The sequence below is a fragment of the Triticum dicoccoides genome, chromosome 7B (assembly GCF_002162155.2).
Source record: "Triticum dicoccoides isolate Atlit2015 ecotype Zavitan chromosome 7B, WEW_v2.0, whole genome shotgun sequence".
Taxonomy (NCBI): Eukaryota; Viridiplantae; Streptophyta; class Magnoliopsida; order Poales; family Poaceae; genus Triticum; species Triticum dicoccoides.
In genome coordinates, this window is record NC_041393.1 from 418,822,369 (window position 1) to 418,883,723 (window position 61,355).

At 44.8% G+C, this 61,355-nt stretch overlaps 2 long non-coding RNA genes across 6 annotated transcripts; both read right to left on the reverse strand.

The window, feature by feature from the left end:
- Positions 1–35,034: 35,034 nt before the first annotated feature.
- On the reverse strand, positions 35,035–39,131 carry LOC119340133. The gene is made up of 4 exons (XR_005164394.1): positions 38,589–39,131; positions 38,345–38,429; positions 36,740–36,828; positions 35,035–35,403 (listed from the first exon to the last, which is right to left on the reverse strand). It is a non-coding gene; the product is annotated as an uncharacterized LOC119340133 (long non-coding RNA).
- Positions 39,132–39,871: 740 nt separating this feature from the next.
- On the reverse strand, positions 39,872–46,551 carry LOC119341466. Of its 5 annotated transcripts, none has more exons than XR_005165114.1 (7): positions 46,349–46,551; positions 46,096–46,253; positions 45,762–45,987; positions 44,625–44,668; positions 44,355–44,498; positions 42,588–42,674; positions 39,872–40,120 (listed from the first exon to the last, which is right to left on the reverse strand). It is a non-coding gene; the product is annotated as an uncharacterized LOC119341466 (long non-coding RNA). The 5 variants fall into 5 exon arrangements; XR_005165112.1 differs by having other exon boundaries at positions 39,872–42,494; XR_005165113.1 differs by having other exon boundaries at positions 40,697–42,674.
- Between the last annotated feature and the right edge of the window lie 14,804 nt (positions 46,552–61,355).

Below are 61,355 nucleotides of genomic sequence, written 5' to 3' on the forward strand. Positions count from 1 at the left end.
ATTTGGGTCGGCCTTTCCCTAACCCCCCTGCACGCACGCGCACCCGGCGACCGGCTCGCCATTGCAGTCTCACCATCTCGCCTCCTCGCATCGCTACAGGGCGCCGGGGTGGATAAGAAGACCACCGCGGACACCTGGGCAGCCCCAGTTCTTTTTCTCTCTCTCCCTCACTCGCTTTCTTCCTCGCCGCAACGACTGCCACTGCCGTCGCCATGGATGCGGCCACTAGCCTCCCCGGCGCATGGGAGGAAGTCGAGGAGCCCCGACGTCCTCTTCTGCACCGTCTTCAAGCGCCACAGAGCCGGAGCACTTCGAGCCATCGCCATCGGCCTTCTTCCCCAACCGATTTCGTCGTCGTCGTCCACGTCATCGATCTGCTACCTCCGGTCCTCCCCGAACCACCCCGAGCTCGCCATCACCTTCCTCTCGGTGAGACGCACCCATCCCTCGCTTTCCCCCCTCACCCCGTCGCCGTAGCCGCCACGTTGGGGCCCTCCGAGCTCGTATTCCCCGTATCCGCGCTTGGTCACCTCCTTGACCGCGCCCGCTGCTCACGGGCGCATCCCCACGCGCGCTTGGCCGCACTACCCTCTAACCCTGCCACGCTCAGCGCCCATCCGCGCCTGCCTACTGCTCGCTGCGCATCGCTACCCGCCGTTGCCGATGCTGCCTGGCTTCTGCCGCACCGTTGCCCAGCTCTGCCGCTCGCGCCGTGCTCGTCTTGCCTGCGATGTTGCCTCGCCTTGCCATGGCTCACGCAGCCGCTACGTCCCGCGCTCCATGCCCCTCCTCGCCCACGCCATTGTGCCGCTCCGCCGGGGCCACGCCCAGGCCCGGCTCGCTGCCCCGCCGCTACTGCCTCCTCTGCCGCGCCCGCCCTCCTCTATCGCACGCCCGCTCGCTACCTGCTGCTCTTGCGCTGATGCCGTTGGTTGACAGCTGCCTCGCTATGACTCACGCACGACCGCCGCACGACCCGCCGCAGCTTGCCTCACTGCAGCCCGCCCCGGCGGCCCTCCTCCTTACCCCGCCCTCTCGCGCCCGCCGTTGCTCGCCTAATGTTGCCGCTGCCTCCGCCCGCTGCTAGCGCCGGCAGCCGCGCCCCAACCACCCCTCCTCCCCGGCTTCGCACCGCTCTCGCTCACCCCCGCTCGTGGCTGCGCCAACTGGCCAGCCTTGCCGCGCCTACGGTCACCGGGCGCGCACAACGCTTCAATCCGGGCTCTGTGCCGGTGGCTACCAGGCCCTGGCCTTTAGATTAGGTGCTAACACGCCCCCATTAACTAATGGGCCCCCATCACTAATTGAAAGGTTAGGTTAGTGTTACTAAAAGGTGACACTTACAGATGGGCCCCACATGCTAACTAAGTTAATTAAAACAATTAAAGACACTGTTAATACTGGAGTCAATAACAGGTGGGCCCCCTGGTCAGTTGACCAGTCAACAGTCCACTGTTGACTGCTGACTAGGCAGTCAACAGGGCCACACCTGTCAGTCTCATTGTGCCTCTGGCTGGGTACACTTCTGGGTACCCATAGCCTTTTCCCCTTTTAATTTTTGAATTAGTTTAAAATTCAGAATATTGTTTAAACTTTGAAAATTCATAGAAATTAAACTGTAGCTCGGATGAAAATGTTTTCTACATGAAAGTTTCTCAGAAAAACATGACGAATCCGAATTCGTGGTATGTTTACCTGTCAGATGCCTCTAACTAGCTGAACATGGAACATTCCCCCTTCGGTCATCTGTCTGATACAGGTCCGGAACCGGGAAAATGTTCCTGGTTGAATTCCCCCTTCACCTATATCGTGTAGCCATACGTTAGGTCACACCCGGCAGAACATATTGCCATGTTTTTCTTTGTGATGCTTTGTTTGCTTTATATTTACAGTTTCTTCCCCCTTTTCTCTCCGGTAGACCCTGAGACCGGTGTTACCCCTGTGCTTGACTACGTCGATGACGACACTTCTTCCTTTTCAGCAGAGCTTCCAGGCAAGCCCCCTCCCCTTTGATCATTCCGATATCACCCATTATATTCTCTTATGCTTGCATTAGATTTTGCTACTGTAATTGATTGCTCCTATTCTGATGCATAGCCTGCTTTTGTAACCTGCTCATTATACCTTACCTGCTTATCCTAAACTGCTTAGTATAGGTTGGTTAGTGATCCATCAGTGACCCCCACCTTGTCCAAGTTGCCCCACTTTAGGTTTGATGACTCGATCAACGTGATCGACGTCCAGGCCCGGACACCGCACATCACACCCCTTTTGTTACTCGACTCTACAGAGTTACCATCGAGTGCCGAGGGTGGAACCTCATACATCACTCCTGATGAGATCTCTGTAGTTTTGCTATTCGGTCATGGTCATCGAGGGTGATTTCCTCCTTAACCACTTCTGATACGACTCTGTCGCGAAACCCCTCAAGTGTGAACCTCGAGGGTGGTTCCTCTTATGTTCACCTTGATGATTACATCAAGTGGAATTCACCGGGGGTGATTCCTTGGATTTTCCCCTTGATGTTTGGACACACGGATACTTGGACTTTACAACTATTACTTGGAAAGGCGGGTCGACCCTGAGGGGTACCCGCGAGTGATGTGGAGAAAGGTTGACCTAGAGGGTACCCGAGAGTTGAATACGAGGCGTGGCCTGGCATTCTTAGCCCTTGCCACAAGTCCTCGAGACGGGGCGACGGGGTCACATCTTTCGTGAGTCTCTGCTCGTGACTACACTACCAACACACTACGATTTGGATATTTGATCGGAGGGGCCTCTGGCCTGATAGCACTAACCATCACATGGGTATAGTATGGGCGTTCTATGTCGTATGCATCAGCCGAAGTTTAATAGACGTCAGCGACTGAGCGGAGCGCGCCGGGTTGGACTGGTAAGAGTCGCTAGACACAAGAGTCAGCGGAAGCCAGGGTCCAGCGACTCTTGTGTTTTTGAGCTGATGTATTCGAGCCCTCGAGGCCCCTGGCTTGTAATATAAAGCTTGTATTATTTTAATTTGTGTCTAGAGTTGTGTTGTGATATCTTCCCGTAAATCCTTGATCTTGATCGTACACATTTGCGTGTATGATTAGTGTACGATTAAATCGAGGGTGTCTGAAAAAAACAAGTATTTGACATTTGACAAAAAACTCTCTTAGAAAAACATTTGACAAAATGTTGAACAAGTATTTGAAAATGGTTAAATAATTATTAGAAAATATTAAACAAGTATTTGAAAAAGGTTGAACAAGTATTAAAAATGTTGAACAAATATTAAAAATTGTTGAACGAGTATCTGAAAAATGTTGAACAAGTATTTGAAAATGTTGAATAAGTATTAAAAATGTTGAATGAGTATTTGAAAATGTTGAACATGTATTAAAAATGTTGAAGATGTATTTGGAAAATGTTGATAAATATTAAAATGTTGAATATGCGTCCGAACAATGATGAACATGTATACAATTAAAAAAACTTTTTTTGACATATAAAGAGTGTAGAGTGAAAAGGAAAACAAAAATAAGAATAAACAAAAGAAAAAATGGAGAAGAAATGTTAGACGCATATTTGGAAAATATTGTTGACATATACAAAAAATGTAGAATAATAACCAAAAGAACAAACAAACCCGAAAAAAAAACAAAATAAATAAAAGAAAAAGGAAAAGAAAAGAAACAAAGGAAAATGGAAAATGGAAAAACGCCTTGAGTCAACTCGAGTAGGACTCACTCCTACAAATAATCATGTATGGGAGCGGCTGTCAACGCACACAGTTATGCTGGTGACCAGGGATCGAGCCCTCTTTCTCTCCCCTTTTTGATTATTTTTACTCGCTGCGCAAGCGCGAATGGGCTGCCCTGGAAGGAGAAACCTTCAGCGAGAGATGCTAGTTGTATTGCTTAAATCGATGAACTTTCTAAAAATTTCTAAATTCTTTTTTCTTTTTAGTAACAATTTTATAATAGGACTGAATCAAGGACCAAATAGCCTGTTTTTGGATATCACACTTTGTAGTGATCGTTGTGTAGTGGTTGATGCGCTAAGTGCATCGACGATATCATGCTAGTTCAAATCTCACATCTTACAGAATTAATCGTGTTGATTTTTTTGCCTGGCCGGAGGCGAGTGATGTTGGGCCAGCCCACTACAGATCGCCTTCGAGTGTCCCCTTTTTGATTTTACTCGCTGCGCAAGCGCGAATGGGCTGCCCTGGAAGGAGAAACCTTCAGCGAGAGATGCTAGTTGTATCGCTTAAATCGATGAACATTCTAAAAATTTCTAAATTCTTTTTCAAAAATACTTTTTCCTTTTTAGTAACAATTTTATAATAGGACTGAATCAAGGGCCAAATAGCCTGTTTTTGGATATCACACTTTGTAGTGATCGTTGTGTAGTGGTTAATGCGCTAAGTGCATCGACGATAGCATGCTAGTTCAAATCTCACGTCTTACAGAATTAATCGTGTTGATTTTTTTGCCTGGCTGGAGGCGAGTGATGTTGGGCCAGCCCACTACAGATCGCCTTCGAGTGCCAAGTAGCCTATGCGGCGCTGAGGGTGACGAACGAGACCTCCCAATGTGATCCACCGGCTGAGAGATCATATAGGCCTCCTGGGTGCTCCTCTGCGGGATCATATTTGCCGCCCGCGGGGGGCAAACAGAAGTGGCTTTTGCTGAAACCGCCCGCGGTGGGCTGGTAGTTCGCTAATGGTTCCTTAGCTTCTTTCCTGCGGGTTTTATTTCGTTTTTATTCCGTGCTATTATCCTTTCTGGTTTTTTCAGTTTTCAGTCCATTTGTTCCATTTTATTTTTATTTTTATGTTTTGGTTCTCTTACCCTTTGTTTTTTTGTTGTATCTTTCTTTCTTCTGTTTCTGTTTGTTTTTCTTTTACATTATATTCTTTGCCTGTTTATATAAAAGGTCACCATGTATTACAAAAAAATTCATCTTATATTAATAAAATGTTCACTGTATATTATGAGATGGTTCACCATAAATTATAAATGGTCTTCGTGTATTAGAAAATGTGAGTGTATATTAGTAAATTGTTCAGCCTATATTTCCAACTTGTTCTTTGTGTATTTGAAATTCGTTCATCTTATATTATGAAATTGTTCAGCGTATACTTCAAGGCGTTCACTGAGTATTTGACATTTGGTCAGCATTTTTGTACAAAACAGTTTACTCTTTTTTTAAAGAAAAAAATGTTACTTAAAAATGTTTGATATATACTCAGAATTTTTTCAACGTATCATAAAATTAACCGGATGGACAGTATCATAAAATTTCAATAATTGTTCAGGAATTTCAAAAAAAATGTTTGTGAATTCTTAAATGTTCATCAATTTGGAAAATAGTTCGTGAAATCAAGAAAATGTTTGCGAATACTAAAAATGTTTGTGAATTTTAAAAAATGTCCATGATATTTTGAAAATTTTGCAAATTCAAAAAAAGTTCACAAATTTGGGAAATATGTTAGTGAATTTGAAAATTGTTCACAAATTGAAAAAATATGAATTTTTTTTCTCAAATTTAGATAAATAGTTATGAAATTAAAAAGGAAAAGGTAAAAGGGAAGGAGGAAAAGAAAAAAAGGAAAAAGAAAAAGAAAAGACGAGAAATATAAAAGGAAATAAAAACCAAGCAAAAAATAAAATTAAAGAAAAAAAGTGGTTCAGCGGAAGGGTCTAGAACCTTCGCAAAACCAGTGGGAAAACCCAGAATGGGCCGGCCCATACATAAGACTTGCGCATGTGTGGGTACGCGTTGGCTCTCTATACAGTGATCCACGCACTAAATGGGAGCCGCGGGCCTTCTGCCATGTCTACTTATAGATGGGCTATTGTTAGACTATAAACTCTGGCACCAACAACTCATTTTTGCCTCTTGGCCAATTAAGAGGAACAACGTCCAAAACCGTGATTTTGCTATTTCGTGGCCAACCCTGAAATGTTTCTGACTCAACGCTAAGAACCATCCAACCTTAAACTCCCTAACTCAAATATTAAAACTACAGTCTTGAAACAGGCATGTGACTCTCAATATTCTGTTTGTTCATAGAGCACTAAGGGTCTCTTTGATTTATAGGATTCTAAAATGTTGGAATAGAAAGAACAGATTGGAATATTATCAAATCACAAAAGGAGATTCTCTAAGAGACTAGAGTGGATACAAGATTTGTTCTGAAAATTATTAGAAATGATTTCTTAGAAAAAAATCCCTATAGAGTTTAATTATAAGAATCAACAACCAACTTAGGGAAAAATTCTAAGGATTCCTTTTCTGAGAACACACATGACGGTTGTGTGCCTATGTATTAAGATATAAAGCAGTGCATCAATTTACAAGAGATGCTTGTAGCACCGACGAGTTGGCCTCCCAAAGCACATAAACGCACACCCGCCCGCTAAGGCATTACTCGCTTAAGGCCATAATTACCCACCAAATCCCACTCTTGACAGTGACTACGAACCTTATCCACTACATACTAGGGGGTGGATGGAGTTCTTGAAAACCCAATGATTCTGCTCAAGCCAAATGTAACCAAGGGTGCACAGGATGATGGAGTTCTACCCCTTGTGAAGCCTGCACGCTTGCAACCAAGTAGAGAGTCCGTGCTTTCGGTCTTCGGTTTGAGGGACTGGTCGTGGGTAGTTTGCGAGATCGTTCATTCGAGGGACTCCAAGTACGATCTACACCGACATGATCTTCCACTTCATCTCGGTGACGGTAACGATTGTGATCCCAACCCGTTATGCATCTTCGTATTAATCTTAGGTGTGCATGGGCGCAATTTTTTTTTGTTTTCTACTATGTTTCCCAACAGTGTGAGCAGTTTCCCCTACGCGTGGGAGATATAGGTGAGTGGTAAAATTCATTTGTGCCTATTCTACACTACAAAAAAATACACATTCGTGACATTATTGGCCAAACGAAAAAAATTGCCATACTTATGACACTTCTATGACGATAATTGCTAAAAAACCACGTAGCATCATAGATGTGGTGGGCTCCTACTTCTGTGACAAAAAATCATGACAAAAAATGGGCTTTTCGTCCTGGACGGGCCGGGGACGCACCTGCATGACATTCTTTGGGTCGTCCATGATGGAAAAAATTATGGTAGAAGCGAGGGCGGGGAAAATATCGGGGAGTTCCCGGTTATGGTGGTGGTCAGGGCCGAGCGGTGCACGGAGGTTTGCGTGTTTCTCTCGTACATGTACGTGCATGTGTGAGGCGTTGGGTTCTAACTGAACCCGAGCGATTGCACTAGCTACGTTACTGAACCCAAGCGATGGATCCCTGATGTCGCTTGAGATGCGTCGGTGTTTCCCCAAGGAATAAGGGAGGATGCAGAACAACAACGGTAAGGTATTTCCCTCAGTGATGAGACCGAGGTTATCGAACCAGTAGGAGAACCACGCAACACTACGTAAATGGTACCTGCACACAAATAACAAATACTTGCAACCCGATGCGTTAAAGGGGTTGTCAATCCCTTTCGGGTAGCGGTGCCAAAAAGTGGCGTAAGGATAGGATAAAATTATAGTAGATTTATATATGCAAATAAAAGTAAATAAAACACAACAAGGTATTTGGGGTTTTTGATAATATAGATTTGAAAATAAAAGAAGCAAATAAAAGAAAAGGCAATTGGCAATATGGATCTGAAAGTATATGATGGAAAACAGACCCGGGGGCCGTAGATTTCACTAGTGGCTTTTCTCGAGAAAATAGCAATGGTGGGTAAACAAATTACTGTTGGGCAATTGATAGGAAAGCAAATAATGATGATGATATCCAAGACAATGATCATGTATATAGGCATCACATCCAAGATTAGTAGACCGACTCCTGCCTGTCACTACAAAAAAAAGACACATCCATGACATTTTGGGCCGAACGAAACTTTTCTCTGTCATACATATGACACTTCTATGACGATAATTGTGAAAAAACCCGGTATCATCATAGATGTGGTGGGCTCCTACTTCTATGACAAAAAATCATGACAGAAAATGGGCTTTTCATCCTGGGCGGGCCGGAGATGCAGTTGCATGACATTCTTTGGGTCGTCCATGACGGAAAAAACCATGGTAGAAGCGAGGACGAGGAAAATTTTGGGGAGTTCCCGGTCACGGTGGGTGGTCGGGGGCCGAGCGATGCGCGTTTCTCTCGTACACGTATGCACGTGTGTGCGAGGCGTTGGCTCTAACTGAACCCGAGCGAGGCGTTGCGCTCTAATTGAACCCGAGCGATTGCACTGCAGGCTATGCGTTACTGAACCCGAGCGATCGATCGATGGCTGTTAACTGAACCCGATCGAGCGATTCCTTCGCTACTGCTGCTAACTAAAGCCGATCGATGCTGCCTCTCTGGATGAACAGTGAGCGTTGCGGGGGGAGGGGGTTGGATGAACAGTGAGCGGTGGCGTTGCCTCTGGATGAACAGGACCCCGATCGATCGAGTCGGTTGGGGCTGGATGAACAGGACCCTGTGGAGTGGAGGGCTGGATGAACAGGATGACCCCGTGGAGGGCTAGATGAATAGTAGACGGTGGAGGGGTGCCCGTGGAGGGGTGGTTGAACAGTAGCCGGTGGAGTAGCGCGCGATGGAGGCTGGATGAACAGGAGCCCGTGGAGGCTGGAGGAGTTCGACGGTAGCCCGTGGAGGCTGGAGGAGGTCGATGGTGGAGATGAACAGTATCCCGTGGAGTCCCGTTTTGCGGTACGCCACACCCCTCCCGATGAACAGGACCCCCGTTTCGACCGTAGCGCTCCAACACAAGTCTGATTCGTCCGTTTTGCGGTACGCCACACCCCTCCCGATCAACAGTACCCCCGTTTCGACCATAGGAGGTCTGTTTCCTCTGTTTTGCGGTACGCCACACCCCTCCCGATGAACAGGATCCCGTTTCGAACGTGGCCGGCCGAACATAAGGCCGTTCCCTCCGTTCTGCGGTACTCCAGGCCTCATTTCCATCGCTTGTTCTGTCCAAGCCCTCCCGATGAACACAACGACGCATTCCGTTCCGACCCAGCCGGTTGGCTCCCCATGAACACGATGACGACGCTGTTTCTCCGTTCTGACCCAGCCATGTACACGAGCCCTGGTCGTACGTATGCGTGAGTAGGTGTTCGAAACCCGGCCCGTATGTACACATGTGTGGCCGTATTTTTCTTTCCTGCACACTGGCCGTTGTACGTACGTGTACATGCTACGTGCGTGCCTCTACTACGACACGTGCGCGCATCTACATCCACCAGTATGTGCGTACATGTTCGCGACCAGAATGACAACGCTACGTACGCTTCGACCAGGTGGGTCCCGACTATCGGCAATTCCTTGCCTGCTCAGATGTAGCTGGTGGGTCCCAGCAGTCAGGAGGGTGAATCCTTTTTTTTTGCCCGGACGCACTTCCTTGCGTGCGAAGATGTAGCTGGTGGGTCCCAGCAGTTAGGGGGAAACATTTTTTCGCGAAATATGGTGGCCCGTACGGTGGGTCCCCACTGTCAGGTGGAGGAATAATTATTTTGCGCATAATAAGGAGGCACTTCCTTGCTGCGGCCGTGGACCCAGCTATCAGCCTCTCAACGTATAGTCCACTTCTGATGGAAGCCGTTCCTTGACCATGTTGACCACAACACGCCGAGAGCACCAGAGCGGTGGACGACGGCGAGGCCTAGGAAGGGGACGACACGGAGCCGGGGAAGACGCGACAGTGGATGCCCACGCGTAGAGGAGTACGAGGGTTCACTGATTCGCTGCAGTGTGAGGTTGCCATCGCCGCAGAATAACAGGGGGTGTGGGTGAGTAGAGGGATGGCCTAGCCAGCGGTGGGAGTAGTAGGGGGCGGTGAGGCCTCCGCCGCATCGCAGCCGGCCAATGGAGGCAGGAGCACGGGGCACGACTGGCGCTGGTTTCGGCGGCTGGAGCAAGAAGACCAGAGGTTGAAGAAGCACTACGGCCGTTGGATGGACATCGTACGGTCACTGGAGCTAGAATCGTGCATATTGACTAAGTTGACAAAGCCCTCCGTCCCCGTCAACTTAGTAGGCCCATAAGTCAGCCTGCCACTATACTGGGTCCCAGCTAACAGGGGGGGTATTCATTTTTATGCGTAATAAGGAGGCACTTCCTTGCGTGCGAAGATATAGCTGGTGGGTCCGAGCTGTCAGCGGTGGTAACATTTTTTTCATGAAATACAGAGGCCCTTTCGGTGGGTCCCTGATGTCAGGTGGAGGAATCATTATTTTGCGCGTAATAAGGAGGCATTTCCTTGCGTGAGGTCGTGGACCCAGCTGTCGGCCTATCCACGTACAGTCCACTTCAGATGCATGTCGGTCGTTGACCACGTTGACCAGGCCGCGCCGAGAGCACCAGGGCGGTGGACGACGGCGAGGCCTAGGAAGGGAACGACATGGAGGCAGGGAAGACTCGGCAGTTGTTTCCCACGCGGAGGGGAGTACGACTGTATGAGGGTTTACTGGTTCGTCTGCCGTCGCCGGAGAATAACAGCAGGTGTGGGTGAGTAGAGGGATGGCTAGGCCTGTGATGGGAGTACGGTGGGGCGGTGAGGCCTGCGCGGCAGCATAGCCGGCCGCGGGAAGGAGGGAGCAGGCAGTCCCGCCGGCGCTTGTTTGAGCGGCTGCAGCAGGAAGAGCACAGATTGAAGAAGCACGATGGCCATTGGATGGACATCGTACGGTCACTGGAGCTAGAATCATTCATATTGACTAAGTTGACAAAGCCCTCCGTCCCCGTCAACTTAGTAGACCCACAAGTCAGCCTACCACCATGGTGGGTCCTAGCTAGCAGGGGGAATATTCATTTTTTTGAGCGTAATAAGGAGGCACTTCCGGTGGGTCCGAGCTGATAGTGGGGGGAACGTTTTTTTCACGAAATACGGTGGTCCGTCCGGTGGGTCCTAGACTCCCAGCAGTCAGGGGGAAACGTTTTTTTCACGAAATACGGTGGCCCGTCCGGTGGGTCCCAGCAGTGAGGGGGTAAACATTTTTTTCACGAAATAATGGTGGCCCGTCCGGTGGGTCCCTGCTGTCAGGTGGAGGAATAATTATTTTGCACATAATAAGGAGGCACTTCCTTGCGGCTGTCGTGGACCCAGCTGTCAGCCTCTCCACGTACAGTACTCTTCCGATGGAAGTCGGTCGTTGACCACATTGACCACGCCGCGCCGAGAGCACCACGGCGGTGGACGACTGCGAGGCCTAGGAAGGGGACGACACAGAGCCGGGGAATACGCGGCAGTGGTTGCCCACGCGAAGAGGAGTACGAGGGATCACTGGTTCGGCTACGGTGTGAGGCTGCCGTGGGAGTAGTATGGGGGCGGTGAGGCCTCCGCGGGATGGCCTGGGTGAGTGGAGGGATGGCCTAGCCAGCGCTGGGAGTAGTATGGGGGCGGTGAGGCCTTCGTGGTAGCACAGCCGGCCACGGGAGGCAGGAGCATGCGGCACGACCGGTGCTGCTTTGGGCGGATGGAGCAAGAAGACCAGAGGTTGAAGAAGCACTACGGCCGTTAGATGGACATCGTTGACCACACCGTGCCGAGAGCACCAGGGCGGTGGACAACAGCGAGGCCTACGAAGGGAACGACGCGAAGCCGGGGAAGACACGGTAGTGGCTGCCCACGCGGTGGAGAGTATGAGGGTTGACTGGTTCGGCTACCGATGCCGGAAAATAACAGGAGGTGTGGGTGAGTAGAGGGATGGACAGGCCAGGGATGCGAGTATGGTGGGGCCGTGAGGCCTGCCAGGCAGAACAGTCGGCCATGGGAGGCGGGAGCAGGCGGTTCCGACGGCGCTGGTTTGGGCGGCTGGGCAGGAAGATCAGAGACTGAAGAAGCATGATTGCCATTAGATTGACATCTAACGGTCTGACGCTGGTAGAGTCGATTGTTGACTAAGTTTCTTTTTTGAGAAACCTTGTGTATGCATGAACTTATTAGGCCCACAAGTCAGCCTCCAAATCTGTGGCAGACAACATAAAGCCCATTTGCTACTTTTTATAATTTGCAGCCCATTTGCTAATTCTTAAGTAATTTATTACAACCCATTTTCTGCCCAGGACCATGGTCAAAAAGTTCAACCTTATTTTGCATATTTCGGTGGAGTCCAAACTATTGTAATCCCGAAATGATAAACATTTTTGAAGAACTTATTGATTTTCCAAAAAAAATCATTTTGTTTTTGTAAGCAAATAAGACATGGGACAATTGAGTTGGTTTAAGGGAAAACCAGTGGTAAAAAATCAGCGCTAGGTGGGAAAAAACAACAAAAATAAGGATGTAAATATGAAAAGTGAATTTTATGTGTTTTCGATATAATGATACGTGTATATGAACTAGTAAAACTATAGGTAGAGATTAGAAAACGGATGTAGGACATGCGTTTCAAGAGGAAAATAGAACTGGGCAGTGTGTTTGATTCAGTAAAAAAACTGTCTGCGAATGTTGTAAGACAAAATATAACTAACATTGGTGGGCCAGAGGCCAATAGATACTTGCTGCATCTTTGTGCCCCGTTGTCGTCATGGGCTGGGCCTGTTAAAAGCAAAACCAACCGTGGGCAATCTACAGCCCAGTTGAAACTTGCTCGACCTGAAAAAACAATATACGTGCTCAATAAATGAGAGAATTCTGCAAGTACAGACTGATAACTGGGATGCAGCAGGGATATTGTTTTTTCATCGTGATAATAAGTGCATGCACTTGTTTCGAAAAAATTGGAGAACTGGGAATTCGAAAGACATGTGCTTATGCTACCCATCAAATAAAAATCAGGTGCCTGAAAATTTGTTTCGAAACAAATGATTCAGCTTTATATCCACGTCGACCCTCGGCATGATGGTTGGAAGCAAATGCAAGTTCATACCAAAAAATCGTTAACAACAATACCAACTTACGGATGACAAGGTAGTACAACTACCAATACCAAACTAACTTATAATCTTTTTACTCCTGGCTCTAGTGTTTGTCTGGTAGAAAATCTTGCAGAGGACCAGCTCCCGCTCCTTTTCTTGCTCCAAGTGCCCGAGGTGGTACTGGTGCATCACCCAGTTGGTCCTCTGCTGGTCGAAGTTCTTGTTGGTGTGCAGCACCGGAACCTTTTTTGCCGCCCGTTTGCCGGCCGTTGACCATCACCGGCAAGGTATTGCCGGTCTTGTGCCACATCGCGTGCATGCCGCACTCCGACTGTATCTTGCGACGCGTCCACGTGCCCCTTTTGAACGCCCTGGAATTGCGCTGAAAGAAATGCTTCCTTAGGCCACTCAGTGTGATACCTGCAGTATTGTGGAATACAGGTTTTAGTGTACGTAGTTGGCATTTTCATAACATCTTTGGCATGTTCCAGTCACTTGTTTCACTTTTTATTAACTATCAAATTGTAATTGCTTCACCAGATCTGCGTCTAAAAAGAAAAATAGAGCTATAAACAAAGGAATATGTTTGTGCAAGTAGACGGCCGATCGGTGTCTTACCTCGAAGTTTCTCAGGTTGGGTATAGCATATGTCGTGCTCGCTGTCGATGGTTGGTATGAACAAATCGATGAGAGACTGAAAGCTCGCGCTGTCAGCACTCACTTTGGCCTCAAGGTGCCCGATCAGCTCCTGATCCGTGGGATCGAACTTGACGCCAGCCGGTAGCACCGGTCAATCCTTCTTCGACTTGCATCGGTAATTCCAATTATATGGTACTCAATGTATGATCAATCGACCATTTTAAGTGAATGATGAAAGATTTCGACAGATAAATGGTACTCCAAATCTGAAGTCCATAATACCTGAACACACCGCCGGGATTCTTGTGTCACCTCACGCGCAGCGTGTTGTCACGTCAATTCAATGTGTGGACATGATGAATAATTTTACTGACGTATACTAGTACTGCTACTGTACTACTTACTAGTCGTATTTAGTGTCACAATTTATACATAGGTTTAACTAAAAAGTACGCACTTGAAGCCTAACTGATATATATATGGCTTCTGCACATCATCTCCATCATCATTATCAGTACATCCTACGCAGGTGAGTTACGATGCACTTGATCCCAGGAAGGTATCTATCCTTCAAACCAGAGGAGTGCTTCAAACTAACAACAGTACATAATATCCAACAAAAGAGGGTCGTGCTACAGCAGCAGAATACATGTCTCAGTCTAGATATCAGCATGAATCAAGTTGTGCATATTTGTTGTTGGCATGAACCACATTGCCGCATGTCGGGTTTGCAAAAGCCATCCATCGCATGGAAGCTTGATGCCTTTCACACACTGAAGATTATCTGGCAACAAGCTGTGTCGACGAATCTCTGGATATGGTGATTCATGAAACCCATGGTATGATGTGTAAACACAGTCCCCCCTCACGAATGGAAGTTGCATAGCACGGTAATCATTGTCGGTGATATGATCGATGATTGGTTGGATGATCGGATAATTGAGCCCGAGGAACAAGGAGTGGTTGCCGAGGCTGTAAACCCGCCTCCAGTTGAATACGCCTGGCCCAACAGAGTTGGGATCTTTCTCGAACACAAAGCAGCCATAGCCATCAATGTCACGAATGCCCCACGCATTGTACTGCATGTGGTTTGATGTAATGGTTTGGTCAATTTGGTATGTGCGAATGAGCATCAAATGACCGCCGTCAGCTGAACGAGCGATAAACCACCACCCATCGGCTGGTATGATTCCAGGTCCTGGAATCATGAAGGCCAGCGCATTTGCGTCTGCTGCAACTATTCAAATTGGAGACCAAAAGGACAAAAATAAACAATCATGTTCAGAGTATGTGTGGAATTAAGATTATTATAACAGTGACACATATCATAGACAGAGAATTGCAATGCCGTGGTCATAATCATACCCCAAGTTAAAAAAATGAGCCAATGGCTTTCATGTTCTAGCAATATGTCATGGTTCAAACAACATGTAACAATGAGAGGAAAACAGCTACTCCCTCCGTTCCAAAATAGATGACCCAACTTTATACTAACTTTAGTATAAAGTTGGGTCATCTATTTTGGAACGGAGGGAGTATAACAGAGCCTACTCATATTCTATCATAGCACTTACTACTACTGTTCTCATATCAACTCTAAGCAATAACATGTGTTGTTATAAAAATCAAATAAACGAGAGTAACATATAGCAATCATGATGTTATGCTCATAATATGCATTCTAACAATCATTAGATGCCAATTGTTCTCATATCAACTCTAACAATAACATATGTGGTCATAAAAATCTAGGAAATGAGAGGAACATATAGCAATGATGTGGTTATAGACATACTATGTATTGTAAATTTGTAACAATGAACAGGTAGTCGTATTCAGAAGGTAAAGATGAGATGAGATAGAACAATTACACGATGATAGATTCCACCTATAGGCAGCCAATCTGTGCGTCTACCGCGTAAATGATGCCATCGTGCACTATAGCATCAGACAGAAATGTTGCCTCAACAGGATTGATGATGAGTCATAACCATGTATGGCGATCGTATTCCAGATAGACTAATCCCATGTTGAACAAGGCAATGAGCTTGCAATCCATGTAGTCTTCTGATGGTGTGGGCACTTCGCAGATTAGAACTTTCAGCAAACAGAGGTCGAGCCAAAAGCTTGATGCGTCTCGTGCGTAGTAGGCAGGAGTATCCGGCGGGCCGCGAGGCTCGATGGCGGCGGTATCCAACGATGGAAGGGTGATCTCTTGCTGGGTGTAGATATCCACGAGATGCCACGGACTATCGGATTGGTGGATGAGGAGGATCCAGTTGGCCTTCATGCCCGCTCAGTAGTGGCCGCGCATGAAGGACAGGTGGACGAGTAGTGGTAGCATGTTGAGGGGCACCACGGCAACCTCCGTAGGATCGTCAAGTCGGTGTCTGGGCTACCTGCGAGGATCGGGCATCAGTAAGCATGGTCTCTTGAAAAGAGTCGGCCGTTGCAGACGAGTAGACGGTACAAAGACACCGAGCATGCGGCTAGACGGATGGTGCTGAGTAGGTCCATATGATTACAGATCTGCTCGAAGAGAACATCGGGGAGGGAATTCCAATCGTGGCTCTGCGTGTCAGTCGGTTCTGCCATTGGGGTTTTCGGTGCCTGCGAGCTTGCGGGGAAGTGGATTCGGGCGGGCGAGCGAAGAAGCTTCTCCTCGTGTGGTCGAGCAGTGAGCGGGGATAAATGGTGTGCGGCCGACGATGGGGAAGAGAGGAGCAAGAAGAAGAGAGGAGGAAGAAGAGTGGAAGACGGGGAAGAAAGTGCATTAGATCTCAATTCCACTAGTACTACTACCAGGATATACCGTCCTTCGGAGTGTAAATAGTTACACCGATGACATGTGGGTCTACCACAAGAGGGCCCATATGTCAGTTAATGGAGGACAGAGGTGCGTAGGTGTACTTGCGGAAGCGTGCTCTACTGGCAAACATGATGGTAGTACTGGGTAAGGCTGATTTAGTAACACCAACATGCTGGTTCAGCTTATTAATTACACGCCCCATCTACTGCAGCGTGTATTGTCACTTCACTGCGAAGACTAGTTGAATAGTTCTCTCAGACCGAGATGGGGAATAATGGATCGTGAGGACTTCCTTTCTACAGTATCCCTATTCCTCTACGCTCACTTCACTCATTTTGCTCCGTACCTAGTCACTTGTTGAAATCTGTAGAAAGACAAATACTCCGTATTTGGGAACAGAGGGAGGCTTTTACTCCGTATTTGGGAACAGAGGGAGTATCACCATATGGAGGGAACAGAGGAAGCTTGAAATATGAACATGTCAATGGGAGGGAGTAAGCCCCATGCATGCATGCATGCATGCATGCAACATGCAACACTCACGCGTACACATGGACGCGCTCAACACTCACGCACGCATGCGGCACACAGCACACAACGCAACACACACGCTCACGCTCAAGTGCTCAACCTACTCCCTACGTCCGTGAAAGACTGTACATTTAGAGATTTACACATTGACCAGGGCATAATTAACGCCCAAAAGTAGGAGACTTATGTGTGCATGCAACCATTGAGAGAAGAAGATTAAATGAAGGTCATTGCATGCTGTAATTAAGGATAGACATGTAGCCTATACCTACAGCACAAGTTGGTGCATTAGTCAATCAATATCGATTTAGATTAAAGGCTAAATGCATTGGAAGTGTAGATGTACATCATGTACTACACTCTTTGTTTTATAGCCGATGTACACTCTTTGTTGGAAGACCGAGGGAGTACACGTGCATGCACTCACATACACAGCCAGGGCAGTTCGCGCGCAAGGGTTGGACTCGTGTCACGCCTGCATAAAGTTTTGTTTAACTGATTTCTTTGCTCTGCCAATTGACAGGTGGGACCTAGAAACCAGGTGACAATTTAACAAGTCAACAAAGTGCCACGTCGACTATGTGGCCGGTCAGTAGGGTGCAATACGGTGCTCTACGATGAGCTAGTGATCATATAATGACCGCAACACTATATATAGTGACTGTAAAGAGCATATTGTTACATACGTTGACCGCCAGTGTATTTTTCTCGTTTCAAATTAAGCCATATTAATCGGAAAGGACGCGGTATGGACTACTAGTACTAGTACTGCTTTGATGTGTCTCGTCAACTTGCCGAACGAGGAGAAGCTTGCTTACTACGCCTCTCCCTCGCCCACGCGCGTGGTGGTTCACAGGATGAGGAGAGGGTTTTGACTACAGCGCCCTCTCCCTCTCCCTCTCCCTCGCCCTCACCCTCGCCCTCGCGGTGGACGTGCAGTAGTTCAATCGGTGTCAGATTTCCAGAAGCATGTTGTATTGTAGTATCATCATTGTTGGACCTTCCGAAGAGGCGAAGAGCCAAGTGCAAGGTTCACACGAGTACGAACTGTTGAACCTCCCGAAGAGGCAAAGAGCCAAGCGCAAGGTTTTATAGGAGTTGTCGTCCTAGTAGGAGTGTACTACAACTATAGCGAACGATGCTACTTTATGATGCCGCCACGTCACGTATATCCAAAGTTGTGCCACCTTTTTTCTCAAAGAGCATGTTGGAGCCCGTGCAACAACCACACAAGTTGCACGTACACATAACACATTTACTAGTAATAAATTCTAAAGGACAAATGCCAGTATGCCACGCAAGTTCATCTCCAATTCATGTGATAAATTTGTGCACGACTAGTCTACATATATTCACAGCGCTACCGTTTACAATTACCGTACTCCACTTACATGTTATAGATGGGCTACATGTCCTCCTCCAGGTTCCAGTCCCAGGTGTTCTACATGGATGGCACTATCCATAGCGGTGGGAAATGGGAATCATTGTCGCAGCTTTCTAGTCCGGTTCCACACGATGGAGACTCATCCAAGCTGAAGCGGCATAAATCAGGGATAGCGTGTCCCAGCATGTCGTTCATCCGGCGGTGCACACTGAAGACACAACCATGCTTCATGAACGGCAAGCCTTCTGTGTCGTGCACGGATGGTGGCATCCGCTTCACAATGGGGTAGTTGTCCCCGATGAAAAGTGAGTACTCCCCAAGAGTATTCCTTGGCACCCACGTAGCATCACGGGGGTCGAACTCAGCGTCGTTCATCTGGTACACGCGGCATCCCAAATCTGGACACATGGTGACGTACACAGTCAAGGTCCATGCATAATAATGTTGTGCTCAAATATGGCGGTCAGTAATACTGTGCAGCAAATAGTACTACTCTAGTATACAGGAAGTAAAATAACCGGCTTATTATATATAGCCACTCTTGGCTACATGGATGAGATAGTAAGACATGGAAAAACAAAAATGGTGGCAGCTGGTGGGTTCAAGTCTTCAAGGGCCTAGCTAGCTATACGCGTCCTCCAAGGTAAAAAGTACTCCTACTAGTACTACTAAGTATACTACTAGTACAACAATGGAAGAGAAGGCGAGAGGGTTAAAAAATGGAATACATGGGCAGATGGTGACGGTCCGATCGTGGTAGATTGTGTGACCATGTTGCACATCAGTGGTACCATGGGTAACGACTGCTAAGATAGTTGATCCCAATATGCCAAAGTCAGCTACAAGGTTCCAGGTTAGACCGAATCGCGGATGCAAATGCACATCCAGGATCGGCGATCTTATTTTGATCGGGGGATGACTGGTCCCTGCAAAATAATGGAGTACCGCTAGGGATGCAAATGATGGTTTGTGCATTCCGTTTGTAATCTCCCGTACCGTAGGATGGCAACCAGATGAAACAAGTCCCTTGGCTTTGTCACCGCGAAGATGTGGCCTAGATGGCGCACGGCGTCTTCGAACGTGTAGGGGTACAAATCTGCCGCCGCCAACATGCGCCAGCCTCTGCCGTTACTGCCTCTTACATTGATGGCAATCCTTATGTCGAACACCGCGGTGAGATAGTAATCATCGTAGCCGCGTCGCTTTGTCGGCGGGTCCGCAATTGCTATCTTCTTCAATCTCATGTAAGCATCATCATACGTATTCAAGCCCAGCCAGACCAGAAGGCCGATCCCAATGGTGGAGAAGGGGTCTACCGGAACGGCCGCACTGTTGTGGATGTTGTGCAAAATGATGGTGGTATCCGACCGGAGGTATGCAAGCCAATATTCGTTGGCACCGACCCAGACCTATATATAAGATGGTGGGCAGCGGAGAAATTACGGGATGGAAATGGAATAACTAAGTACTACATGATCAAACTCCATTACTGACCTGCTCATTGGACAAAATTCGACTACCTCTCAACGTCGGCAACTCTAGCGGAGTCAACGTGAAACCATGGCCAGGGAGCGGTGGACTGTTCGAAGGATTGTCCATAGAAGAACCTTCTCCTCAAGGACGCATGGAAGACCAACAAGCATGGCCTTTTCCCAAGCCTGTTTAAGCAGCGTCTTGAAAAAGTTGGTGCAGGAAGCACCGAATCTTGCGGCGGTGAGGATGTCGGAGCGGCGCGCGATTTATCCCAGTGGATCGTCGTCCAAGGTCTCCCAGCCCCGACGAGGACGAGAACCGCCTAGCAAATCCATGGGAGCAGCGACAAACTGCCTTCTCTTCGGGGGGAGGGGAACTGGCGAGGAGGAGATAAGAGCGTAGTAACCGCAGGGCCTCGTCCCTTCCAACTGTAGATCGTTCATTGGCGAAGGGGTGAGGCTATTATTTACTACTAGTACTAGCATTATGGAACGTTATGGGATTGCATTATACTGTAAATAATAGCACTAGTAAGAAATTTTTGGCACTAGGTAGTAGTTTTCGGCGTGGATTAAGAAATTTTTGGTATGTTTTTGCCATTTTTTGTACACGCCAACTAGTGTTAAAAAACGTCTTACATTATGTGATGGAGGAGTACGTACTCGTACTGTAGCAGTATTAGTACTACTTTTTCTCAACTAGTAGTGCGATGTACTGTACTTCTAGTCTAGTCTAGTATAGTGCACCAGTTTTGAACTCTTGAATCTCAGAGCCAAAGAGCTACAGTTGGAAGTGGAGGGTACTACTATTCTCTAGAACTATCGCTGTACTATCAATGCAGGGAAAGTACACCTACGTAGTGGCCTAGTGGGTACTCTCGGTGCTCTATTTAGCCGCTCCTCTCACGTAGCTGGCCTGCTCACCCGCTCTTCTCACGCACACACTAGCAGCATGTTTATCAGCGACGGTTACTGCGGGGGCAGAACATTTGAGTTATTTGATACAGCGAGACTAGGCTTTTCGCTTCCATTTGTGGAGGTGTAATGGATCTTGTCGAACTTTGTTAGTAGTTCCTTCTTTATGAATGAGATGAAGCAAAGCTTTTGCCTCCGTTTCAAAAAAAACACGTCAAGAGAAATTTCTTTTATAGTAGAGCCAATAATGGAGTGAAGTCCATGTGTGCAACGCCACAAGCTACAGAGTAGTAGTAGAGTACTTTACGTACAGAGCCATATTGCATAGTTCCCAATGCCCCGCCAGGCTTTTTTGGCTCCTCGGGCTTAATTGGGAGGCGCTAGTTTAAATTTAAATATGCTACTAGCTGATGAGGAAGCTGCAAGCGAGGTGCGGCTAGGGCGAGCACGCGAGCCATGGGATGCTGGGAAGGAAAACCCGTTCACGTGGCTAGGCTATCCAGTGTACCCAGATTGTGGGGCCGCACGTCCGTTTGACTTCAAAACTCAAACTACCCGTGTAAAATATTGGCTCGCAGCAAAGTGTAGTAGTACTATTTAAAAAAAGGCCGTCGTGCGTTCAGCCGGGATCGAACCCACAAAATGAGGTATACACTCCCGCGACCACTAGTAGTACTCGTTGGAGTACAACGCAACCTAGAATCGCCTTTTGTCGCTAGTAGTACGTACATTGTTCCTTACAAGAAACCCCTAATAATGCAAGAAACCACTAAAATGCCAAGAAACTACTACCACTTGCATACGTGGCAGACTTAAGATAAGACTACCTTATCAACCATTGTAGTACATGCTCTTACCAACCAGCCCTACCAAGAAACGACTACTCTACAAAGTGCCATTATAGGCACGTTTCAACCCATGGCCCTGTTTGGATACATTTGTTGTCAATCTAACCCTGTCATCCAAACACCACTTTGGTTAGAGTTAGTTCAGGGTTAGAATCTAACTCTAACCTCTGACAGGGCCCATGTCGCCCATTAAGTCAATGCCTTCTATTCGACCGGGCGTTATGACTTGTGGGACCTACATGTCAGTCTGCACAATAATCCCCGAGTGACCTCCTACCTCCGGCCCGTCCACCTAGTCATCCTCGACCATGGGACGCAGCTACCGCCACCGGCAGAAGGCGAGGTCAAAACCACCGGCGATGCAGAGCCCATGTTGCGGCAGCCCGGATGCCAGCTCCTTCCGGCGCTCACGGCCGCTAGCTAGCCAAGATAGCTCCGTCCAGCTGCTTGTCTGCAAGGTTTGCTAGCTAGATTGGCATGGTAGTGCGTCGGCTTGCTCGCGCGCGCCGCGCTAAGGCCAGCCATCTGGCTCGAGCAAAGTCCAGTGCGGCGGCTTGCTCGCTCGTGAGTCACGCTCGGGCCAGCCTGCCAACCCGTGCGGAGGCCAGCGCGGCGTCCGGCCCGTCCGGCGGAGCGGCGGCCAACTCGCTCATCACCGGCGCCACCGACGAACACGCATCAGTACTGTTTGAAGTAATGTTTAGGAAAAATAATGATTTGAGGGGGAATAACAGGATAGAAGGTCAGATGTGGGTCTCTCTGTCAACGGTCAAACAAAATGTGTTGGTTTAAGCTGCCTCGTCAGCATGGACGTGTGGGCCAACCCTGTCATAAATGGGTTTAAACGAACCTAATCGGTAGCAGTACTAGGTAGTAGTTTTTGGCATGGATTAAGAAATTTTGGGTATGTTTTTGCTATTTTTTGTACAATAGATTCTTCCTAGGGCTGGTTGAAAGTGGTAGTTTTTTGTTAAATACTCTACATATTGCAAGTAGGAGTGAAAGTTAAGCTTTGGAAGCGAATAAGCAAGGCTAGTTACATAGTTCATATGTGTACATGATTGAAAGTAAATATCAACCATGAGTGACTAATATCTTGATGGAAAAATCGAAAGTATGGAATACTAGGGGGAAAAATGCATGGTTGGAAATACTAGCAATGTTCATGTGCGTTGCAACGAATCATAATTAGAATAATACTTATTCACAAACTTGATACAAAACACCCTAATTTTGATATACATATGTCACTAGAGATATATTATGCTTCAATTAGAATATATTCCTTGGGCTGTTTTGGTGAGGTCAGGGAGGGATGTGGTTGGTTTTAAGATATTAATTATGGGTTTTTCTGCAAATTGGTAGACAAGTGGGATGTTGCTGAGAAAAGGCAACAACTTACCTCACAGTCCTTAGATGTAGATCTAATGGTCAGAAACGACGGATGGCAGACACACCATCATCACCAACTTAGTCTTGTGTAGGAGTACTAGCAAGATTCGTGCATTGCACGGAACATCAAGATGTATTTTTTTTACAAAACACTTGTTGTGATTGACCCTTGCGGGAGTAATCCTATGTGTAAAAACTAATGATATCTCGAGAAATATGAGATAAGATGAAGAGGAGTGGGGTGTGGTGGTGATTGGTGGTCGGACTGAGCGGAGGCATGGGGATTAACGACGCCGGCAGCGGCCACCAGGCCAATTTGTTCCAGAGGCTTCCTTTCTTGATTTCTCAACAATGAGGTTTGTTGGAGATAAGAATGAACGAGGGAAGGCCTTGTCTGCAAATGTGGAGAGGGGTGCGGGTATCTTTTAGTTTAATTTCCATCCGTCAGATATAGATCGGCCGGTCTATATTGCAAGATGGCACACGTACCATCATCACCAACTCGGTTTTTATAAGAGAAGAAATATAAGTATGGAGATACAAACGTATTATCGATACTTGCTTCTGTAAACTAGCATCTACATTCTATTCAACGCCTCGAGATGGGGGGCCTTAGCACAATGACTTCTCAACTGTGTAAAACAAAGATTTTCCCGTCACCGATAAGGAGGGGGTGACAGCGGCGCGCTTTTTGGCTTGCTCTAGTCCCAGTAGTCATACTAGGTGGTCTAAGCACGTGTAGATTTATTCTTTTTCACATCTCGTGTTCGCCGTACTGCCACGACTGTTGATGAATAGACGGTTAGTTATTCACGGGGAAACCCTTGTTGAGCGTCTTTGCGAGAGAGAGAGAGAGACAGTGTGCATGTGTGATATGTTAGAGAGTGAGGCAATGATAACAGATTCTGTGTGTCTATGTGTGTGGATAGAGAGAGACATGTACATGGGGCTTTGTGTTGTGTAACGTGGAGACACATATACATAATTAGAGAGTGAGTGTGTGAGATACACATGCGGACATGGGGAGAGATGAGGATCCAGATAAATGGGTGTTTGTGCGTGTCTGTGTGTGTTTGTGCACGCGTTTGTGTGTGAGAGGGAGTGTGTGTATGTGGAGTAGAGAGACCACTGGTGATGTAAACCTAGTATAAGGGAAGGGGGAATGGTGTGACATGTGTAGTAGCGAGATAGCACGGGTGCAGGCGGGGGAGCAGACTATTTGGAAGAGACATCGAGTGTGTGTGTGGGAGAGGGTGTGAGAGCGAGAGAGAGAGAGAGAGAGAGAGAGAGAGCTAGCGACGGAGAGAGAGAGAGGAAGAGAGGGGGCAAGAGGGGTCGTTTGTGTCCATAAATGGTGTATAGATAGGGAGACAATGTTGATGTTGTCCGAAATTGGCCTATGTACGGAGACGCAAGGGAAGCGAGTCATCGTGTGTGTGATAGGGACTTCATGAGAGATCTAGAATAGATGGTGTAGAGAACAATGTGCGAAATCAAGAACGATGATACATTAGGGAGCTATGGAAAGAGTCACGACATATATGTATATAGGGAAGGAGCTGGGGTGGGTCCGCTTGTGGGAGAGATAGAAAGAGGAGAGTGGTGCACAAGGAGACAAAGTGTGCTTGTTTGCAGTGGGGGTGGTGTGTGAGGTGAGTGTGCGAGAACCACATAACTAGGGAGATAGACGTTTGGGGCGACGTTTTGTGTGTATGGGAAATACACACTCTACATAGTGCGTGTGCTTGGGTAAGAGAGATAGAGGGAGACCTAGAGAGTGAGGGAAGAGATGTGTGCATGCCCGAGAGACAAAGTGATAGAGACCTATATTGGGGTCCCGACTTTACAAGAGAGAGGGGTGTTAATGTGCTCGTGTGTTGGTGTTTGGGGGAGGGAACGACATCTCTATGTGTGTGTGTGTGGTGGGGGCGAGGGGGGTGGCTTCAGATAAAGAGTGAGGTGTCTATATTTGAGGGACTTTAGCATAATTGAGATATTGTGCACTCATGGTTGATCAGTTTGTTTCATAGTTTGGACTATGAGATAACGATACTTTTGAACATGCGTGATATACCTTGATGTACCAGAATTACAAACCTAAGATTGGAATTTTGGGATTCGACTCCATCATTAGCTTTTGTAATTCATTTAAATGGAGGTACATTTTTTAAGCCGGGATTTCGTGATTTCAAATTCATATATCAAACCTAGAGATATACACATACGGGCATGTTCAAACTTTATAATCATCCACTTTATTCATACACATACACATTTTTGCTTTTGTCATCATATTTAGGATAAACACATTTGGAATTTCATTTGAATTGGACCGTATGATGGTATTTGCTTGTAGTATCTCAATGATCCATATTTTAATTGAATGGACAATCTAAGTTTCGAGTTGGAGACATTGATTTTCAAAACTTGCACATTTTTTTGCGTGCAAAACAAACAAATTGCCGGCCATGATATCATAGTCGGCCGTACGAGAGCAGAATACTTATAATTTTAGGCGCCAAAAGCTTTCAAACTTCCCGCTCACATCGAAATATCACGCGCCCGGAAGTTTAGCCCTGCGATATTCCTGCTTTACCCCTGCCACATGAACGGAAAAGGGCTGCTTTGGTAACTCCATTGTTTTCCCCTTTTTGCCCCCAACATTCTTCCCCAGAGCCCCTCCCCTTCCCCTCCCCGACCCCCCAACCACGGCAAGCCGCCGAATCTAGTCCTCCGCCACAGCGCTGGACCTCACACCCCGCCGGATCTACCTTCTGCACCTTGGAACCCCCAACTGCCAACTCACCACTTCACCGGAGCCGCTTCAGCGACTGGCTTGTCCACCACTCTAGATCTCCTTGACCGCCATCATGGTCCACTACACCGGATCTGCTTAACTGGCGCCCTTGTCCACCATAGTGTAGGCCCTTCACTGACTCCCTCGTCCACCCCTTCGCTGGCCCTTCATACAAGCCCTCGTCCACCGCAATAGATCCGCCTCACCGAAAGCACTGTACAACGCGCCCGCCGAAGCCTTCGTCCACTTCACCGGACCCGCTCCACGGACGCCATATTCAACTCCACCGGCCCTGCTTTACCGACGCCGCAGCCTCATCAGGTTATTTTGATTTGTACTCCTTCGGTTTTTCTCTTTATCGTGCAACTGTTCACTTACCACAGACGAGCTTTCTTGTATGTCGACGGGTGCCGCAACTGTAGCACCGGAGTCGCTTCAGCGACGGCGACAGCCGGCCCAAACTCAACCGCAACACGAGCACCATCGACGATCCTTAGCTATCAAGTATGACAACGATACCCATACGCCGCTGAGAATCAGGTACTATTATCCAACGGCCGATGCCTACGTTCACTTTCCTAGCATAAGCACCGCACCTTTGAATTTCTTCAGGGCATCATTCAGTTTTTCATGAGACGTGTTATTCTGCTTGCACTTGTAGGGCCATACTTCTGGCAGTGAACATGTTACATGTGCTAAATTACATATCAGTGCACATATAGTTAATATGCTTTAGTTTTGTCCTAAGTACTCCCTCCATTCCAAAATAGATGACCCAACTTTGTACTAACTTTGTATTGAAGTTAGTACAAAGTTGAGTCATCTATTTTGGAATAGAGGGGGTATTACTGTACTTCCTAGATATCACTGCCTACTATTTTACTTCTTGAATGCTATATTTATGATAATGGTGTTGTTTTGATGCCACCTGTTGGTTCCATCAGACTGCTTAATGTTCTCTATGCTTAATTACACATCAGCAAACTAGCATGTGGTTTCGCTGCTTTTTGTTTGTTTTACCCTACATTTTCTGATGCTAGCTATTACATCACTGCTCTGAGCCTCTGTTCATTACTTGTTTATGTGTTCTTGATCTTCCCAAGTTGCATGACTAATTTGATGCTTCTAGTAATTATGGAGCTGCCAACCCCATCAAGCAAAATATTTGTTCTTTTGGGGCTGGCACCTCGAACAAGCATAAAAATAGAGGGAAGTAGATATATTGTCGTGTATGCACACACCCTTCTTTCATTAGTTTAGATGAACCATTGATGATCAATTCGGACCAGTGCATGCGATTAAAATTAATTTTACCTAAATAGAGGGTGTAGAATAAACTACAGCAACTAGATTTGCAACCACGGGATGCTGACGATATCTTCAAAGAACATTGCAACAGCAGCAAGGCTTCACAGCAACATATGGTAAGCCGGTGTGTTTTAGTACATGTGAAATGTAATGCGAGTGGGCTGCTTTCTTGGCTTGTGCCCTCAACCTGTAATCCTACCTAATTACAAATAGTTCAGTTGTCTGCTTCGCTGTATTGCTTGATTCGAATGCTTGTTTGTTGTTACGCTATACCTGAGTTGGCCAATATGTCAGCAGTGCCTGCTGTACTATCGTAAAGAAATGCATGCCTATTTCATTTGAGTCCTTAGCTTTTCCTCTCAACTTCATCACAAGATTGTCTTCGTAGTTTATATGAGGCCACACTGTTAAGTGCTTTCTTAGATTATTTCAACTGCTTAGATGCCTTGGAAACTTAAATATAGCAATGGTACACTCCCTTTCAACTGGGGATGTCAACTGGGTCCTGTTTAATCCTGATTAAAGTCCACTAGTGGTATGATAGTTCAAAAGAGTTTTTGTTTTTTTTTGAGGAAAATGAACTAGGGAGGTAGCAAAAACTAACTAGATGGGACTGGCGGATGTCGTTTATTTTCCACTTACATCCCTAGTTTCATCTTACCATTTTAATTTCTTTTTGGCTGATGCTGCTTTGAACCATTTAAATATAGTTTGCCATGCTCAGCAATAATTCGTCCGTCGTTTACCATGTAAGCTTACTGCCTGGATCATACGATAACTATCTCTTACTTATGTCCAGCGGAAACCTTTCAGGATGTCGTTCACACTAGGACACAATGTACAACCCCAGAATCTATTTGTGGAAGCAGTGCGCCATCCATGTTACCAAATGGTAGCAGTTCAGAGGCAACACCGCCGGAGAGCAGTCTGAGCACATATATTATAGTGCTTGAGGATCTACTAGAGGCCAAAGAGATGGTGTGGCTGCCATGAATGAGGTAATCATTATCTTGAGGCTGGAAATTATGGAATTAGCGGCACGCATTATGCAAGCAGCCCCAGAATTGGAGGAAGTAAGAATGTTGCATTTGAAGACGGAGGAGGTCCTGCTGTTTCTGCTATCTGAAGCCCAAGGTAATCCCGATTCTTCTTTAGATACCAGTTGAAATTGTCATTAGATTATTGTACTTGCATGTTGTGTCATGTCTCTGAATGGATTATGTTGCAAGACCCCCTATGTTGTCCATGTGTTGTAATGATCCTAATTTTTTAGGCGAGGTAATCCTCAGTACATGTATGATTGACATAAGGTGAACTGTTTTTTGTGTGCGCATATCGTATTGGATGAAATAACTGTTTGACTCAGAGTGTATCCAACCTACTGAATTCAAAGATCATGACATTTCTAAATCATAATCATATATAAAGGTGGAATCAATCTTTGTTGTGATTTTGAAGAAATAAATAACAAAACATAGAATTATCTGTGGATATTCGTAATCGAATACAAATTGGATTTGAATTTAGTTTGCCAGGGCCAGGGCAAACGTGAATGCTAATTCTTCCAAGTGTTGTCTAAGTATACAGGATGGCATGATATAATTGACATAATTGATTCATATACTAAGCAGCTGGCACTCGCATGTATGATCTCTAAACTAAGCAGATGGAATTCAATATTGTGCATATGATGTCTAAACTAAGCAATGCAAGACACCATATGCATCATATGAGAAATATAAACATTGCAACTTAGAGCATACACCTCAGGTGGGATATAGGACTGGTCATCTATCTCTGAATCCTCCTCTGAGGAGCTCCTTGTAACCATCAAGATATATGCTTCAACAGGTACCATTGCCTGCTCTGAAGACCTTGTTTTCACTCCAGATTTTTCCATAACCGGCTCAAATGGCTGATACACATGAAGAGTAGTTCAATATACACAGATTGTCGACAAATGGAATATGTAATGAAAAAAAGATGGCATGAGATAATTCACATATATGATGCCTGGCTCCATGGCGGTGCATAATTCACATATATGATAACTGGCTGAAAAACATGGAATTGCATAATTCACATATCTGATATAGAAAGCAAACAGGAGGCATTCACACAAAGCATGTCTAATCTAAGCAGATGGCATGGCAATGCAAGACACCATATGCATGATATGAGCAATATAACCTAGCCAAGTTAGAGCATGCACCTGGGGGGGAATACGACTGGTCATCTGTCTCTGAATCCTCCTCTGAGGAGCTATCTGTAACCAGCAAGAAATCTGCATTGACAGGTAGCACTGACTGCTCAGAAGACCTTGTTTTCACTCTAGATTTTCCCATGACCGACTCAAATGGCTGATGCACAAGAAGAGTCGATGAATGTATAAACATTGTTGACAAATGGAATACATTATGGAAAAAAATATGGCACGATACAATTCACATATATGATGACTGGCTAAGTAGGATGGCATTGCATGATTCACGTATATGATGCCTGGCTAAAGAAGATGGCATTGCATAATTCTCATATACTCCTTCCGTTCCTAAATATTTATCTTTTTAGATATTTCAAATGGACTGCCACATACGGATATATATAGACATATTTTAGAGTGTAGATTCACTCATTTTGTTCCGTATGTAGTCACTTGTTGAAATCTCTAAAAAGACAAATATTTAGGAATGGTGGGAGTATGATATAGAAACCAAACAGGTGGCATTCACACAAAGCAAATCTAAACTAAGTTGATGACATATAAGATTTATAATGTAAGCAATGCAAGGCGCCATATGCATGATATGACCAACATCAGCATGTCAGGTTAGAGCAAACACCTCAGGTGGTAAACAGGCATGGTCGGCTCCTTCTGAATCTCCATCTAAACAGTTATCTTCCTCTGGAATACAATCTGGAAATGCAGGAGGGGGGCCTACTTCGCCCACCATGGAGCGGCGTCTGCATGACATTATATTCCCACGCAACGGTCTTCTCTTTTTCTCTACATGTTCAGTACGATTGTGTACAATATCTGACATGCATAATAAAAAAATAGTTAGATTTTGTAAGGCCTAAGGGGTGCATGCAAAAATCAAGACTGATGGTAGCAAACGAGTGGATGGATTCAAAACTAATGATAGCAGGTAGATTATAGCTTCAGTTTAAAAAGATAGACAATGGGTCATCTATTGTTTGTTGCCCACCCAATATGAACCACATAGAAGACCCCAGATGAACCAGATAGTAGACAGATACTATTTGTTGCTGGCTCGATATGAGACCCATGGGCATTTCAAAACTCAAGTTTGAACGATAAAGTAGCAGGTAATAATAACCGATGTATAATGTAAGCAAACACGGAAGACTGCGATCTCTCTTCCGGAACTGTGTAGTCCTCGGGTTCATCTGCTCAGTCGATGATGGTAATGCAGTTGGCATGGCTGTCGACAATGGGGAAGATGATCTGAGGCGGTGAAAGGAAGTCTGTAGGGGGGATCTCTGCTACAGTGAACACTTCTGTCGATGGTGCACCTCAGGTGGGGTGGATGACGGCACGGCAGGAGCAAGACATAACACACAGAGTTTTCTTTGATGCCTATCTAAAAATGAAGTAAATCTGTAAGGGCTCCTTAGAATTGGAGGATTCTATAAATGCAGGGACAGAAAAAACACAGGAATAGGATAGGAATGCACGTGCAAAATAAAGCATTTGGAAACATAGGATTTCAGTCAACCTGGGTGTTTGGTTCACATGAATTGGAAGAACACAGGAATGGAGAAACGTGGTCAAATTAAAGTCAAACCACGTGAAAATGAAAAAAATAAGAATCTTATTATGCCAGTAATGCAATTAGTTCTGTTCTTCATGCATATTAATTTGAAAAGGACGTCCAAGTGAATAAATTTCCTATTTTTTTTCTTCGAAAGAGACACCAAAGGAAAAAAAATCCTCCAGTTTTGCTTTGCTCCACTCCTTCTAACAGATTTGCACGAATAGTAGTTCCATAGCAAAGGATCCCTGAGGGATCGACATGAATGTAGAGTAACAAAGTGATGCGATGAGTGTACAACCTCTTTGGCATAGCCTTGTGGACCTTAACATCATTGGGTTGGACGTGAAGGATGGTGATGATGCTGGTGTGACTGTCGGAGGCGGGGAAGAAGATCCGATGCCTCTAGAAACGGCACCGAGGGTACTGCTCCGCTGTGATGGACGGTTCCGTCGTTGGAGCAGCTCCGCTAAGGTGTACGGCGACGAGGCTGAAGCAGGACAAGACAGACAACATTAATATGAAGTGGGACCCTAATATCATCTTCAATAGATGATATAAATACATCACCAAAAAGTGCTAGATGTAAAAAGCATCGGCCGCGCCACGGCCGCTCCGGCAAATGCTGTAAGTACTATTCACTCTAAACTTAACTGAAGAAAATGAACTTTACAATCGAAACTGAATTTTACTGTCAAAACTGATTGAACTAGTAACAGAGCATTGCAATAGATGTTTAGGGCGTTCGAGCACTAGTAGCAGAGAAGCAGTGATCTAAATCAGCAGATGCTCGAGCAGGGAACACACTAGCAGAGATCAAGTCATGCAGTAGCACCGCGAGCGAGTGCTAAAGCAGCAACTCCTGTAGCTGCCGGAGGTCGTGCAGCAGCAGCAGCGCAAGCGAGAGCAAGAGCAGAGCAGCAGCATGAACGAAAGCAAAAGCAGTGCAGCAGCGCAACCGACAGCAAGAACAGAGCCGCAGCATGAGCGAGAGCCGGAGCAACTGCAGCTAGTGCTGTTGTGGAAGTCGCCGCTGAGGAAGCAATGACATGAGGGAGATACGCCGTGGATGATGTGGCCGGCGACGGCGCCGTCGATGGAGACCCGCCATGTCTGCTTGGTATCGAGCACCGACAGCCCCGTGAGATCGAATAAAAGATAAAATGCAGCGGTGAGTGTAGAACCTCCTTGGTGGCGCCGAGTTGGCCTCGGCTTCATCGGAGGAATTGGTGAGGGTGCTGTGGTTTCGGTGGGGCAAGTCAAGACGGCACTGTGGGGATTGAGGTGGCGCGATAGATGAGGCGAACGTCGGGGAAGCTCCTTGGAGGTGGAGGACGGGGCGGCTGATCCTGCGAGACGACGAGATCGACAACGGATCCTCATTCGGTGCGGTGGATGAGGGACGGCGAGCTGTTGCGGTGGACGGCGTAGTCGGGGAAGAGTCTCCGGCTGGGCGGGGGTCGGGAGGCCGACGGAGGAGCGTGGGGTTTCGCGGGTTTTGGCAGCCTCGGTGTACGAATGGGGGGCGAAAGGGGAGGGGAGCCAAGCTTAGGGACGCGCTTGCCCGAAATGTAGGGTAAGTTACCAGTGTACCCCCACCGGTTTTGACACCGCGACGTGGAGCTTCATTTTCGGCTGAGGGGTAGAAGGGGGATTTCGCGTGTCTGGGCTGCGGGACCAATTTCGGATGAGGAGGGATTTCTCGCGTGCGTCCAAATTTCAGGATAACAAGGCGCGGCGCGGGTTGAAGAGGCGGGAGTTTCAAAGCGGGTGAGATAAAAGATACTCGAGCTTGAAAATTTCGAGATAACAAGGTGCAGATTCCTTGTTCGGCAGAACAAACTTAATGTGTAAAAAAACAATTCATACAAGACACAAGAGAGTCATGTCCCCTTTTACTATATTGCTATAGATGCCATTGAAAATACTACAAGAAAAATGTAAAAAAATCGGGAGAACAAGATTACCCTGCATAGTACCAAATCGATTCGCACTTCCCTCAACAACAACAAAAAACAAATCAATTCCCACCAAAGAAAGAGTAATGTCCCTTTTTATATGATTACAAATGCCAGGATCTCGAATTTCAATTTTTGAATCCACGTTATGTTGAATTCGAATATATCATTAGGTGACCTTGCGATTTATAATTGATGTAGTCGTACATTTTGATCTTCCATCATATATGAACATTTTACTCCACCATGTGAACATATATATCGTCTACCATATGGACTAAATTTGAATCAATTTTCCTTATTTGAATACGATTGTTGTCAAGTTATACAATAATTTAAATATTATCTTGATAACAAAAAACATGCATATAGCAGTAATCGTATTTCACTATGAACTACATGTACCATACGCTCTCCAATTCAAATATTTTATCCATTTTATGTTGAATTCAAATCATAGTACATTATTGGTCTAGGTAGCGAGATCTTCGAGATAATCTAAACCCTATTTTCATATGTATAATTTTTGGCTGAATTGGGACAAGTTTTGGTATAAGCTTCTTGCAAAACCGGAGATTCTCTCAACAAGCCTCGTGGTTCCGAGAGGGAATATGTCACCTTTGTGTGCGAAATGATATACGCTGCCTCCCCCCTGATTTTCTTTATAGAGGCAACATAGAACTATATGAGTGCCCTGTTAAATTTTGGAATTATTTCGGGTTCATTTGGCCTTTTTATACATTAATTGAGTTTCTGGACTTTTGATGTGCATAATCTAAATATGAATTGCATGCACATGCTCCGGTGCACCAAAGTGGGTTGAAAAATCACATGTGTGTCCTTGGTTGAATTTCTAGGTCCCATGGAAGAAATGAGAATGAAATTCAAACATCTGGGCATCATGACTCGGCCGAGAACATCGAGAAACTTAGGTTTTAAATTCATGTAAATCCAAAACTCGCCTGGAAATCATGAAACTTGGCATGGTGTCATGTCTTGGCACTAACATGTTGTGGTAAAAAATTGGGTCAATTTGGAAGCTCATGGTTCTAAGAGGGAACATGCCACCATTGAGTGTGAAACGATATACGCTGCCCCCCCCCCTTGAGTTTCTTAACAAAGGCATCATAGAATTACATGGGTGCCCTGTTAAATTTGGAATTATTCCGGGTTCGTTTGTCGTTTTTTATACATTAATTGAGTTTTTGGTCATTTAATGTGCATAAGTCAAATTTGAACTACAAGCACATGCTCTCGTGCACCAAAGTTGGTTGAAAAATCACATTTGTGTCCTCGGGTGAATTTCTAGGTCCCATGCAAGAAATGAGAATAAAATTAAAACATCTGGGCATCGTGGCTCGGCCGAGAACATTGAGAAACTTGGTTTTAAAATTCTTGTAAATCTAAAACACGTCTGAAAATCATGAAACTTGGCATGGGTGTCATGTCATGGTACTACCATGTTGTGGTAAAAAAATTGGCCGAATAGAAACAGATATTGGTATAAGCTTCTTGCAAACCGAAGCTTCTCTCAAGAAGGCTCGTGGTACTAAGAGGGAACGTGCCACCATTGAGTGCGAAACGATATACGCCTGTCCCCCTTGAGTTTATTTACAAAGGCAACATAGAACTACATGAGTGCCTTGTTAAATTTTGGAATTATTCCGGCTTCGTTTGGCCTTATTTACACATTAATTGAGTTTTTGGTCATTTAATGTGCATAATTCAAATTTGAACTACAAACACATGCTCCCGTGCACCAAAGTTGGTTGAAAAATCACATTTGTGTCCTCGGGTGAATTTCTAGGTCCGATGCAAAAATGAGAATAAAATTCAAACATCTGGGCATCGTGGCTCGGTCGAGAACATTGAGAAACTTGGTTTTAAAATCATGAAACTTGGCATGGTATCATGTCATGGTAGTACCATCCGTGGTAAAAAAAATTGGCCGAATAGGAACAAATTTTGGTATAAGCTTCTTGCAAATTGGAGCTTCTCTCAAGAAGGCTCGTGGTTCTGGGAGGGAACGTGTCACCTTTGTGTGCATAATCTATCTATTATTTAAATTAAACGATTGGCAAACAAGCCACCACGTGCGTCCACATAGATTAAATTATCTTGATCCTTAATTTTATGTATTAACGGCTGAGATTGAAAGATGCAAGCGTCACGTAAGAATATAATACATGTACAAAATAGTAGAACATGTCACGTAGAAGTAGTCCACATAGGTTCCAAAGCACGCGTCTACAACTAGCCCGTACAAAAAGAACTTCCCATCGATGGGTCAATGGTAAGGAAAAAAATATTAGTCAAACCTAAAAGATATAAGGAACCTAATATTAAACGTATAAGGACAACTCCCTCACGTGAGGAAAGTTCCAGGAACTAATACAAACAAACAAAACAAGTTTGATTAGCACACGGTGTGGGCATCTGATTTTCAGCCGGTCTCGGCCACCACAAACCAAGACACCTAAACCCATATATAAATAAGTACACACGGCTGCAAAAGTACCCATCAAACAATTACAAGCCAACGACCACGGCGACTTGAACACGCCACATGCAACTCAACGTCCAGACGAAAAGCCACGTCCAGCCGCTTCACTCGACGCCCCACAAAGTCACGCGTAAGCACGCTCGACGCCCGACGAAGCGACATTGGAAGAATTGGCGCAAAATCACTTCTGACCTGATTCATCAGATTTGGTAATTGTTATTTCACAAGCTTACTTTTTATGTGCAGAATCTTCATAAATACTATATCAATTGATAAACTGTTCCCTGTTAATTTTGAAGACATAAGAATATGGCATACAAGAAGTTGAGCGACTTAACTACAAGAGGACAGAATTGGAATATTCAAGTGAAAGTAATGAGAATTTGGGATTCAGTGAATCCTACGACCGATGAGCTTATTAGCATAGATATGATACTGATGGATGAGCAGGTTTGTTTTCTAATATATTAAATTAGAATTTTTCTGTCATATGAAGCAAATTACTAACCATATTTGATTCTTTTAACAGGGTGAAACAATCCATGCTACTATCTGGAAGAATCTTATAGACACATTTAGATCAAAGATCAATGAAAAAATCTATTTATGCATTCAGAAATTTTAAGGTCGTGGAATCCACAAAATATAGGCCAGTGAGCAATGAAATTAAAATATTTTTTGCATACAATACAAAGGTAAAGGAAATAAAAGGATCTTCGAAAGTTCTCCCAGATTATTGCTTCGAGTTTGCTACCATGGACACACTAGAAGAAAGGGCCGAAAAAGATACACAATGCTCAGGTATGTTTATAGTTGTAATTATGATCTCCAAATAATTGATATTTCTAATTTTTATATCACTAATCTCCAAATATGCAGATGTCATTGGACTACTAACTCAAATGAAGCCAGTGGAGACAAGAATAACAAAAAGGAACCCACAACCTTCATATATCCGTGAGATTGAAATCCTAATGCCAGAGTAAGTGTATATGCATATGCATGTCTGAAATTTAACTAAACTTCCCCCATGTGGTTAGCACTAACTTCTCAGATTAAATTCTTTAGGGGTGATAAAATCAGAATCACGCTATGGGGAAAGTTTGCTTATTTTCTGACCGAGGATGTAATCGGCAGCCAAACTGTCCTTATTATCACATCAACGGTGGTGCAGAGATTCAATGGTAAGTGCATAGATCTTACATGCTATTCTTATCATTTACAAATTCTAATTGATTGATTAAATAGGTTTGTGCCTAAAGTCAACGAGTGCCACAAGAATATATATTGATCTGGATATACCAGAAACACAAGAACTTCTTGATAGGTATGAAACACCTCCAGTTTATTTTTTTCACTCATAATTAGTGAGTCAGGTTGATTCAAGATTTTATATTCTTATCTACTTCATACATGTGCAGGGACTCAACAGAAAAAACCTTACCAAGATGATCAGTATAGATAGAAGTAATCAAGGAACACTAGAAGAACAGATGTTTTATAAGAGGATAACATTACAAGAACTTACTACAATGAGGCACGGAAACCAGTCAGACTAGGTAATGCATCAGAATTCCAATAAATGATACTATCAATCTCTGTGATACGAGATAAGACCTGCATGGACAATTCATTTAATATTGGTTACAATGAAACCACACTGTGCTTATTTATGTCTCTTAATCCCACACACCACTCAAATGCTAACACTATTTTTTTTCAGGATTTTGTATTCACAACGATAGCTACAGTAGATCGTTTGCAAGAAAATATTCAATGGTGGTACATGTCATGTGACAAGTGCCACAAATTGGCTACCAAGGAAACCGAAAATTATTATTGCAAGAGTTGTGGTATATATCCAGAAAAGGTCACACCTCGGTAAGCATATTATATTACTAAAATATGAACAAGAACTGTTATATTATATTTACTCCCTACTAACACGAATCGTATGTTAGGTATCGTGTTCGACTCCAAATTAGTGACCATACATCTACTACAAGTTGCACTTTATTTGACGAGGAGGCTGCAAGATTGCTTAATACATCTGCATCTAAGTTGCTGGACACACAAGATGGGAAATCAAAAGAAGTGCCAAAGATTATTCAACAATTATGTGGAAGAAGACTTATATTTAGATTCAAGCTCAATGATAATAATCTCACATTTGGCACACAAAACTATGCAGTAAAAAGAACATTTGTGCCCGATGATAGGCTTGAGATGCTCTATTTGGACAATAAAGCCGAGGAGGTAAAGCTACATTAACTTTTTACCATCTTCGAACTTCCTTAACTAATCCATCTTATATATGTTTCGCAGGAATTGATGGATGATGAGGTGGACACCGTGTTAATGAAGAAGCAAAACATGCCAGATACAAAGGTGATTGATTTTTTTAACTATATACGCACTTCAGATTTTAGAGGTGTGTCTAATTTTCAAAATGTATATGTTTGCAGTCACAGAATAATAAAGTTTCATCTGGCAAACTTTCATGTGAACAGGTGCCTGTGAAAGAGGAGCCACATGACAGCACTGGGACTACATTAAACAAAGATAAGCGTCAAGACAAAATATCATCGTCATCACGTGAGCTCCGCAGTGGCACTAAAAGGAGACTGAGATCTATTGTAATATCAGACGAGTCAGAGGATGAATGCATTGAGACCAATATGCCTCAACAAAAGGAAAAAGGTGTTTGCGGGAACAAGGAACATGTTAAAGCAGAAGCCAAAAATACAATGGTTGAAAATGAAGATGAAGTATCGAAATCGAAGGCCAGGAGAAAAAGGATGTTATCAAGATAATTAGTGGATCAGTAGCTTATCAAATAAATAGTGAGACTGTCTATTTGTATCGACCAAGATAAGTAGAGTATTTGATTGACATCGACTATGATAAGGATACTTATTAGATTAAGGGTGTGAATGTTACCAATGTTCTTAGTCTATAACAGATCGATAACTTTCTTCATGTAGTTTCCTTATGCACATGCTATTTTAGGCAAATCTTTACGAGGTCAGCATAATAGACAAGAACATACTACAAGACCAGAGTTTCACACATTAGGATTTACTTCACAATTTGAAGAAACTATACTTCGCCAGAACAACAGAGAGGAACATACCTTGCTTCATCTGTAACTTAATAGCAGGATTTGATATAAGCAAATCCATGGCGTCTTGCTAGCACAAGTGAGCTGCTCAACAAACCTATAACAAAATTAATATCCAAGGTGAACAAACTTTCTCTTCATAAGGCCCTTTTTAAGGGAAAAGGCATCATTTCTTGCAAATAACAAATTAAAAATACTATGGAGTACAATACTACTATGGATAAAGTATAAGAAATAATCCTCGGTTGGCACTTACAGTTAGTGGTAGCCTGACAGCAAGAACAATGAGAAGGCTAGCATCTCATGGTCGTCGGCTGCTATTTGTATTCTCTAGATGTCAGATCTAATAACTCACTCAGTACATGACTCGATGATTTCCCTCGCAGCCTCCTCCACTGGGCCAAACTACAACACCTCTGCCATGGACCTCTAGCCGTACGCCAAGAAGAGGTCATCATCTTGGCCGAAACCCTTGAGAACGCTCCGCCGGACTCCACGAGGTCGTCGAGAATCCACATCCTTGAGAATGCGACGGACGCGTCCGCGCACTCTGCTCAACGGTAAACTGTGCCAGTACCTACACGAAGAGAAATGGGAAGGAATGAATCAGCCGTGATGGTTTGAGAATCAATTTGATGATGGCAAGCAGCGAGATCTTAATCAGCCGGCTAATGGAAGAAGTGGTGCGTGCGGATGGATAAGGATGCTGGAGGGGAACGACTGAGCTGAGAGTTTTTTTATTTGTATATATAAAGGAGGGGAGTTGTAAGTAGATGATGATAACCTGTACGGGTTGTTTATACGTGGTGTTGTCAAAACTGCTGGGCCTGAATAGGCTTCATACGTGGGGCATGTAAAGTTGGGCTTGGAATTTATCTATCTACAGTATACTTTTCCCAAAAAAAACTATAGTATACCGTAATCGTTATGAACTCGGTTCCTACTCCGTATCGAATAGGCTGATCTGAGCACACGTTGGTGTGCTACCCTTATATAGCTGAACATACACTTCAATTAACCAAGGGATCCTATCATCTAGACCTTTGGATCATCGATCCATCTAAAACTAAACAAGATTAGTTAGAATCGACCTAGATTGAATCGCTGGAAGAACTTGCACGCGAATCAGACTTGCCAGACTTCAGATCAGACGGTACGTGCAAAACTACTACTATCAGCAATTCAAAGCAACCTCATGAATTTTTTATTCATTATTACATTGTTTTACACTTAGGCATATAATACTGACTCAAATAAGCTATTCTCACACGTCATGCCTTGGCTCTTCACATAAGCTCTATTTTCTTTTAGAAAACAGTACCAGCTTCTGTGATGAACTAAAAGTGACATACAGACTGATAAAATCATGGCAGCAATAGAAAGATATGCTCTAATAATTTTGTACATCATACGAAATACTTTCCAGGATCAGTACAGGATTTGCTTTGCAGCAAAGATACAATTGTGACAATAATTTATTAGCAGAAGCGTGTGAAGCTTTACAAATTTTAAAAACCAAGGCAAGAAGACACTATCAGGTATATCATTCACCTTTTTATATCTTCATGTAATGACTAATTTTTTGTACTTCTCTAAAATATACATTTGAAAGATTGCCCTTTGTAAATATTACAAAACCAAATAATTTTACGTGTAGTGCTAAAAATGACTTTGAGAGTACTTCGCCGTAGTAATTCCCATGGAGCAATTGTCGTGCACTGAGAAACAACCACACTGTCACACCAATAATGCCATACGCTGCAGCTCGAACCACGCAACACAACAATCCTGAAAAGCATGATTGATAAGAATTATAGGTTGTTTCTACATGCAGCCAGCATCTCTTATTTAGTGCATACATTGTTTTGTTTACGACATTGTGCATAAAGTACCTTTCAAATATTTGATACTATATTGCTAAAAGAATATCAAATGCAGAAATGAAGGGACAGTATACGTCAAAATCAGCAGGCCCACTTGCAAAAGAAGCTAAAGAAGCTATTATCAGGAGGAAACAACAACTACAAGAAAAAAGGAGTAAGAGATGCAGGAATACACAGGAAACAACCAATAAAATAGAAGAAGATGCTTCACGGAAGAGAAAGGAACAAATCAATGAAATAAGAGATGTCAAGCGTTCAAGGAGAAATGGGAGGGACAATGACCTTCAAAGCAACATCATAGAAACAAGCAGCAGCACTACGTCCAGAAGTTATGATAGCACGATATGGAACTTTGGAAAGCCAACATATAGATGCGAACATTGCAATGCAATACTATGGTGTGAGGAAAGATTAAATTCTCATAAAGGAACCAAAAAACCTTCTTTCGGAATTTGCTGTAAACAAGGTAAGATTGACCTACCAAAGATAGCATATCCTCCACCTTATCTCGCAGGACTATTAACAGGTGAAGGAAGTGATGCAACAAACTTCAAAGAAAACATCAGGTCATACAACTCAATGTTCTCATTCACATCAATGGGAGGAGCTGTTGACAAAGAAATAAACAAAGGCAAAGGACCATATGTTTTTAGACTGCATGGCCAGAACTACCACCATATCGGAAGTCTACTACCTGAAGAAGGTAACAAACCTCGATTCGCCCAGCTATACATCTATCAGACAGAAAATGAGGTTCAAAACAGGATAGATGCTTCAAGATGCAATGATAAAAAATCAACGGTGAACACTGCCATTGTCGAAAAACTACAAAATATGCTTGATGAGAACAACATCCTCGCGAAATCTTTCAGAATGGCAAGAGATAGATTCAAAGAAGAAGACTACCACGATTACACACTTCGGATACTTGGGAAAAGGAACGGAACACACAACCTTCCATCTGCATCGGAAGTTGCAGCATTGGTTGTAAGAGATCCAACTGGAGAGAGCGAAGGACGAGACATCGTTGTCGAGTACAAAAATATGGAACCTCACAGAATATCAGAAATCCATCCAAAGTTCATGTCGATGCAATACCCGATGTTGTTTCCATACGGAGAAGACGGCTTCAAGCTTGAAATACCTTACAAGCGAAGAAAAGAAGGTGACAAAAGCAGGAAATATGTAACTATGCTGGACTACTACGCATACTACCTACAGCAAAGACCTGACCAAGGAATGTCACTGCTAACGTCTAAACATCTATCGCTGCAATTTTGGGTAGATGTTTACACATGCATTGAGCAAAATAGACTAAACTGGATCAGGAATAATCAAGGGAAGTTACGAACTGAACTTTATAGTGGACTGCAAGACGCGATTGAGCGAGGGGACACCAGAACAGAGCAGGTTGGAAAGAGGATAATTGTACCTTCATCTTTTACAGGAGGCAGAAGATACAAGGCACAGAACTTGCAAGACGCTTTTGCAATATGCCGTTGGGCTGGATATCCAGACCTGTTTATAACATTCACATGCAATGCAAAGTGGCCCGAGATCCAATACATGCTAGATGAAGCAGGAGGAGGCCTAATCCAGCCGACCGGCCAGATATTGTTGATCGAGTATTCATGATAAAACCGAAGGAGTTGATGAGAGACATCGTTGTGAAGAAACACTTTGGAGAAACGATAGCAAGTAAGATCAGTCGACTACTCATCGCAACTAATAGCATCTAAATTTTTAATAGTTTTAGCACACTATAGCCTTTGTCTATTTAATAAAATGCTTCTGAAATGTAACAAAACCAAACTATGTATTCAATCAATGCAGTTATCTACGCGATAGAGTTCCAGAAGAGGGGACTCCCGCATGCGCACATACTGGTATTCCTCAAAGAGAATTACAAGTGCAAAGGACCATCAGAAATTGACCAAATAATCAGTGCGGAGATCCCAGACAAAGATGTCGATCCGGACGGATATGCAGCTGTTGAGAATTTCATGATGCACGGGCCTTGCGGAGAGGCAAATACAAAATCGCCATGCATGATGGAGAACAGATGTAGTAAACACTTCCCAAAAGGATACAATGTCGATAGCACAATCGATGAGGATGGCTTTCTAGTATATAGAAGGCGAGACAATGGAAGGAAGATTAAAAAGGGAGGAGCAATGCTCGACAACAGATTTGTCGTGCCATACAACAGAAACCTTTTGGTCAAATTCCAAGCTCACATAAATGTCGAGTGGTGCAACAGGTCCAGGTCAATCAAGTACCTATTTAAGTACATCCATAAAGACGACGACCAAGTAACAGCCTTACTAAAGGAAAGGGATGCGGCAAACGATTATGATGAAATCAGGAAATACCTAGAGATGAGATACATATCAACAACCGAAGCATGCTGGCGGATATTCCAGTTTGATCTTCACCATCGTGATCCACCCGTCGAGAGACTGCCATTCCACATTGAAAATGAGCAACAAGTCATTTTTCCGGACTCGAATGACATCGAGAAGATAGTAAGAAGACCAGGATCCACAAGTACAAAGTTCACTGAGTGGATGGAGGCAAACAAAATACATGAGGTGGGAAAAGAATTAACCTATGCAGAATTCCCATCAAAATTTGTATGGAAAAGTGAAAGCAAAACTTGGGAGGAGCGGAAAAGGGGCTTTGCGATTGGAAGAATCTACTATGCACACCCTGCAAGTGGCGACCGGTATTATATGAGAATGCTTCTAAACACCAAGAAAGGATGCACATCATTTGAGGATATTAGAACAGTTAATGGAGTTGTTCACCCAACATACAAATCAGCATGCCAAGCGCTTGGATTTCTTGATGACGATGGTGAGTGGATTGAATGCATCAATGAAGCATCAAGCTGGGGATCAGGGACACAGTTACGACAACTATTCACCACAATTTTATGCCATTATGAGGTGACCAGCCCAAAGATGTTGTGGGATTCAACATGGGAGGCACTGTTTGAAGATATCCAGTACAAAAGAAGAATTATCCTAAACTTTCCTACGCTGCAGCTTACTGATTCACAGAAAAAAGCATATGCTTTGATTGAGATAGAGAAACTAATGAGGCAAGCAAGAAAGACACTAAAGGACTATCCAGACATAGAACTACCAAATGCTATAGAACTTGAACAACTTGGAAACAGGATGATAAACGAAGAACTCAGCTATGACATGGAGGCACTAAAGAGTGAGCACCAAATAATAATAAACAATCTTAACCACGACCAGAAAATGGCTTTTGATGCAATAATGGAATCAGCTGAGAGAGGACTTGGAAAACAGATATTTGTAGAAGGCTATGGTGGCACACGGAAAACCTATCTATGGAAAGCAATTACAACGAAGCTACAATCAGAGGGAAAGATAGTGCTTGCGGTAGCATCATCTGGCATTGCAGCTTTGCTGCTCCAAGGTGGAAGAACAGCGCACTCAAGATTCCACATTCCAATAAATATCACAGAAGAATCAACATGTGAAATAAAACAAGGCTCACATTTGGCTGAACTGGTAAAGAAGACCTCACTGATACTGTGGGACGAGGCTCCTATGGCAAACAAAAACTGCTTTGAGGCACTAGACAAAAGCCTTAGGGATATTCTAAGGTTCACAAATCAAAATAGTGACGAAAGGCCATTTGGTGGTATGACAGTTGTGCTAGGAGGCGACTTCAGACAAATACTTCCAGTGATAACAAAGGGAAAGAGAGAGCACATAGTAAATGCCTCAATCAAAAGGTCATACCTATGGAAGCACTTTCAAATATTTAGACTAACTGAAAACATGCGGCTGAAGTGCCTGTCAGAAGATCCAATACAAAGGCAAAATGTGGCTGAATTTGCAGAATGGATATTACAAATTGGCGATGGAAAAAAAACAAACGATGATGGAGATGATTGGGTAAGAATACCTAAAGACATAATTCTACATAAAGGAGAAGACCCCAAAGAAGAGATAGTCAAAAGCACGTACCCAAACTTGCAACAAAACTATCGTGACCGTGAATTTCTCGAAGAAAGAGCAATACTATGCCCAAGGAATGAAACAGTTGAGAAGATAAATGACTACATAATGAGCCAAATACAAGGTGAAGAGGTGACATACCTAAGCTTGGACACTATATGCAAGGCAACAATGAAGTACAACACAATGGAGAATATGTGTCCAACGGAGTTCCTTAACAAGATGACCTTCCCAGGAATTCCAAACCACGAGCTTAAACTGAAGGTAGGTTTGCCGGTGATGCTCCTACGAAACATCAATCAAGCGGCAGGTTTATGCAATGGCACAAGAATGACTATCACACAGCTGGAAACAAGTACATTGAAGCACAAATAATCACAGGAACACATGTTGGTGACAAGGTATACATACCTAAAATCATTATGTCACCAAGCGACTCGAAGTGGCCCTTCGTGCTGAAAAGAAGGCAATATCCTCTATCAGTTTGTTTTGCAATGACGATAAATAAAAGTCAAGGTCAATCCCTAAACAAGGCGGGCCTATATTTGCCTAAGCAAGTCTTCTGCCATGGACAACTATATGTGGCATTATCAAGAGTCACAAACAGAGAAGGATTAAAGGTGCTGATCGACGACAATGAGTGCCCAAGCGAAGATAGCGCAAAGAATATAGTATACAAAGAGATCTTCTACTTCTTTGTTATTCAAACAAATGCATACGAGGGCCAAATAATAATGATTATAAACAATACAATGTATGGTTCAAAAGCGTGACATCCATATGTTTGATATATGGTCGGAAACACTGTATACAAAAAGATGTTATAGATTGGATTTCTTATTAATTCGTAAGCAACAAATAAGAACATGACAATGCATAGTACTATTGCCATACACTTATTTCATGCATAGAGAGTGTGTACATGTAGCCTACTTTCCACATGGCCAAAAGTTTTAAAATCTTATTACAAATTAAGAATAATAACCACTCTGATAAACATGATTCTCAGAAATCTCATTAGACGACAAGATTTTATAAGATTTTATTAGATTGCATTTGTGTGTGCACCATATAACATTGTGTGTGTTCAGCATATAGCACTGCCTCTACGTGGTAATTAAGACGCAACGTAAATCACTGAACTTGAAAACTTAACCTGCAGCTACACGAATACATGTCTCACATTAAGCTCATGTTTTGCTACATAGCTCAGTGAAAGTGCATGTAAACCTCCTTTTTTTTACTGTCAAACAATAATTAGATGCAAGGGTCTCTTGCCAAGTTTAGTTAGACTCTATTCAAGCAGATCCATATGTTTGCTTTACTGTGTTCTCTACTGCAGAATTCAGAGAACAAGTATAATTGCACTTCTCCGCACAGAAAGTTATGGTATGATTTCTGATTTCACACAAAAAGTTGTTTCGCAATGGAAAGATAAAATCTTATCTGTTTTCTACATCATTCAACTTTACAAAAACTTATATGGTTGCAATATAACTTATATTTGGTAGAAGTACGGACAGCAGGAGGGCGACACCTGATACGCACCACATGTCCAGGTCTCGGCAAAAAATGGCCACCAGCATGATATCCTCCAAGCTTTGGCCATGGATGGGCAAGCGAATTAATCTGATACGCCATATTCACTACAGATTGGGTACATCATCTCCCAATGGACGAGCAAGAAACTCAAATTTGGGCCAACGGCCTCCATTTCTTTTTTCCCTTAAGGACGAAGGAAAGAAGGAACTGTGTTTTCCCCCTGTACTAAAAACTAAGAAGGAGAGGCGTACTTCCATTCAGAAAAAAAATTGGTTAATGAAATTATGATGAACATTATTCAAAGCAAGAGGCGAGTGGGAGAGCACAAAGGGATTCATACCTGTGAGCACATCCGCAGCCTAAGACGATAGGAACCACACACAGAAGATGGCCCCTGAACCCAACGCCACATCTAAATGTCCCAGCGCCAATGGACTGCATAGCCAAAAGTGAGATGTCGCATCGCTGGTGAACCACGCCTGATCCGGAGCGCATGTCCTGGCCTCGGCAAAAAATGGCCACAAAGATCACCTCCTCAAAGATTTGGCCATGGATGGGCAAACAAATTAATCTGCTAGAGCAAATACACTTACGATTTGGTAGAGCATCTCCCCATGGACGGGCAGGGCACTCGGATTTGGGGCACCAACATCTATTTCTTTTTCCCCTTGCGATTTGGTACGGCATCGCCCCATGGACGCGTAGGGCACTGAGATTTTGGGCAAAATCACCCATGGACGGGCCGCTTCAGTTACTTTCAACTACCCTTCAAAGGCAAAGAAGAAAGGAAATGTGTTTTTACGCTAGCACAACTAAAAGGAGCGGCGTACATCCAGTCAAAAGAAAAGAAAAAAACGCGTGCACATTTCTTCTAAAAAAACATGGTTGGATGGGAATCACGTTACACAATTTCCTTTTAAAATGATGAAACACGTTTTACATAGTTTTGACTAAATTGAGACCGGTAAAAAATAAAAGATGCAACTTTATATTTCATTTTTTATACAATTGGGTCCATTTGCTTCATAAATTCATAAACAATAAATCAATCATAACCATATAGTTCAACAAGAAATAAAAAATAAATGCACTAAAGATTAACATATAAGTTAACAGATACATAATTTTAAAAAACACATATATGAAGCAAAAAAAACATGAGAAGGTAAAAAATAATTTAAACATTGCGTGAATGTCACCAGAAAATTTTAAAATGTTTGACAAAAACTAATGCAGATCATTTATCACAAATATAAAATGGATCAAATCTACATTACATTGCCAACACCATTCACAATATTCTATTTCTTCATCAATCTAATTATTAATAGTTACCATGTGTATCATCAACTTAAAATAATGTGTGTCAATAACTACAGGACTCTCATCACATATGACCTTATGCCAATTAAATAAAACCGAATCGGACAAATTAGTTATTTTTCGTGATAAAGCTCAAATCGCCCAGATTAAGTGTACATGTTGTATCCCAGGGAAGCAACATGGATGTCATAATAAACATATCTTTTTCAGAGATGATAGAATTTATTTAAAATGCACGAGACGGTATAGTTTCCTAAAAAAATCACAAGACTGCCATATGTCATCCTGTTATGTAAAATAATTTATAAATAAACTAAATAAAAATGGGGAAACAACATATATTAATAAATAAAAACATGACAAATTATTAAAAACAAGAGTTAAATAAACAAAAAAAATTAATCTAGCCGCGCAAATGCGCGGGTACACCCGCTAGTTTTGGTCATACCGAGATCACTAAGTCGATCTAGGTTTTCAATCTCTGTGTAACCAATTTGAACTTTTCGGTCACACCGAGTTACTGTAACTGTTAGCAGATATGCATCTCGGTGCCACCGAGTTGTTCCACTCGGTCACACCGACAGGGTCGGGCTATATATACCTACGGGCAAAACTTTGGAAATTTTCTCCAAACTCTTTTCGCCCGCGCTTAGCCCGCTCTGCCTCCAGGGTCTCCGGATCGTCCTCCTCGTCGCCAGCTGCCTCTTGCCGCTGGTCTCCGCTGCCGTCAACGGAAATCATCCCCGCCGTTGCCGCCGTAGCGAGTTCATCGCCGAACTAGGGTATGGACTCGATCACTGTGCTATCCCTATCTGATTCCTAGCATATTGTGTTCGCCATGAATCTTGCCACGATTGAAACTATCTTATCTAGTCAAAACACTCCATAGATTAGAGATGAATTGAAAATTTAGGGTTAGGTTTCCGCCGAAACCATCTCGGACCAACCGAGTTGTAGAACTCGGTACCACCGATTCGGCTAAGGCCATTGCACATGTAATTCTCGGTCTGACCGAGAATTGCAAATCGATGTGACCGAGTTCAGGACTTTGTGAAACCCTAGCAGTCTCGGTGCCACCGAACTGTGACTCGGTCTAACCGAGTTCACTAGTTTAGGTTCCAAAAGCTGCTTCGGTATCACCGAGTTTACAAATCGGTAGATCCGAAATGCTTTCTGTGGAAAACTAAAACTAAGTTTTTGACTCATTCTTTTGCAAAAAACTCTGTATTTTGTGATGCTCATCCACCCTATCTCATCTATATCTATTCACAGGGTCTGCTGTCAGTGTTTGCAATATGTCTGATCAGAGTGACAGACAGAACAAGTCAGAGGAGTAGGTTCAAGTGAGTGAGGGCACTAGTCCCTCAAGCAGCTATGATGATGGCAGCAGGAGCACCCCAAGCAACTTACCCAAAGCTGCCACCAGGGCCAGAAAGAAGAAAACCTCAGAATCTGAGGATGAAGACTATGTGGCTATTGAGGATGAGGCCACTTCCAAGAAGAAGGTGCTCAAGAAAGAATATGGCTCAGCTGTAGCCACTAAGACAGGAATGCAGAAGAAGGCACCTGCAAGAAGGATTCCCACTTCCAAACCTAGGAAGGTTGCCACCGGGGAAACCATGAAGTTTACCATTGAGTCAAAAGATGAAGTTGTTGGCCAAGACAAGAAGAAAAAGAGAGTCAGAACCACTACTGCCAAGGTTCTTGGCAATCCCTCTATGAGGAGAGACTCTGAAGAGGAAGAAGAAGAAGAGGTTGCTGCACCAGCACCCAAAGCTCAGAAGCTTATGGGTGATGCTATCAGATCAGGGGCTGCTTCATCAAAGCCCAAAGAAGCACCCAAGGCTGCCTCCAAGCCCAAGACTTCACCTAAGAGGAATACCAGGAACATATCTGTTGCTGAGAAGAACAAGGCCCAGTGCCTGAAACTGTTGCTGAAGAGGAAGATGATGAAGAGCATGTCTTGAGAAAATTGAAGCCAAAAATTCCAGATCATAATGATGTCCATCCTGTAGCTGAAAACATGAAGCTGAGAAAGGATGCAGGACTCAGACAATGGAGGTTGACTGATCCTTATGCAGTCAGGAGAAGAACTGATGTAGACTACAGGTTCCATACAAAGGAACAACAGGATTTCTATGAGTCAGTGCTGCTGTACAAGAAGCCAATAGTGTGTGACATGAGGTGGGTGGACTGGAAGTACATCAAGGAGAATGAAGAACACTATCTTGGTGTGTATGACAGCTTCAGTGCTTGTGGAGTGGCAGACTTTGTTGGGCAGAAGCTCACAAAGTGGAATGATGAGCTAATAATGCAATTCTACTCCACAGCACACTTCTATCCAGATGGCAGGATAGTATGGATGTCTGAAGATACTAAGTACCAATCATCAATTGAAGAATGGGCTAATCTGGTCAATGCACCTAAGGAGAAAGAGGATGGCTTGGATGTCTATGCCAAGAAGAAGATGGATCACAACACTATGGCACATATGTACAAGGAGATCCCAGATGCTGCTGTTGAAACACACAAGTTTGGATCAGTACATTACCTTCTATCAGGACTGCCAACCATCAATTGGATCCTTAGGCACACACTCTTGCCCAAGTCAGGTGATCACAATATGATCAGAGGCCATGCAATAAATCTGCTACACTTATTTGATGTGCCACAAAAGTTCAAGGTCATGAGTCTTATAGTTGAAACTATCAAGAGGACAGTTGTTGATCAAAAGAGAAGTTGTGGGTATGCCCCCACAGATCCAGGAGCTGATTAACTCCAAGATGGGCACTGGCACATACTTGTTGGACAAGGATCACATGCCTATCTATCCAGACTTTGAGGATAACCAAGTGGTTATGGATGAAGATGAACCATCGCAAGCACAAGCAAAGAAGGAGAAGGCAAGGACAGAGAAGGCTACCAAGATGCCAACAATGGAAGAGGCATCTCAGTACTTTTTGAAGAGCAAACAGGATCATCTTGGCTACTTGATTGCATCCACTCTAAGGATTGAGAAGGGACTGGCCGCCCTGACTCAAAACCGGGAGAGCCTGGAGGGGATCATGGAGCAGAAGTTCTTTGACTTGGATGTGAAGGTAACTGAGATCCAGTCTATTGTTGAGCAACTTCAGGATGATGTGTAGGAGAGGAAGGGCAAGACAACCACTGAGGCATTTGCAAGAGTGCCTAGAGCTCATAGATCAGCTGTAGTGCCAGTGACAGACACTAGAGCCACTTCATCTGCACCAGCTACAGCCCCAGTGGAATCAGCTCCAGCACCTACTCCACCAGCTCCATCCACATCTACTGAAGTCTTCGTCCAAGGAGCCATCTCTACACCACCACCTGAAGATCAAGCCTGAGAGACGATTTAGTGCTATGCATTTTCTATGAACTTTTTGGTAACTTGTTGCCAAAGGGGGAGAAAAATGTATAGATCATAGGCTTCGAGAGAGAGCATTGCTTTTTATTCTCTCTTGCTTTGGTGGTTGAACTTTATTTGCTTGTTTGAGATACCTTATGTCTGTGTGATACTTGGATGATCATGTGTTTGATCATATGCTACATTAATGCTTGTTGGATGACATTATCCTTTTATCACTATATGATCATTCACTTTGCTTGGTGATGAGTGCATGTATTCAATTCATTTTGAGTGCTCCACCAAGATGTATGTGACATGGAAGAGTAACCCATGAGCCTAACTCTTTGTGCATTTGCAGTCCAAAGCAAATATTAAACTATGCACAAATTTAGGGGGAGCTCTTGCTTATCACATACTTCTCAAAGCGACAATGTTTTTCACTGTTATTATCATTTGTCGAAGCTTTGATCTATATGTTGTCATCAATTACCAAAAGGGGGGAGATTGAAAGTGCAACTATCCCTAGGTGGTTTTGGTAATTCCTAACAACATATAGCTCATTGAGCTAACATTATTCCAAGATAAATATTTCAGGAAAAGCTCAATGAATGGCATGGCATGGATGAGAAAAGTGGACCCCTCAAAATACTAAGGATAAAAGTATTGGCTCAAGCTCAAAGCTCAAGACTCTACATTTTATACTTTAGTGATCCAAGATCACATTGAGTCTATAGGAAAAGCCAATACTATCAAGGAGGGATGAGGTGTTGCTTAATGAGGTTCTTGCTTCATAGTGCTTAGTGATATGCTCCAAAACCCTCAACTACTTTCCCACATCCACATATGACCTAAACCAAAAGTCAAACTCGGCCGCACCGATTCTTTCTATCTGGCGCCACCGAGTTCAGATGTCATAGCCACTGCCACAAACCCTAGGCAAATCGGTCTCACCGATAGGGATCTCGGTCTCACCGAGATGGGATTGTAATCTCTCTGTTTCCCTTCGTAATGTTTCGGTGCCACCGAGATGAGCGATCGGTCCCACCGAGATTGCAATGTAAACTCCTTGTTTCCTTTTCGTAACATTTCGGTCCCACCGAGATGAGCGAACCGGTCCCACCGAGTTTACCTGACCAACTCTTTGGTTATCTTTTTACCAAAATCGGTCTCATCGAGTTTGTGTAATCGGTCCCACCGAGATTACGTTATGCCCTAACCCTAACCATATCGGTCCTACCGAGTTGCATGCCGGTCCCACCGAAAATCCTAACGGTCACTAGATTTGCTAAATCGGTCTGACCGAGTTCTCCAATTCGGTCCCATCGAGTTTGGCAAGTTGTGTGTAATGGTTAGATTTTGTGTGGAGGCTATATATACCCCTCCACCTCCTCTTCATTTGTGGAGAGAGCCATCAGAACAAACCTACACTTCCAACTTGCTTTTTCTAAGAGAGAACCACCTACACTTGTGTTGAGGCCAAGATATTCCATTCCTACCATATGAATCTTGATCTCTAGCCTTCCCCAAGTTGCTTTCCACTCAAATCTTCTTTCCACCAAATCCAAATCCTCTGAGAGAGAGTTGAGTGTTGGGGAGACTATCATTTGAAGCACAAGAGCAAGGAGTCCATCATCAACACACCATTTGTTACTTCTTGGAGAGTGGTGTCTCCTAGATTGGCTAGGTGTCACTTGGGAGCCTCCGACAAGATTGTGGAGTTGAACCAAGGAGTTTGTAAGGGCAAGGAGATCGCCTACTTCATGAAGATCTACCGCTAGTGAGGCAAGTCCTTCGTGGGCGACGACCATGGTGGGATAGACAAGGTTGCTTCTTCGTGGACCCTTCGTGGGTGGAGCCCTCCATGGACTCGCGCAACTGTTACCCTTTGTGGGTTGAAGTCTCCATCAACGTGGATGTACGATAGCACCACCTATCGGAACCACGACAAAAACATTTGTGTCTCCAATTGCGTTTGAATTCTCCAAACCCTTCCCTTTACATTCTTGCAAGTTGCATGCTTTACTTTCCGCTGCTCATATACTCTTTGCATGCTTGCTTGAATTGTGTTAAGATTGCTTGACTTGTGCTAAGTTAGCTAAAATCTGCCAAAGACTAAAATTGGGAAAAGGATAAGTTTTTATTTGGTCAAGTAGTCTAATCACCCCCCCCCCTCTAGACATACTTTCGATCCTACACCATATCACCACATTGTTTTTCTACTGCTAGTTCACTGGGCTACTGTGGTTCGCACTGCTAGTTCACTGGGATGTCGTGGTTCGCACTGCTATTCATTGGGTTGTCGTGGTTCGCACTCCTCCAACGTGAGTAGTAGTAGTACTTGTATATACCGCATCATTCTTTGCTCCTTACTACTCCGACATGTGGGAGAGCCAGCATCCGGGTCGACGTGTCATGCACCAGATTAGAGCGTGGAACGGAAGGGGGCATCACCTCAGTCGGAGCGCCAGTAACTCATGACTATAGTGAGTGGTCATATCACAAGTCTTTCCAGCAGTAACGCGCCGTCAAATCGCATAGCCCAACCTTTCCAGCAGTATGTTTGAGAATCCGCCACTCGCTCACCCTCCTCGCCTCTCTGTCAAACCGCCTACCCGAAAACTGTCGCGCGTACTGCCCGGGAAAAGCCCCGCCCTCAACTTTTAACTACGCGAAAATAGTTCGAGCTTGTTCGTTCTATATAAATACAGTACTTACTGTATGTTTATTCATCCGTGGGGTTGTTCAATGAATGGAGGGGCGAGGAGCACAAGTGAACAATACTGTAGTACTACTAGTAGTAAGTAGGAGTCGTAGAGTAGTCACCTTAAATAGAGAGTTTCTTTTCTTTAATGCCACGTACACAAATTGAAACGCTTGTTGTGGAGAGAAAAAAGATAATCACTCCACTATATATGTACGCAGGGGCCTGAGCGCTTGCTTTACTAGGGTTGCTCTCTTCATTCTCTCATCCTCTCCAGATATAAACAAGACAGCGGTAGCGATATTTTCTCTCTGCTCACCGCTGGTCACAGATCCAGCCGGATCCCTTCAACCGGTGTTGTAGAGGACTAAAAGGTGCATCGTTCACGCGGTCATCGTCGCCGAGGGAGGAAACCCACAGCCACCGGAGGGGCACGATCCTATGCCCGTGCCGTTCTCTCTGACACAGTGCCGGCTCGGGAGGTCCTCCGACCCTTCTTCCTCCCTGTCGTATTGTTTGCAGATCCGACCTGCCGCCATCGACATCCCGGCGAACCTCAGGTATAAGTTCTTCGAAAGCGGCCTTGCTCTACTGCCCCAGCTCCCCACGTGTCTCCATGTGCATCTTTTTCTACTCCCATCAGCTCTTCCAAAGCCACCTAAATTTTTAGTATTATTAGAGGTAAAGCTATTTCATGCATTCGAATCTAGGGCTTTGTTCAAACAACGAAGAAAGGGGGGAAAGTTGTAGCATGAATCTAGGACTTGAGTCAAAAAGGAAATAACATGGTGAAAGTGGTAGAGACGGGATACCCAACCGGTCTCTTGGTTGAAAAGGGAAATAATGGAAAAACGCAGTACAAACTGGATAAGGAACAGATCTATTATTGGTTGAAAAAAGGATAGAAAGTGGTGGCTGGTGGACAAGTCAACAGAGTATGTCCAGGATTAGATTTGCTACCATCACATAGTAAAAGGTCTCCAGGATTAGATTTGCTGCCCTCACATAGTAAAAGGTCTCAGGATTAGACTTGCTGCCCTCACATAGTAAAAGGTCTCCAGGATTAGATTTGCTGCCCTCACATAGTAAAAGGTCTTCAGGATTAAATTTGCTGCCCTCACATAGTAAAAGGTCTCCAGGATTAGATTTGCTGCCCTCACATAGTACAAGGTCTCTAGGATTAGGTTTGTTGCCCTCACATAGCATGAACAAACTCGGCATCACCACTTTACGCCTCCTTGTAGGTACATTGTGTTGATGTGTCCACTGTCACATATCCTTATACCAACCTTTTGCTGTTGTTAATGTAAGGGCACATGTAAAATGAAGCGATCACACTGTTACCTTAGGGACATGTCTAACCAGTGTTATTGGTAATCTAATGCCTCTAGTGATAAGATGCAATTAAACTGTGTTACAAATGGCACTCTTGCTATTTTCCCCAGTATGATAAGTAAGTTGCTCCTTTACGTTGCTGAGTGTCCTGGTGTCCCCACAGTCCCATGCCCTTAAACCAACTCTTTAGCTGCTGTTGGTTTACTGTGTCTGGTAAACAAGCAATGCCACCATTAAAGTAATCCCATATTTGAGGAATCTCATTGTTGATCATAATGCTTCTGGTAACATGAAGCATTGCTGACGTTTTAAAATTTCTATTGTCCTTGCGTGATTTCCATGAACATAATTAAGATGCTTCTTTTCATTTTGTATATGTTTCGTATATTCTTATTGACCAGCAACTGCTTACTTTCTATCTTTTTGTGCAGATAGGGATATCAATTTCACCTTGTTGCTATTGTGACCTTTTGGTGAACTGCACAAAACACTTTCTTTTTGGAATGAGTGTCTTGTGCAGTTCAACTAAAATATCACGTGGGCAACATCTCTCAATTTTGGTGGAACTGCACAAAATGGTGATTGGAGTTTCCAAAATCTCCGTCAAGTTCTACTGGTAATATCGTGCAACATTTTATTAGCCTTTGCAAGATAGAGCCATCACTATCACCACAATGGCACTTTATTTTTAGTGGAACTGCACAAAAGGATAAGAAAATTATAGTTGCACCTTACATGAGCCGGACAGCCAACCTTAATGTTCCTCAATTTTAGTGCAACTACTAAAGAAGAACCTGCCATCTCACGAGAGCAAGTACTTCTTGCTAGCTGAATGATGCAATATTTGCTTCATTTCAGGTGAACTGCAGAAAAAGGCGCATGAATTGAATCATGCAACTCCAGGCAGACCTCATCCTAGTGGAGCTACGGGTTGAGTTCAAGGAGGCCACTATTAAAGCGAAATCATGCTCTCCTTGTTTGTGTTGTGCAAACAGGAATACTCAACTACAGATGTTGTGACAGTCAAGAGCATTCGCCAAGTTCTTTGATTGTATGACATGGCTAGCCAAGATGGATTTAATCCCGATATTCACTTTATCAAAAGGCTCTAATGGGTTGGTTCTGAATCTTGCAAGCTGGGAATCAATAAGATGTGTAGGCATCTTTGTTGTACTTATTATTTGAATCTTATTTGTTGGTTCTGAATCTTGCAAGCTGGGAATCAATGAGATGTGTAGGCATCTTTGTTGTACTTATTATTTGGATCTTATTTGTTGGTTCTGAATCTTGCAAGTTGGGAATCAATGAGATGTGTATGCATCTTTGTTGTACTTATTATTTGGATATTATTTGTTGGTTCTGAATCTTGCAAGCTGGGAAACACGGCATGATGATGCAGAGGACAAGAACCATAACAAACAGTTCAAACTTGGTAGTATTATCTTTGTGAAAGTGTGACAAATGTGTTGATCGTGTGCGTCCTAAGAATAATAATTGTAATTGTTGTGCATGTTGATCCTGTGGCACTGATAGAACGAGCCAATGCATTGCTTGTTTTAAGTATAAATTTCTATTAAAGCTCTGCCTCGCCGAGTTCAAGCAGTACCTACAGGACGAGAAAGCACAAGGTTGCAGGACTAGACCTTGTGCCCATCCATTCGTCTCCTGACAGGGACCAGCGGCTCACCGTCTCCTAGGTATGTGTGCGGGACGAGGTTCTCATCTACCACTTCTGTAGGGCCATCAGAGGTTCTGGAGCATTCGCCCGTTCCATCAGCAGCGCCGACTGCACCTTCGCTACGGTGGAGTGAAGGAAGAACGTGACGATTCGACCATCTGGTGCAACAAGCTTGTTGACATCCAGAAGCAATACAAGATCATCAGCAACGGGCAGGAGAATGACTCCGTGGTTGACCTCGCTGAGACCATCATCGACCCCTGATACGCCAACATGAAAGAAGACAACGATACCAAGGACCTGAACACGTGGGAGGTACCCCTGAATCTAGCCTACATAACCTACGCGGCCAAGGACGCATACGCATGCTACGACATGTACAGGAAGATCTTGGACATGAGGGCGTGTCTGCTTCCCGTAACCGACGAGTACACGGACAACCGCAGCGTCATGATCAAGCGTGCCAGGAAGGTCTATATGTTGTACTGTATCTGTTTATAAGCACCTTTATCATCTGAGTGTTTCATGCATTAGCCTATGTGTCGTAATTATCTGTTTTGTCTGAAATATTTCTTTTAAGAACCCATTAACCTGATTGCTTTTTTAGTGGTTATTTGCTCATGTATGTAACTAGTTCACTTGTCCGTAAAAAAAACTAGTTGACTCGGCTATCGTGCTTTGAATCTCCTTCCTCCCAACATATTCCTCTCCTTAGGTGGACCCAGCAGGTCTTTGAATTTTCTCCCACTTTCTTTTTCGATGTAAACTGAATTTTCTCCCAGTACTTTTCCCTAGAACCAACTCAACTGTCCCACGTCTAGCCTAAAAAATAATAATACCCCACGTACTATTAACTCATCAAATTTAAATGATATTTTATTTCGTAAGTTGAAAGTCCTTACAAAATAATGATAATAATTGTTTATATATAACTTCGCAAGTTAACTCCTAGTGATTGCGTACATAAGCTTGCAAAGATTTTACTGACCAATGCAGTAATAGACGTGCAATCATGTGTTTATGTTTTTATAACATTTCTCCGTCTATCCCAACATGATATTTTCACCCAGCCCAGCAAGTCCGCGGATTTCGAGAAAAATGCAAATGAGATTTAAACGGGTTGCATAGATGCTACATCATTGTTTCATCCAGCCCACCAAATGGACTAAAAAACAAATGGACTGGCTCACATGTGGGCCAGTAGGTCGAAGCCTAAGAAGGCGTTGGATTTACATCCAACGGCCGGCATTCTTCTTCAATCTCTCGTCTTCTTCCCCCAGCGCTGCCGGGATCGCCTGCTCCAGCCTTCGGCGTCTAGCGGTGTTGTTTTGTGCTCCTCAGCGAAACGCTACCCCGCTGACGGCCAGGCCATCCCTCCACTCCGCACCTCCTGTTATTCTCTGCCGAGTGTAGGCCCACCCCGCACCCGAACCAGTCAAGTTTCCCACTCCTCTCCGTCAGCGACTCCACTGACGCGTCTTTCCCATCATCGGGTCGTTCCAGTCTGGGGCCTCACCGTCGTCCACTGCCTCGGTGTGCTCGGCACGGCGTGGTCAACATACGAGAGTCATCGGAAGAGGACTATACGTGGAGAGCCTGACGGCTGGGACCCACGAGGTCCATGGTCGCACGCAAGGAAAGTTCCTCCTTATTACGCACTGTACATGGACTGTACGTGGGAAGGGCTTCTGTATTTCGTGAAAAAAATGTTCCCCCCGCTGACAGGTCGGACCCACCAGCTATATCTTCGCACGCAAGGAAGTGCCTCCTTATTACGCACAAAAAAATGAATACCCCCTGCTAGCTGGGACCCACCATAGTGGGTGGCTGACTTGTGGGCCTACTAAGTTGACGAGGACGGAGGGCTTTGTCAACTTAGTCAATATGAACGATTCTAACTCCAGTGACCGTACGATGTCCATCCAACGACCATAGTGATTCTTCAACCTCTGGTCTTCTTGCTCCAGCTGCCCAAAGCAGCGCCGATCGTGCCGCGTGCTCCTGCCTCTCGTGGCCGGCTGTGATGCCGCGGAGGCCTCACCGCCCCTACTACTCCCACCGCTGGCCTAGGGCATCCCTCTACTCACCCACACCCCATGTTATTCTGCGGTGACAGCAGCCTCACGCCGCAGCCGAACCAGTGAACCCTCGTACTCCTCTCCGCGTGGGCATCCACTGTCGCGTCTTCCCCGGCTCCGCGTCGTCCCCTTCCTAGGCCTCGCCGTCGTCCACCGCCTTGGTGCTCTCGGCGTGGCGTGGTCAATGTGGTCAACGACCGACTTCCATCGGAAGAGTACTTTACGTGGAGAGGCTGACAACTGGGTCCACGGCTGCAGCTGGGTCCACAGCCACAGCCCAGTTTTTTTGTGATTTGCCAAGTAAGTCACTTTGTCAGGCCTGTTGGGCCGTAAATCTTTCAAGACGAGGAGACCTTCATTCAGCTGGCCGAGAAAATGGCCTATCAGTAATGAGAAATGGGTTGTACATTTTTAAAACACATCAAACCGACAATTAGTTTCAAATATCTTTATTTCATTTTGAGATTTTAAATTGCATTTATTTTTATGCATGGACAATTTGTTGGATTTTATATTGATATACATTTATTTTTAAAATCATTTTGAATGTGACTCGAAATTTCAGGATTAAAAACAGTTCGGACCGCACCGAAATATGCAAAATTTCGTATAATTTTTTAACCGTGGCCACAATATGGGATGTAATGCTAACAAAAAGAATATGGGCTCCAAAAAAAACCTTAAAAATTAGCAAATGGGCTGTAAATTATTAGAAATGATGGCAGATGGGTTGTATGCTATTTCCCACAGATTTGAGGCTTTCCTAAAAAAAGGTTGATGCACAAGCAGTGACTGTTGGATTTCCATCCAACGGCCGTCTTGCTTCTTCAATCTCTGCTCTTCCTGCTCCAGCCGCTCAAACAAGCACCAGCGGGACTGCCTGCTCCCTCCTCCCCGCGGCCAGCTGTGCTGCCGCGCAGGCCTCACCGCCCCATCGTACTCCCATCGCTGGCCTAGCCATCCCTCTACTCACCCACACCTGCTGTTATTCTCCGGCGATGGCAGACGAACCAATAAACCCTCGTACAATCGTACTCCCCTCCACGTGGGAAACAACTGCCGAGTCTTCCCTGCCTCCGTGTTGTTCCCTTCCTAGGCCTCATCGTCGTCCACCGCCCTGGTGCTCTCGGCGCGGCCTAGTCAACGTGGTCAACAACCGACATGCATCTGAAGTGGACTATACATGGAGAGGCTGATAGCTGGGTCCACGGCCACACGCAAGGAAATGCCTCCTTATTATGCACAAAATAATGATTCCTCCACCTGACATCTGGGACCCACCGAAAGGGCCTCTGTATTTCGCAAAAAAAACGTTACCGCCACTGACAGCTTGGACCCACCAGCTATATCTTCGCACGCAAGGAAGTGCCTCCTTATTACGCACAAAAAATGAATACTCCTCCTGCTAGCTGGGACCCAGTATAGTGTCAGGCTGACTTGTGGGCCAACTAAGTTGACGGGACAGAGGGCTTTGTCAACTTAGTCAATACTCCAGTGACCATACGATGTCCATCCAACGGCCGTAGTGCTTCTTCAACCTATGGTCTTCGTTCTCCAGCTGCCCAAAGCAGCGCCGGTCCGGCCGCATGCTCCCGCCTCCCGTGGCCGGTTGTGATACCGCGGAGGCCTCACCGCCCCCTACTACTCCCACCGCTAGCCAAGCCATTCCTCTACTCATCCACATCCCCTGTTATTCTGCGGCAACGGTAGCCTCACACCGCAGCCGAACCAGTGAACCCTCGTACTCCTCTTCGCGTGGGCATCCACTGCTGCGTCTTCTCCGGCTCCGCGTCGTCCCCTTCCTAGGCCTCGTCGTCGTCCACCGCCGTGGTGCTCTCGGCGCGGCATGGTCAACGTGGTCAACGACCGACTTCCATCGAAAGAGTACTATGCGTGGAGAGGCTGACAGCTGGGTCCACGGCGGCCGCAAGGAAGTGCCTCCTTATTACGTGCAAAATAATTATTCCTCCACCTGACAGTAGGGACCCACCGGACGGGCCACCGTATTCGCGAAAAAAATGTTTCCCCCCTGACTGCTGGGACCCACCAGCTACACCTTCGCATGCAATGAAGTGCGTCCGGGCAAAAAAACGATTCGCCCCCTGGCTGCTGGGACCCACTAGCTACATCTTCGCATGCAAGGAAGTGCCTGACAGTCGGGACCCACCTGGTCGAAGCGTATGTAGCGTTGTCATTCTGGTCGCGAACGTGTATGTACATACTGGTGGATGTAGAGGCGCGCACGTGTCGTAGTAGAGGCGCGTGTGTGTCGTAGTAGAGGTGCGCACGTAGCATGTACACGTACGTACAGCGGTCAGTGTGCAAGAAAGAAAATACGACCAAGTATGTGTACATACGGGCGGGGTCTCAAATGCCTACTCGCGCATACGTACGGCTAGGGCTTGTGTACATGGCTGGGTCGGAAAGGAAAAATAGCGTCGTCGTCGTGTTCATGGGGAGCCAACCGGCTGGGTCGAAACGAAATGTGTCGTTGTGTTCATCGGGAGGGCTTGGACGGAACAGGCGATGGAAACGAGGCTTGGCGTACCGCAGAATGGAGGAAACAGCCTTGTGTCCGACCGGCCACGTTCGAAACGGGATCATGTTCATTGGGAGGGGTCTGGCGTATCGCAAAACGGAGGAAACGGACCTCCTACGGTCGAAACGGGGGTCCTGTTGATCGGGAGGGGTGTGGCATACCGCAAAACGGACGAAACGGATTTTCGTTGGAGCGCTACGGTCGAAACGGGGTCCTGTTCATCGGGAGGGGTGTGGCGTACCGCAAAACGGGACTCCACGGGATATTGTTCATCTCCACCTTCGACCTCCTGCAGCCTCCACGGGCTACCGTCGACCTCCTCCAGCCTCCACGGGCTCCTGTTCATCCAGCCTCCACCGTGCGCTACTCCACCGGCTACTGTTCAACCACCCCTCCACGGGCACCCCTCCACCGTCTACTCTTCATCCAGCCCTCCACGGGGTCGTCCTATTCATCCAGCCCTCCATAGGGTCCTGTTCATCCAGCCCCAACCGGCTCGATCGAGGCAACACCACGGGGTCCTGTTCATCCACCCCCACCGCTCACTGTTCATCCACCCCCCCCCCGCAATGCCCACTG